The sequence below is a fragment of the Dysidea avara genome, chromosome 13 (assembly GCF_963678975.1).
Source record: "Dysidea avara chromosome 13, odDysAvar1.4, whole genome shotgun sequence".
Taxonomy (NCBI): Eukaryota; Metazoa; Porifera; class Demospongiae; order Dictyoceratida; family Dysideidae; genus Dysidea; species Dysidea avara.
Genome location: NC_089284.1, coordinates 18,519,746 through 18,591,789, shown reverse-complemented (window position 1 = coordinate 18,591,789; position 72,044 = coordinate 18,519,746). Strand labels below are relative to the sequence as shown.

Sequence of the window (72,044 nt, the reverse complement as noted above, 5' to 3'; positions counted from 1 at the left end):
GCTGAACTCTCTACAAGGTGACTTGTTTTAAGCTGAACTTTGTACAGGGTGACTTGAGGTACATGTAGTTGAACTTTGTACAGGGTGACTTGTTTCTAGTCCCTCTCTCTCTACAGGGTAACTTGTTTCTAGCTGATCTCTCTACAGGGTGACTTGTTTCTAGCTGATCTTTTCACAGGATGATTTGCTTGTAGCTGAACTCTCTACAGGGAATTTGTTTCTAGCTGTTCTCTCAAGTTTGTAGCTGAACTCTCTACAGGTAGCTGATCTTTCTACAGGGTGAGTTGTTTCTAGCTGATATCACTAGGGTGATTTGTTTTTAGCTGAGCTCTTTACAGGGCGACTTGTTTCTAGCTGATCTCTCTACAGGGTGAGTTTTTTCTAGTTGAACTCTCTACAGGGTGATTTGTTTTTAGCTGATCTCTCTACAGAGTGACTTGTTTCTAGCTGAGCTCTCTACAGGGTGACTTGATTGATAAATGCATGGTTATACCAATAACTCTTAAACGAACACCAACACATGCTAATTACATCCTTCATGGAAAACAACTTACTATGGTCGAGCGTGCCAAATACCTGGGGGTATCAATTGACTCCAAGCTATCTTTTAACCAACACATGGACAATGTGTGCAAAAAGACAAACTCTGTGTTAAGTTTTGTAAGGAGGAATTTCACAAACTGCTCACGTAAAATCAAAGAAGATCTGTATCTTACATACGTCAAATCCACTTTGGAATATGCAGCTACAGCTTGGGCACCTTACATTAGACAATCAATTAACAAACTGGAGTCTGTACAAAGACGAGCAGCTTGTTTTGTGATGCATGATTATTACCAAACTAGCAGTGTATCAAAAATGTTATTATGTCTTAACTGGAATACCATGGAAACACACTTCAAACATCTAAGACTTCAGATGTTGCACAAAATTATTCATAATAGCGTGGATGTCTCACTACCTACCTATATAACATATAGAACAAGGCATACCAGGGGCAGTGATCTTAAATTTATACAGCCATACACAGCTATTGACGCATACAAGTACAGCTTCTTTCCTACTTCAATTCGACTATGGAACTATCTACCTAGAGATACTATAAGTTGCAACAACATATGGATTGGATACTTTTAAGGAACATTTAAATAACACTACATTGTAAATTTTTATAACTTAGCCTTAATTATTACATCTATTGTAACATACTCACTCATGCGAGTTCTATAATAATTGCTTGTATAGCTGAACTCTGTACAAGATGATTTGTTTGTGGCTGAACTCTCTATAGGGTGAATTGGTTTCAAGCTGATCTCTCCACAAGGTTTGCTACAGGGTGACTGAGTCACTAGAGCGATTTATTTGTAGCTGCATGGTGACTGTTTTATTAGAGTATCTCGGCAGCTGAATGCTCTATTAGGATGTAAAGTTAAATTGAAATGATACAAAAACCAAAAATGTTGGTAGGCATTTTTGAAATGATTATGAAACCTCAGTTGTCATGCAAGGGACTAAAGTAAATCAGTTGAGTTCCACTATTATATCTTTATACCAATAAAAGATAATGTAGCAATCTGCACTATCTCAAGGAGGATACAATATGAATACTGATGATAGTATAGCACACATAATGTTATCAATTATCAGAGTCAGTGGAACTTTCTACTGACTGAGTAAGATCACTATTTAGTCTGATAAGGACCTGCATGTATTTCATGTATTTCCCAGGTCTTTCTGAATAACGAAATATTGAAACTATTGCAGGTCAATCTTCAAGACTACTTGCTACACTCACACAGTTAGGGTGCAGGCAATTACTCACCTTGTGCACTGCATGCAGAGCAAAATGCCTATCAGATTGTGTAGTGAGCCCTCCAACATTGTAATGTTTAGCTATAGAAGTTAAACAAACCATGCATGGACACAATGTGCCGGCTCACCAGTCATTAAATACATCATTTACCGCAGGTGACCTCTCTTCTTCATTGTTTTTTAAGAGTCCTAAAATTCCTATTTTTCTTTGTACTTGTATATATACATATTGGCTATATGGCACAGCCTTAGTCAATAAAATTATTATCTATACACAACCAAAACACTGCATGCTCAAGAATATACACAGAACCGATTTGCTGAATATACTAACTGCAATAAAGCTGATAAAATTTCATGTTGCATGTTTGTACCTTGTTACACTCACTCCCTACTAATGTTCAAACCAATAAAATGATTTTCTCTCCACTGCATATTTCTTGCTTCTCTCACTTTAATATAAAGAATTGGTTAGAAGAGGGTGTGGCATGTTTCAGTCATTTCTCACCATTCTTGGTGGTATAAAATTGGGGGATTTGCTAAAGTAGTTTAATGCAATTATTAAGCATCTGAAAATTAAAACACACTCACATACTAAACAATCTTTATAATCACCTTATATTTTGCATAATACTTAAACATTTGGTTTGCTAATAATGAGTCAATAGACATGGTATAGAGAAGGTATAGTGCACGCAGTACAAGATATCTATTGGGCAGTGTGATAATATCTTTGTGGTAATCGTCACTGCTAAGTGCAAGACTTTGTTTGGTGGAGTTAGAGGTTTATTGTAATACTGTTCAACCCTACTTCATCACGCAGACAATGATGTTTATATTATTAACTTCAATAGAGAGTTATTCCTTTGCTAACAGTTTAGCTTTCATTACTTAACTGAGAGCACCATAATTACTTGTCATTACAATGTAGCAAATGCCAGCAGCAAGTTTAGAAGTGACTCTATACTTCTAACACTATATGTATACAGCTAAGTGTATGTATGTGACTATAGTAAGTAGCTAAGTGTATGTAGAGAACTAATGTGACTATAGTAAGCAGCTAAGTGTATGTAGAGAACTAATGTGACTATAGTAAGCAGCTAAGTGTATGTAGAGAACTAATGTGACTATATAGTAAGCAGCTAAGTGTATGTAGAGAACTAATGTGACTATAGTAAGTAGCTAAGTGTATGTAGAGAACTAATGTGACTATAGCAAGTAGCTAATTGTATGTAGAGAACTAATGTGACTATAGTAAGTAGCTAAGTGTATGTAGAGAACTAATGTGACTATAGTAAGCAGCTAAGTGTATGTAGAGAACTAATGTGACTATAGTAAGCAGCTAAGTGTATGTAGAGAACTAATGTGACTATATAGTAAGCAGCTAAGTGTATGTAGAGAACTAATGTGACTATAGCAAGTAGCTAAGTGTATGTAGAGAACTAATGTGACTATAGCAAGTAGCTAAGTGTATGTAGAGAACTAATGTGACTATAGTAAGTAGCTAAGTGTATGTAGAGAACTAATGTGACTATAGCAAGTAGCTAAGTGTATGTAGAGAACTAATGTGACTATAGCAAGTACCTAAGTGTATGTAGAGAACTAATGTGACTATAGCAAGTAGCTAAGTGTATGTAGAGAACTAATGTGACTATAGCAAGTAGCTAAGTGTATGTAGAGAACTAATGTGACTATAGCAAGTAGCTAAGTGTATGTAGAGAACTAATGTGACTATAGTAAGCAGCTAAGTGTATGTAGAGAACTAATGTGACTATAGTAAGTAGCTAAGTGTATGTAGAGAACTAATGTGACTATAGTAAGCAGCTAAGTGTATGTAGAGAACTAATGTGACTATAGTAAGCAGCTAAGTGTATGTAGAGAACTAATGTGACTATAGTAAGCAGCTAAGTGTATGTAGAGAACTAATGTGACTATAGCAAGTAGCTAAGTGTATGTAGAGAACTAATGTGACTATAGTAAGCAGCTAAGTGTATGTAGAGAACTAATGTGACTATAGCAAGTAGCTAAGTGTATGTAGAGAACTAATGTGACTATAGTAAGTAGCTAAGTGTATGTAGAGAACTAATGTGACTATAGTAAGCAGCTAAGTGTATGTAGAGAACTAATGTGACTATAGCAAGTAGCTAAGTGTATGTAGAGAACTAATGTGACTATAGTAAGTAGCTAATTGTATGTAGAGAACTAATGTGACTATAGTAAGTAGCTAATTGTATGTAGAGAACTAATGTGACTATAGCAAGCAGCTAAGTGTATGTAGAGAACTAATGTGACTATAGTAAGTAGCTAATTGTATGTAGAGAACTAATGTGACTATAGCAAGTAGCTAAGTGTATGTAGAGAACTAATGTGACTATAGCAAGTAGCTAATTGTATGTAGAGAACTAATGTGACTATAGCAAGTAGCTAAGTGTATGTAGAGAACTAATGTGACTATAGCAAGTAGCTAATTGTATGTAGAGAACTAATGTGACTATAGCAAGTAGCTAAGTGTATGTAGAGAACTAATGTGACTATAGCAAGTAGCTAAGTGTATGTAGAGAACTAATGTGACTATAGTAAGCAGCTAAGTGTATGTAGAGAACTAATGTGACTATAGTAAGTAGCTAATTGTATGTAGAGAACTAATGTGACTATAGCAAGTAGCTAAGTGTATGTAGAGAACTAATGTGACTATAGTAAGCAGCTAAGTGTATGTAGAGAACTAATGTGACTATAGTAAGCAGCTAAGTGTATGTAGAGAACTAATGTGACTATAGTAAGTAGCTAATTGTATGTAGAGAACTAATGTGACTATAGTAAGCAGCTAAGTGTATGTAGAGAACTAATGTGACTATAGTAAGTAGCTAAGTGTATGTAGAGAACTAATGTGACTATAGCAAGTAGCTAATTGTATGTAGAGAACTAATGTGACTATAGTAAGTAGCTAAGTGTATGTAGAGAACTAATGTGACTATAGTAAGCAGCTAAGTGTATGTAGAGAACTAATGTGACTATAGTAAGCAGCTAAGTGTATGTAGAGAACTAATGTGACTATATAGTAAGCAGCTAAGTGTATGTAGAGAACTAATGTGACTATAGCAAGTAGCTAAGTGTATGTAGAGAACTAATGTGACTATAGCAAGCAGCTAAGTGTATGTAGAGAACTAATGTGACTATAGCAAGTAGTTAAGTGTATGTAGAGAACTAATGTGACTATAGCAAGTAGCTAAGTGTATGTAGAGAACTAATGTGACTATAGCAAGTAGCTAAGTGTATGTAGAGAACTAATGTGACTATAGCAAGTAGCTAAGTGTATGTAGAGAACTAATGTGACTATAGTAAGCAGCTAAGTGTATGTAGAGAACTAATGTGACTATAGTAAGTAGCTAACTGTATGTAGAGAACTAATGTGACTATAGTAAGTAGCTAATTGTATGTAGAGAACTAATGTGACTATAGCAAGTAGCTAAGTGTATGTAGAGAACTAATGTGACTATAGTAAGCAGCTAAGTGTATGTAGAGAACTAATGTGACTATAGCAAGTAGCTAAGTGTATGTAGAGAACTAATGTGACTATAGTAAGTAGCTAATTGTATGTAGAGAACTAATGTGACTATAGCAAGTAGCTAAGTGTATGTAGAGAACTAATGTGACTATAGTAAGCAGCTAAGTGTATGTAGAGAACTAATGTGACTATATAGTAAGCAGCTAAGTGTATGTAGAGAACTAATGTGACTATAGTAAGCAGCTAAGTGTATGTAGAGAACTAATGTGACTATAGTAAGTAGCTAATTGTATGTAGAGAACTAATGTGACTATAGTAAGCAGCTAATTGTATGTAGAGAACTAATGTGACTATAGTAAGTAGCTAATTGTATGTAGAGAACTAATGTGACTATAGTAAGTAGCTAATTGTATGTAGAGAACTAATGTGACTATAGTAAGTAGCTAATTGTATGTAGAGAACTAATGTGACTATAGTAAGCAGCTAAGTGTATGTAGAGAACTAATGTGACTATAGTAAGTAGCTAACTGTATGTAGAGAACTAATGTGACTATAGTAAGTAGCTAATTGTATGTAGAGAACTAATGTGACTATAGCAAGTAGCTAAGTGTATGTAGAGAACTAATGTGACTATAGTAAGCAGCTAAGTGTATGTAGAGAACTAATGTGACTATAGCAAGTAGCTAAGTGTATGTAGAGAACTAATGTGACTATAGTAAGTAGCTAATTGTATGTAGAGAACTAATGTGACTATAGCAAGTAGCTAAGTGTATGTAGAGAACTAATGTGACTATAGTAAGCAGCTAAGTGTATGTAGAGAACTAATGTGACTATATAGTAAGCAGCTAAGTGTATGTAGAGAACTAATGTGACTATAGTAAGCAGCTAAGTGTATGTAGAGAACTAATGTGACTATATAGTAAGCAGCTAAGTGTATGTAGAGAACTAATGTGACTATAGTAAGTAGCTAAGTGTATGTAGAGAACTAATGTGACTATAGCAAGTAGCTAAGTGTATGTAGAGAACTAATGTGACTATAGTAAGCAGCTAAGTGTATGTAGAGAACTAATGTGACTATAGTAAGCAGCTAAGTGTATGTAGAGAACTAATGTGACTATAGCAAGTAGCTAAGTGTATGTAGAGAACTAATGTGACTATAGTAAGTAGCTAATTGTATGTAGAGAACTAATGTGACTATAGTAAGCAACTAAGTGTATGTAGAGAACTAATGTGACTATAGTAAGTAGCTAATTGTATGTAGAGAACTAATGTGACTATAGCAAGTAGCTAAGTGTATGTAGAGAACTAATGTGACTATAGCAAGTAGCTAATTGTATGTAGAGAACTAATGTGACTATAGTAAGCAACTAAGTGTATGTAGAGAACTAATGTGACTATAGTAAGTAGCTAATTGTATGTAGAGAACTAATGTGACTATAGCAAGTAGCTAAGTGTATGTAGAGAACTAATGTGACTATAGTAAGTAGCTAATTGTATGTAGAGAACTAATGTGACTATAGTAAGTAGCTAAGTGTATGTAGAGAACTAATGTGACTATAGCAAGTAGCTAAGTGTATGTAGAGAACTAATGTGACTATAGTAAGCAGCTAAGTGTATGTAGAGAACTAATGTGACTATAGTAAGCAGCTAAGTGTATGTAGAGAACTAATGTGACTATAGCAAGTAGCTAAGTGTATGTAGAGAACTAATGTGACTATAGTAAGCAGCTAAGTGTATGTAGAGAACTAATGTGACTATAGCAAGTAGCTAAGTGTATGTAGAGAACTAATGTGACTATAGTAAGTAGCTAATTGTATGTAGAGAACTAATGTGACTATAGTAAGTAGCTAATTGTATGTAGAGAACTAATGTGACTATAGTAAGTAGCTAATTGTATGTAGAGAACTAATGTGACTATAGCAAGTAGCTAAGTGTATGTAGAGAACTAATGTGACTATAGTAAGCAGCTAAGTGTATGTAGAGAACTAATGTGACTATAGCAAGTAGCTAAGTGTATGTAGAGAACTAATGTGACTATAGTAAGCAGCTAAGTGTATGTAGAGAACTAATGTGACTATATAGTAAGCAGCTAAGTGTATGTAGAGAACTAATGTGACTATAGTAAGCAGCTAAGTGTATGTAGAGAACTAATGTGACTATAGTAAGTAGCTAATTGTATGTAGAGAACTAATGTGACTATAGTAAGCAGCTAATTGTATGTAGAGAACTAATGTGACTATAGTATGTAGCTAATTGTATGTAGAGAACTAATGTGACTATAGTAAGTAGCTAATTGTATGTAGAGAACTAATGTGACTATAGTAAGTAGCTAATTGTATGTAGAGAACTAATGTGACTATAGTAAGCAGCTAAGTGTATGTAGAGAACTAATGTGACTATAGTAAGTAGCTAACTGTATGTAGAGAACTAATGTGACTATAGTAAGTAGCTAATTGTATGTAGAGAACTAATGTGACTATAGCAAGTAGCTAAGTGTATGTAGAGAACTAATGTGACTATAGTAAGCAGCTAAGTGTATGTAGAGAACTAATGTGACTATATAGTAAGCAGCTAAGTGTATGTAGAGAACTAATGTGACTATAGTAAGCAGCTAAGTGTATGTAGAGAACTAATGTGACTATAGTAAGTAGCTAATTGTATGTAGAGAACTAATGTGACTATAGTAAGCAGCTAATTGTATGTAGAGAACTAATGTGACTATAGTATGTAGCTAATTGTATGTAGAGAACTAATGTGACTATAGTAAGTAGCTAATTGTATGTAGAGAACTAATGTGACTATAGTAAGTAGCTAATTGTATGTAGAGAACTAATGTGACTATAGTAAGCAGCTAAGTGTATGTAGAGAACTAATGTGACTATAGTAAGTAGCTAACTGTATGTAGAGAACTAATGTGACTATAGTAAGTAGCTAATTGTATGTAGAGAACTAATGTGACTATAGCAAGTAGCTAAGTGTATGTAGAGAACTAATGTGACTATAGTAAGCAGCTAAGTGTATGTAGAGAACTAATGTGACTATAGCAAGTAGCTAAGTGTATGTAGAGAACTAATGTGACTATAGTAAGTAGCTAATTGTATGTAGAGAACTAATGTGACTATAGCAAGTAGCTAAGTGTATGTAGAGAACTAATGTGACTATAGTAAGCAGCTAAGTGTATGTAGAGAACTAATGTGACTATATAGTAAGCAGCTAAGTGTATGTAGAGAACTAATGTGACTATAGTAAGCAGCTAAGTGTATGTAGAGAACTAATGTGACTATATAGTAAGCAGCTAAGTGTATGTAGAGAACTAATGTGACTATAGTAAGTAGCTAAGTGTATGTAGAGAACTAATGTGACTATAGCAAGTAGCTAAGTGTATGTAGAGAACTAATGTGACTATAGTAAGCAGCTAAGTGTATGTAGAGAACTAATGTGACTATAGTAAGCAGCTAAGTGTATGTAGAGAACTAATGTGACTATAGCAAGTAGCTAAGTGTATGTAGAGAACTAATGTGACTATAGTAAGTAGCTAATTGTATGTAGAGAACTAATGTGACTATAGTAAGCAACTAAGTGTATGTAGAGAACTAATGTGACTATAGTAAGTAGCTAATTGTATGTAGAGAACTAATGTGACTATAGCAAGTAGCTAAGTGTATGTAGAGAACTAATGTGACTATAGCAAGTAGCTAAGTGTATGTAGAGAACTAATGTGACTATAGTAAGCAGCTAAGTGTATGTAGAGAACTAATGTGACTATAGTAAGTAGCTAATTGTATGTAGAGAACTAATGTGACTATAGCAAGTAGCTAAGTGTATGTAGAGAACTAATGTGACTATAGTAAGCAGCTAAGTGTATGTAGAGAACTAATGTGACTATAGTAAGCAGCTAAGTGTATGTAGAGAACTAATGTGACTATAGCAAGTAGCTAAGTGTATGTAGAGAACTAATGTGACTATAGTAAGTAGCTAATTGTATGTAGAGAACTAATGTGACTATAGTAAGCAACTAAGTGTATGTAGAGAACTAATGTGACTATAGTAAGTAGCTAATTGTATGTAGAGAACTAATGTGACTATAGCAAGTAGCTAAGTGTATGTAGAGAACTAATGTGACTATAGCAAGTAGCTAATTGTATGTAGAGAACTAATGTGACTATAGTAAGCAACTAAGTGTATGTAGAGAACTAATGTGACTATAGTAAGTAGCTAATTGTATGTAGAGAACTAATGTGACTATAGCAAGTAGCTAAGTGTATGTAGAGAACTAATGTGACTATAGTAAGTAGCTAATTGTATGTAGAGAACTAATGTGACTATAGTAAGTAGCTAAGTGTATGTAGAGAACTAATGTGACTATAGCAAGTAGCTAAGTGTATGTAGAGAACTAATGTGACTATAGTAAGCAGCTAAGTGTATGTAGAGAACTAATGTGACTATAGTAAGCAGCTAAGTGTATGTAGAGAACTAATGTGACTATAGCAAGTAGCTAAGTGTATGTAGAGAACTAATGTGACTATAGTAAGTAGCTAATTGTATGTAGAGAACTAATGTGACTATAGTAAGCAACTAAGTGTATGTAGAGAACTAATGTGACTATAGTAAGTAGCTAATTGTATGTAGAGAACTAATGTGACTATAGCAAGTAGCTAAGTGTATGTAGAGAACTAATGTGACTATAGCAAGTAGCTAAGTGTATGTAGAGAACTAATGTGACTATAGTAAGTAGCTAAGTGTATGTAGAGAACTAATGTGACTATAGTAAGTAGCTAAGTGTATGTAGAGAACTAATGTGACTATAGTAAGTAGCTAATTGTATGTAGAGAACTAATGTGACTATAGTAAGTAGCTAATTGTATGTAGAGAACTAATGTGACTATAGTAAGCAGCTAAGTGTATGTAGAGAACTAATGTGACTATATAGTAAGCAGCTAATTGTATGTAGAGAACTAATGTGACTATAGTAAGCAGCTAAGTGTATGTAGAGAACTAATGTGACTATAGTAAGTAGCTAAGTGTATGTAGAGAACTAATGTGACTATAGTAAGTAGCTAAGTGTATGTAGAGAACTAATGTGACTATAGCAAGTAGCTAAGTGTATGTAGAGAACTAATGTGACTATAGTAAGCAGCTAAGTGTATGTAGAGAACTAATGTGACTATAGTAAGCAGCTAAGTGTATGTAGAGAACTAATGTGACTATAGCAAGTAGCTAAGTGTATGTAGAGAACTAATGTGACTATAGTAAGTAGCTAATTGTATGTAGAGAACTAATGTGACTATAGTAAGCAACTAAGTGTATGTAGAGAACTAATGTGACTATAGTAAGTAGCTAATTGTATGTAGAGAACTAATGTGACTATAGCAAGTAGCTAAGTGTATGTAGAGAACTAATGTGACTATAGCAAGTAGCTAAGTGTATGTAGAGAACTAATGTGACTATAGTAAGCAGCTAAGTGTATGTAGAGAACTAATGTGACTATATAGTAAGCAGCTAAGTGTATGTAGAGAACTAATGTGACTATAGTAAGCAGCTAAGTGTATGTAGAGAACTAATGTGACTATATAGTAAGCAGCTAAGTGTATGTAGAGAACTAATGTGACTATAGTAAGTAGCTAAGTGTATGTAGAGAACTAATGTGACTATAGCAAGTAGCTAAGTGTATGTAGAGAACTAATGTGACTATAGTAAGCAGCTAAGTGTATGTAGAGAACTAATGTGACTATAGTAAGCAGCTAAGTGTATGTAGAGAACTAATGTGACTATAGCAAGTAGCTAAGTGTATGTAGAGAACTAATGTGACTATAGTAAGTAGCTAATTGTATGTAGAGAACTAATGTGACTATAGTAAGCAACTAAGTGTATGTAGAGAACTAATGTGACTATAGTAAGTAGCTAATTGTATGTAGAGAACTAATGTGACTATAGCAAGTAGCTAAGTGTATGTAGAGAACTAATGTGACTATAGTAAGCAGCTAAGTGTATGTAGAGAACTAATGTGACTATAGCAAGTAGCTAAGTGTATGTAGAGAACTAATGTGACTATAGCAAGTAGCTAAGTGTATGTAGAGAACTAATGTGACTATAGCAAGTAGCTAAGTGTATGTAGAGAACTAATGTGACTATAGTAAGCAGCTAAGTGTATGTAGAGAACTAATGTGACTATAGCAAGTAGCTAAGTGTATGTAGAGAACTAATGTGACTATAGTAAGCAGCTAAGTGTATGTAGAGAACTAATGTGACTATAGTAAGTAGCTAAGTGTATGTAGAGAACTAATGTGACTATAGTAAGTAGCTAAGTGTATGTAGAGAACTAATGTGACTATAGTAAGTAGCTAATTGTATGTAGAGAACTAATGTGACTATAGTAAGTAGCTAATTGTATGTAGAGAACTAATGTGACTATAGTAAGCAGCTAAGTGTATGTAGAGAACTAATGTGACTATATAGTAAGCAGCTAATTGTATGTAGAGAACTAATGTGACTATAGTAAGCAGCTAAGTGTATGTAGAGAACTAATGTGACTATAGTAAGTAGCTAAGTGTATGTAGAGAACTAATGTGACTATAGTAAGTAGCTAATTGTATGTAGAGAACTAATGTGACTATAGCAAGCAGCTAAGTGTATGTAGAGAACTAATGTGACTATAATAAGTAGCTAATTGTATGTAGAGAACTAATGTGACTATAGCAAGTAGCTAAGTGTATGTAGAGAACTAATGTGACTATAGTAAGTAGCTAATTGTATGTAGAGAACTAATGTGACTATAGCAAGCAGCTAAGTAGTAAATCTGCTGTGATACTTCTTCAGATGATCAACTCCAGTTGGACTCGATGCTTGACTGTCGTCAGTGACAAGTTGGTCATTCCACTGAACAGGTAGATTCATTTCTACAACTCGTTCACCACCAACATGATTGCTTTGTTTATTATCAACAACATTATTAACAATAATGTAATCATCTTGATCATCAACATGATTGTCTTGTTCATCATTGTCATCAACATGTTCATCATCAACATGTTCATCGTCCTCAGAGTTATTGTTACTGCTATCATCCGTGTCCAATAAACGTGCTGGCATTGCATCATCATCTTCTGTAGGAACAGTTTGATATGATGTGGAAAGTTGAAACAAGAAGATCTTCACCCTGTTGACACGTGGAAAACACCACTTGATTGTATGATAGGAAACAAACACTAAAAAGTATATCAATGGAATGTATAGTAAAATCAGTTGAATCCACAATGATGTTTGTGGTGTGGACAAGTACACTTCAACACTGAATAAGTTGTACAGTGCTAATCCATTTGTGGCTACAAGTATAGCAACAATGAAACCATCCAAAATGTTGTACCTCTTCTTCTTATAAGGTTGGCAGACAAAATGTATCAACATGACCGAGAGATAGAATCCTTGTTGGTAGATCAATCTTGTTGCTAACTTCCAGGTAAAGGTCAAAACTGCTAATGCCATTGCACGATACAAGAAGTATAGGCCAGCAAAGAAACGATATTTATCTTTATAGCAACTTTGAAATGCATCAAAGAATGGAGCACACTTGTCCATTGGTTTAATGATCAGCTTTTTGAACATCCACTTGTCTTGGCAGTTCAGTTTAGTAATGAGGTTAGGGAGTAATGGATAAGACAACAGAAGTAGTGGGGGCAGTAATACAATCGTGAATAATGATACAAAACCCACAGCAGCATAAGGCACATGATCCTTATGCAAATAGTGCATTGTTCCATCCAGTCGGGCTACATTACGGATGTCAGTCCCATTTACACCATACAGTGTGGTTGAAGCCAATAGTAGACTGGTAACCACAGTCACTTTAGCATATGACAATACCAAAAATGTGGTAAGACCATGAATGATGGAATTCTTGACTGACCAACTTCGTCTAAACACAATAAACATTCTCTCAGCTTTCAGGATGCACCTCCTAAGCACATCAATATTAGAGAGCACTAGACGATTACTCAACCATGGTATAATACTGTAAAACAGTATAAACAATACTACAGGGTAGAAGGCTGGAATGTATTCTAATATCAACACCTTCATAGTGGTGTTAACATAATATGCACAAAATTTTGGTACCAGTACTTCAAAGAAGTTCAAGTTCCATACACCATAAGGAAAGTAATATGCACTATAAAATTGTTGCCGTCCATCTTCTGTTAAACCGGTAATGTTTCCACTGGCATACAGTCCTTCTGAATTAATGATTTGACTAAACAGTATGTAAGAATTTAATGGACCATTCACTAGGCTGATGTTAAAGAATATTAATACAAGCATAAAAATTGTAAAAGGAACGTATTTTAGTAAAATCAGCAATAGAATTCGGTGACCTTTGTGGTAACCATCACTGCAGTTGTAACATTCAAAAGTTGGAAATTTGGTACTCACATAATATCCAGGTTTGCATCTGCCACATAGTTCACGATGTCTATTATAGCACTGAGTATTTGATATATTCTTATCAGCTTCTTTTGAAAGCTCAGCTGGAAGTTTATAATACGCTTTAGTGTTGATGCAGTAACCTACTGGACAATCTGCAGTCACAAACTTCAAGCTTTCATTTACTTCAATGATGCCACCCCAAATGTGTGCATGCATATATGCTATCAGTTTAGTTCGGTCACATTGATAGAGTCCATAGTAACTATTAGTAGAACAAGTACATTGACCATATGTACCATTGTGAGGAGTCGTAGCATTGTCATAATAGAACCCTGGGGGACAGTCACTAAGTGTAATATTGATGGTAATTGACCATGGTCGACCATTTACTGTCTGCAACTGAAGTGATATATTTGACTTGAGGACACCAAACAGTTTAACTTTATTGTCTGAGATGTATTTAGTGGTACTGTCCACTACTGAAACATTAGGGTTTAATGTTTGCACAAAGAATACTGGGTTTACCTGATTACCAACTTCATCCCGAGAAGTGATATTCAGTTGATACAGCTTGCCTGGTGGTATTTGCACTGGATTAGTTTTATTAATAGAAATTTTGATATTAATAGCATCTGTCATAGAGTTATTTGCAGTGTGAGATTGTGGGTCATTATTGTAATGAAATGTTCCATTAAACACTTTATTAACAGTTGACTGGTCAACATTACTACTACCAGGGAGGTTTCCCCATACACAGGGTAATAGTGTAGTAGAAAATATTGACTTATTCTGTAAGTCATGATTATCTTCAAATTGTACACTAGTATTCCAGTTAAACTGTTCTGCGCTAGTGTCATAATAAAAAAGGAAACACTTTTGGGTACTAATGAAATCTCGTTCACTGTTTGAAACATAATATATAGCTCCTCCTTTGCTGTATGCTTGGTTAGCAGTAAACTTCAAGTTGGCATTATAGTCCAGTATAAGAAATGCATTACCCAATAATGCAATAGCACCTCCATTAGTGCCAACATTGTGGTGAAATGTTGTTATGCTGTCATTACTAAACATAAAATGTGTAGCAGACCCTGCCAAGGCACTACCAGTGTTGTTCACAAACATGTTGTCACCAGTAAAATTAATAGGAAAGTTGTCAGAGTAAATAGCTCCAATACCAACTGGTGTATTATAATTATTAGAATAGTGATTAGAATTATATGTGAAATTACAATTTTTGACTATAGCAACTGGGGTGATACCTAATGGAAACGGATGAGCTGCAATGTCAATACCACTTCCTGTTCTAGCTCTGTTTCCAAACCATGTGCAATTTATAAATCGAATAGAATTAGTTGCAACAGTTTGTGTATCCTCTTTAGTTATTCTATATGACACACCCCCTCCATAATAAGCTGAGTTGCTCTTAAAGACACACTGTTCAATTATGATGTGATTTGAAGTGACATTCATTCGTGATCGTGCATCAGAAAATAACAGAGCAATTCTCATCCCTCCTCCACCTGTATTGACAGACAAAAGAGTATCATTCATATGACACCAATTGTTAATGAAAACACTATTCCGGATGCAAAGGTGATTTCCAGCAGAATTATCAACTATGTCAGAATGAAATCCAGCTCCCCAAATTGCATAATTGTCACTGAAGTGACAGCAATCAATGGTAATACTGTTGTTGATGGCAAAACCTTTTAGAAACACAGAAAGGCCTCCACCTCGACCAAACTGTTGGTTACCAAAACCATAGGCAGTGTTAGCATAAGTTGTAGTACTAGTCAGCAGTGAACTAGCTGTAGCCTTGTTTGAATGAAATCTGCATTTGTAGAATCTAATAGTTGTATTAGCATGTACTTTGGTTGAGTTACAAGATGTGTTTGGCAATCCAGCCATACCTGGTGTACAATATGTGAACTCCACAGAAAATCCTCCTCCACCAGGATTGTCACGATCATATTCAGAGACTGAGTTATTAGCAAATAAGGAGTTAGTCACACTGACACACCCAGTCACATCATACATAGCAACTCCCATTCCAATACTGTTGCTAACTATGACATCATCAATAATGACATCTTCAACTTTCAAGTAGTAGAGTGCAGCACGGAATAATAGTGTTTCATTACCTGGGCCATTTATTGTAGTACTATTTCTTTTCTGTCCACATCCTAATATGGCCAGTCCACTAATGGATATATTGTTAGCATCTACAAAGCCAAATCCACTACCATTACTAATGGTGTTATTGCACTGTACTATAGTACCATCAGCACCATCACCAGTAATGGAGACATGACTAAATGTTAGTGTAGTATTAGTAGTGTTGTGAGAATAAGTTCCATTGAGAATATGAACAAGTGTATTATTTGTTATACCCTTCAGAGCTTGGTACAGTGTTTTACAAGGATGACTACCATCCTTACTTGTACCACTGTTGATACATGAGTCATCATCTTTACCATGATCACTGTCTACTGTGATCAGCTTCTGTTGACTTGGGCTGAACAGTACTGATACAACCAGTACAGAAATAATCATCATGTAGTTCATGTTGGTCCTACAACAACATCACAGTATGATACCCTACAAGTCATAAAAAAGATTAGCCTGAACATTTTTTTGAGGGGAAAATACTTTCAAGCTGAGTCACACACAGTTAGGTGCGTGTGTGTTATATAAATGTTGTACAATACATACACTAGCTTTTCCCTTTGATAGAAGATGTGAAAGTAGGATATACACATACATACATCCATGCATACACACATAGCTACATACATACATACATACATGCATGCATGCATGCATGCATGCATCCATACATACATACATACATACATACATACATACATACATACATACATACATACATACATACATACATACATACATACATACATACATACATACATACATACATACATACATACATACATACATACATACATACATACATACATACATACATACATACATACATGCATGCATCCATACACATGCACCCACACACACACACACACATACATACATACATACATATATGCATGTATAGAATCAGGATCAAAACAATAAATGGTTCATATAGGAATGCAACTGCTCTATATTATAGGCAGTTATAGAACACTTTAATAAGCTACAGTTCTATATCAGGTAGTTATAGAACTGCACATGACACATTAGTGCGTGCTTGAGCCTGCTTTGAGTGAACAATCAAGTAGGGATCATAGAAAAAAGTAGTGAAGCAAGGGAGATCACCTGCACCTAAAGATATACTAGTGGACATTCAATCCTTAATTCAGTCAATATACTCATGGGAATTGAACGTCCACTAGTAAATCTTCAGGTGTAGGTAACCTCCCCTGCTTCACTACTTTTTCAATGATCCCTAATCAAACTTAAAATTCTTAATTTTTCCTTATACTTGTTTGCTTACTTTTCTGTAACATTGTTATGACTGGTAAACCACACACATTGCATTAGAACGGAAGAAATGGCACCAGGCTTATTGTTTTCATCTGAACGTGTGTCCCACCACCCATTACTGAATTAACAAAGCGGCCATTAAATATTCGTTTTCAGCTATGTTACACAACATTACAAATGAGGAACATTATGAGATGGACCTCAGCAATCAATTATGCAATCCAGTCACAATGGAAAACTTGCCCATCAAACTTAGGAAAGTCATCATGTGGTGTTACCGTGAATCTACACCTTGCGCTGTCAGCACATGGAACACAAAGGAGAAAAGGCATCTGACTGGCTGAAGTGACATCAAACAGTGAATAATCAAGGGTGTTATATACTATTCAGTGGACTGAACTACTGGACTAGAACACTGGACTGACATATTTTTGGTTTTTTTGCACATTCTATGGTTGGATTTATGGAGTTTTACTGGTATGCACCCTTAGGGCACCTGCAGCCCACTTCTAAATGCTGAAGATGAGCATGCAGTGAAATATGCAAAAACTGTATTTCACTACTGTTCATTATGCCATTATACAGCACTTATTCCTTACCCTGGTGTGTAGAAATGCTGCAGGCAGTGTAGGGAATGTGACAGCAATAGTTAACCAGCAATAAACTTGCCAGTAAACAATATCCTTCAAGATATCCCTCAGAGCAAGCTTGAGAAGTCTCATTAGTCTTACTGCCAGACTTTTGTTTCAGTGCAGGGGCTTAGATTATAACCAACTGTGCTGAAAAATCTCTACTGGTATATAAGCCCCTGCACTGAACTAGTGGTCTGGCCACACAAGACTAGCTTGCTCCTCAAGCTTGCTCTAAGGATATCTTGAAGGATATTGTCTACTGGCAAGTTGATCGCTGGTTAACTATTGCTGTCACATTCCCTACACTGCCTGCAGTGTTACTACACACCATGGTAAGGAATAAGTGCTACATAGTGGCATAATGAACACATATTCCACTGTTTGTCTTCAACATTTAGAAGTGGGCTGCAAGTGCCCTAAGGGTGCTTACTAGCAAGGCTCCATAAATCCAATTATAGAATGTGCAAAAACCAAAAACATGTCAGTCCAGTAGTCCAGTTCAGTGTTCTAGTCCAGTTCAGTGTTCCAGTCCAGTAGTCCAGTCCACTGAATGTAATGCCTGAAAAATCAAGCCCATATCATTAGCCGTTATTGAGTTACGCTACTTTTAAGGCATCAGTCAGTCAGTCAGTCAGTCAGTAAGTCAGTAGAAAATTTCACTAATGTTTTTTTTTAAATTCATAGCAACTTTTTGGAAGCATTTCAGAAGGCACTTTTGAGCTTGGTTATACACCTAACCAGTACTGCCAAGCCACCATGAAGAGGCTGATATTTTTGGCCAGAAATGCCATAATCAGTACTACCGTAGTGCTGGGTACATAGTACATTATAGGCTACTCCAAATAAATTCTCTGTTTCCAGTCCACCATCCACATCTGGTTACTGTCAACTCTAAATTTTGTATTCTTCCATTATTTTTTGCATTCTATACAGGCTCAGTGAAAGCCATTTTGTAACAGTGTCAGCTCACGTGTCAGCAGTGCTATCAAGTTGGCACATTTGTGTTTACTGACAACCTCCAATGGTCAGAGCACTAGCTAAGCCTAACAAAACCTGGGACTTCTTCATCATACTTTTAGGACAAACAATATCCTAATGAAAATCAGATTTCAGTTGCTCTATCGTTGTCAGCTATGGAGTCCATAGGATATACCCATATTGGAACGCATTCAATGCAGGGCAATGCATTGAAAAGCTAAAAGAAGGTAAAAGCTCAAGCATGCTTTTTTATGGTAGTGACAGGCAAATAATAGCTTGAAAAGCTGCCAATCTTTTATAATGGAATAATGGAAATGAACCATGCAAATACTCCATTTACCCTGAAGTGCTTCAAGAGTTATCCTGTGCTATCCTGGTGTGTGCTCCCCTAGTGTTTCCTTAACAGTTAAGCATTGCAAGCTAAGCCTGTTAGCATATCACTCAATCATCTGATCCAGTGCTTCAGGAATTAGTTTTACAACTTGATTTTGGTTCTGGATTACTACAATGATAATCATCATGGAATTTCCAGGGAGCAGTTAAGCACCATTCCTTCTGCAGTATACCTTGCTAGTAAGAAAGTTGCTACTGCTAAGGAGAAGGTTCTATGTGCTGATAAGCTTGAGTCCCTTAGTGTACGGTACAATGTAATTTTAAAGATGCTGCTTCCCTTGAAACATCGACTGATTTATGGAACAGACTGTTACTTGGTTTACATCCTGCATCATTCATCCTGAGGGCCTCCTCTGATACTCTTCCAACCGCAATGAATTTACAACATTGGCGAATTCAGACCAGTTCTACTTGTTTTGTTTTGTTTACTAATGGATGTCCAGAAATACTGTGGTGATACTACTGTTTTTTCTGATATCAATAGTTACAAAGCTATAGTATGCTCACGTTGAGCTGAATCCTGAAAAACAGCTAAAAATTAAAAGTGGATTTTTTCTCAACAGAGTTAACATTTCAGCCAACCAGATGATTATTGGTAACAGCAAAGGTGTCAACAACAGACATGTACGGTTTGGCTCCATTACAAGTTCGGGAAAGGACTGTAATGGACACCGTACTTATATGGCTTTCCCATAGAAAATGTATTGTGAAAATTTTGATTGGCTGTAAATATTATGTCAAACATTTGAACAAAAAGATTTTGAAATATGTTTAGCGGGTCAAGCAGTACTACAAATGGGCCAAATTTCAAGATCGTGTGTAACTGCATCCATGAGTTATTAAATGTTTTTGAGGATTCAGCTCAATGTGAACATACTATAGTGATGCTCCATTCCACCATCTATCTTAACTACTTCATAATCATCTTGATATTGTAATTTCTAGTGAGCAAAGGTGTGAGATCTGACTATTGGAACTTACATGCCCATTTAACTCTGTAGAACACCTCCACGCCGCTTATGAATGCAAGTCCAGCAAGAGTGAATACCAACTATTGATCTCAGAGTTATCAGAGTTAGATCACCTAGGCTATGTCTCTCAGTACTCCACTATTGAAATCAGTTGTTTGGGTCATTATCTTTCAGACTCCATAAGGGCCATACAAGTAGTAACTCAACAGTCTGCGGCTATTTGTAGGACTATTCTGGATAATGCTGCCCATAAAGCAATCAGTTGTTATCAATGAGTTTTTTTGACATGTGATTGTGCTGATTGGAACATTTAATTTGTCTTTTTCTTGTTTGTGTGTTGTACTGTAACTTTATTTATTTTATAGCTACCTTGCCATGTCTATACTGCGCTTTGTGCACATCAGTATAGTTGCAAGTGTCCGAGGTATATGTAATTGTAATTGTATGTGTTTTTTGACATCCTCTCTGCCTGATTTCAGAATGGGAAACAGAGAGTTTATTATTGTTATCAAATTAATTGTTTAAAGGGACACACAAAAGGCAGATTCCTGTACAAGGTGATATCCTTACATACAATCCATACAGTTACAAAACAACAATTATAAAACTAAACAACAAACACAATACAATTACAAAACTAAACAATCACAATACTCTAGAATAGAAACTGTTTCAACCTCGATATGAAATATTTGACCTGGCTTTAGGCATCCACTCTCTGACTACATGTTAAATGGCTTTTCATGTAACTTTGGTTGAGCCATTTGGCAATAGTTAACCATTGGAATGAGCATTGGAGGGTAGATAGTCTCATGCAGCCAACCAACATTTTCCCTTTGTGAGGACTTGAAGAGAGCTTAAAATTACCACACCGACAGTTGCTAGTCTGGTGTCAAATTTGAATCTGAATACTGGGTAGTCAGCAATATGCTGGTGACATGCAGGGGCACAGCCCAAAAGATGCCTACGGATTATACAATATCATAATATATACATTAGTAAAGTATCAGTACAGTTGTAGAAGATTCCTCCGAAAAGTGGGAATTGATTCAGATTCAATTACAGGTGTGGGTAGCTAAATTATTTCAGTCACGAATTGTTCTGGGATAGAAACTGTTCATGTAAAAATTATTTCTGGAGGAAGGAATCATAAAGTGAAGTGGAAGGTACTGGCATGTGAGACGGTTGGTGGTGGGATAATATGAAGGCATTTGTGGAGAGTGGAGCAGACAGATGATGAACAATTTTGTAAAAAGTTGATAGTCTGGCAAAAAGATGACATTCAGCTAAAGTTGGCTATACTAGATGGTGCATGGCAACTAGACTAGTCATAATCAGACAAAACCCAGTGGGCAGCCCATCTCTGTACTTTCTCTAAGGCTTGAACGTTCTTGACTAAGTAAGGGTCCTGAATATTCTAAGATTGGACATACCAGGCTTCTAAAAGCCATGGATTTGAAATCTTCAGAGCACTCATGAAGATTGTGCATAATAAAGTCTAACATTTTAGATGCTTTGGTACATGTGTTATTTATATGAACCAAAAATGATGTGGAGGATGATAGTGTAACTCCCAGGTAGGTGTGCTGGTTAACACTAGATATGTCACAGCCATTGAGTTGGTAGGTAATAGGGATGGTGTCGGTGACCTGCTACATTGTAAGGTTACACACTTGGCTATATTAAATCGCATTTGCCAGGTTTTGGACCAGGAAAGTATGGTGTTGAGATCAGATTGTAGGATACAGTGATCTTTATCAGATTTGGTTATTCACAATCGTCTGCAAACAGTCTTATTGAGGATGAGATATCACCGATGTCATTAATGCAGAGAAATTGGGGCAATTACTTTTTAAAAGTAACTCGTTACATATTACTTGCAACTGAACTATTTAGTTACAGTTACATATTACCCATAAAATAAAGTAACTATTTAATAGTTATACCATGGCCACAAGGGATTTGCCTGATATATATGCCCAAGCCCGAGGGCGAGGGCATATATATCAGGCAAATCCCGAATGGCCATGGTATAAGTAATATATACCACTCTGGCATGCTCACCTAATAGGTGAAGGAAGACAAACCTGAATTCACCACATTACTTTTATACAGAGGCTTGCAAAAATCGATTGTGGGTTTAAATTGTGGGCACAAAAAGAAATGATTGTGGGTTTCACTGTTTGTAGTGATACCATTTTAAACCAAATAACCACTTTGTGGATGAATAAAGTTACCTAAGGTGCTAAAATAAACACTTAGACATATAGGTTGTGAATGTTTGAGGCATCTCAGTTTTCATGCAGTTGAAATGTACTCTGTAGAAAAACAATCCCCACATTGCAAAAATGATTATTTAGTGATGCTTAGTAACTGAACTATGCAATGCTGACTCACTCAATTCTTTTTACTTCACAACAATGCCCCTAACTAAATCAACATGTTTAACTCAAACCCACAATGCAAAACTTAAAGTATCTCTATATAAACAATCAAAGGGAACTGATGCTTTGTAGTTGCCTCAGCATCAAAGGCAGGGCTATATCATGATATTGCCCTGACCACAGGGCGATATTTAGATATTGCCCTGTGGTCAGGGCAATATGTGATATATAACCCTGTGATTTCCTTTGATCTGAGGTGTCAAAGTGGTATATAATAATATTACATATTATATTACTTTGTGTCCATAGCCTTAAGCTGTCATGCGTGAACTATCACCTTATCACTTGACATGATTGTGTTGTTTGACAATGTGTAAATGGTTATAATTGTAAGAAGCTAGTGAATAAGCTTCATTCATTAATTCGAGGTGGCTTTGTTACTTGTTGTAGCTAGGCGTTACTCAATGGATTACTAACAAGATTAGTAACTTCGTTACTTGTAGTAATAAAGTTAGACTCGTTACAGTAGCCTCATTACTTAGGTAACGTGTCACATTTGTAAGTAAAGTAACTTGAGTTATATTACTGGTTTTTATAGCATGTTTCATTATATTACTTGGTTACCACAAAAATAATAATTATTATGTAATGCGCAGGGGCAGATCTAGGATTTCAGAAGGGGGGGTGCTAACATAATGGTTTGTTAGCTAAGAAAAGCAACAGCTGGTTAGCTATAGTGTACGAAGCACACTCAGCATGCGGAGCATGCTCTATCTTGGGTGGTCTGGGATAGTGTTGTTTTAGTATGGAGTTTTAGTTTTAGTTATAGTAATCTTTCTTAATTCTTTTTAGTTATTGATTTAGTTATGGTTATTCACTCTTTGTTGTTTTAGTTTTAGTTATAGTTAAAAACATGAAAACTTTTTAGTTTTAGACACAGTTTTAGTTATGTATCTGAAAACCTTTTAGTTATAGTTTTAGTTGTGCATAAGAAAACCTTGTTTAGCTTTAATAGTAAGCACCAAGTGACTATATTTTATGTGAATGAAACTCTTGTTATAATTTCAGTACCATTTTTCTAGCTTAGTGATACAAAATCTTTGTATTACAAGACCTGTCAATTTTTTATAATATAGATTTGTTTTAGTTACAGTTTTAGTTTTAGTTAACTTAAACATATTCACCTTACTAAAAGTACTTTTAGTTTTAGTTACAGTTAACTGAAACAACACTAGTCTGGGAGCATGTCCCCACAGAAATTTTTTGCAAATTTAGCATTTTCAGTATTAAAATTTGGCAATATTTTTAACTGAAAAATGATGCCAAGTGATTCACAATGCTTTCACAATGCTTGTATAGCATTGTGAGTCACCAAAGTGTAATAATGATGAAATGACACCATTATCCAGAACAGTTGTAATACTAGCTGTCATATAAGGGCGCAGCCAGTAACTAAAAAATTCTTTACATAAATTGAACAGGAAGGAGAGGGATGCAGCTATATATGATCAATACTTGCAATTAATTGTTTGAAATACCTTAATTTAGAGGTACATTGAAGTTAGCAATTTTAGAGTTTGGTCTTTTGCTTATTGATTGCATCAATTCATGAATTTATATGGTAAATTCATCAATCTACAAGATTGCTAAATTTAGTGTATTGCTTGGCTTAAGGTATAGCTAGTGTGCTTTACAGTCCCATGGCTCAAACTATAACGTCCAAACAGTAACAATGAAGAGAGGGCTTGAGAGGGCAAGTATACACTCACCATGCAGTGTGTAGAGTATGCATACGTAGAATTTTCCGGCTAGGGTGATGCTTCCTCTGGAAATTTTTGGAATATAGCTATCACAAGATTCTGAAAGCTACTTTTAACCAAATACTCTATTGTACTGAAAGATTGTGGGGTACAAGATGGATGAGTTCAGTTGTAAGCAATTTAAAAAAAAACAGAATTAAACCTTTAAATGTTATTGGATTATAAGGCAATACATAATATTGTCAAAGACGTACACAGGAATAGATCTTAAGGTCACTGTAGAGATTTAAAATGTACACAAAAATAACTTCAACTTTGTAGTATATATAGTCACAGACTGTTCTGTTACTATGTCAATCTGACTTATTCAACTATATGGCCCATCACCATATTATTTTTTTACAACCAGAGTCAAAAGTCCCTTACAAGTTTTTGGCTATAACTAACCCCTTATAACGTGACAGCGTAAATGCTGTGGTATCATTTGAGCTTATAAAGTTGAGCTTTAAGGGGTTTGGGAGTGCAAACCCTGTATGACATTAAATTTTATTAGCTTCAATTGATGCTATATTCAGATAAATGCAGCATGGAACTTTGGTATACTGATAAAGCAAAAACAAGCAGTTCTCAGATACTACAGCCTTGTTAACTGTATATATATATATATATATATATATATATACATTCTAAGAAATTAATGAGTATGTTAACCCCAGCATCAATGTAGCAACAACTGAAAATACCCACTATAACAATAAACTATTTGACAAAAGTTGTTCTCAGAAAGTGATTAGTAAAAGGCAGGATGTTTGGAGCAATGGTAAGATAGCAGTGCATAGGTCAAGAAAACACACTGGCAACTTCTTGCAATTGAAAAAACATTATGATGGATGTTCTATTAGAGTAGTTGACTGTTCTATTAAAGTATTTCGATTTTTAGCAGCTTTTACATTAAGTCTCACACCATAAGTATAATTTGAACCCCATCTTAGTAATTATAAGTAAACATTAGCCATTCTCCCTCTCTTTCCATCTTTCATTGCCCATGCATACGTATAAGATACAATTGCATCTATACTGCAACTTCCAGAAGCCCCCCAGCCCACACACGGCAAAAGCCCGGAGGGGGGGGGGTTTTAGCACCCCAAGCATCCCTTCTAAATCCGCCCTTGATGCATTACATAAGTAACACATTACCCCCAACACTGGTAAGAAGGTGTCCCCTGGGTGATACCAAAATTCAACAAGTATAAAAACACTGAGTAATTGCCATTCAGTGCGACTCTTTGAGACTTTTGAGCTAGCTAGGTACCCACTCAATTAGAATGTGGCCTTTTATGCCATAAAATTTCAAATTTTTAAGTAGTCTCTGATGGGGAACTGTATCAAAAAGTCAAGCATGATCAGGTCAATTTGATGGTTATGGTCCAGTGCTTGTTGTACCCCCTCAACAAGAGGCTTGGCAGGAATGACCAGGTTGAATACCATACTGAAATTCATTAAGTATGTTGTGCTGTTTGAGGTGGGTCATGATATAGTGACATAGAATGTGTTCCTTTTATTTTGCAGCAGATTGCCACCAAGGGTATGGGACGATAGTTGGAGGGTTGGATCGAGCACTCTTCTTATATACTGGTATCACATTGGCAGTAAACCAATCACTAGGAATTTGTCCGGAAGAAAGAGACTAAGTAACTAGGACAGACAGAGTTGGGGCTATTTCTGTTGAACAGTGTTTTAGTAGCTATGTCAAGTGACCCATGCAGAAATATTTTCAGGTCCAGTGGCTTTGTTAGTATCAAGGTCAGCTAGCAAATTTTGGATGCCATCAAGAGAAAATGATATATGTAAGGCATTTCAGAAAAGGGTGACCAGTACACTCAGGAATGTTGGTTAGGTCTCCATCAGTAAAAACTGAATAAAATTGTTTTAGTGCTTCGGCTTTGTCTTTACTGTTAGTAAGTACTTTGTCATCAGCATGGAGTGGTACAACTCCAGTTTGCCTTCCATTGGCTTTTGATGCATCTCCAGAACTTTTTATGTTGTGTATCAGTGTTACTGTCACAGAGACTTGGCATGGGCAACTCTAACTTCTTTAGTGATTGTGTTTTTAGCAGGCGGTATGCTGACCAGGCACTCTCAGATTGCAGGCGTTTAGCTTTCTTGTATAACCGCTTCTTTTCCTTCATCTTCTGCATAATGTCCTCCGAACAAATTAGAATGTAAGTAATTAGTAAGTAAATTAATTAAGTATAAGTGATTAAGTAATTGAAGGGATCACTGGTGTACAAGTGTTGTAGAGTTGGCGTATTGACAGTAACACTTGGTAAAACATTCCACTGAGGATTACTCGTGGAAAAAAGCTGAACTTGTAGCTATTAACTGTTGAAGATATTGTAACAAATCTTTTGTTGTGACCTCTAGTGATGAGAGAGTTATTACTCATGCATTCTGGGAGTGAAACATCTATTAAACCATTTAAGATTTTATAAAGAACACATAGAGACTGAATATCTCGTCTCTTCTCCAAGCTGTCCCACTGTAAAGTTGATAACATTTCACTAACACTGCTGTATCTGTTAAAATCGGACATTACATATCTGGCTGCTCTCCTTTGAATAGATTCCAATTTGTTCAGTAATATTAATGTTGGTGTATGGGGACCAAACAAAAGCTGCATACTCCAAAATTGGTCTAACATATGTACAATATGCGTCCACTATAATATTCCTCTGACAGAAGTGAGTGTTTCTTCTTATGAATGCTAGGGCTGTATTAGCTCTTTTACAGATACACTCAATATGCTTGTTGAAGGTAAGTTTACTGTTTAATGTGAGTCTTAAGTATTTAGCTTCCTGTACATGGGTAAGCATTTGATCATACAGTGTGTAGTGTGTGACAGTTGGATGCACTTTGTGAGTAATTGTTAAAACAACACATTTAATTGGGTTAAATTGCATAAACCATTTATTTGCCCAATGTTCCAGACAATGTAAATCATTCTGCAGGATATCGGAGTCATGCTTAGAGTGAATTTGGCGATACAATAGACAGTCATCTGCAAGTAGATTTGATAGCTACAGCTGGGTAAGTCATTTATAAAAACAAGGAACAGTTAGGGGCCCAATACAGACCCCTGAGGTACTCCGCTGGTGAAACCGGGTCGGGTCATCCGGGTCACATTTTCTCCGGGTCTGACCCGGTTTACAATTTATCCGGGTCTGACCCGGCTTGGATCACGTGAGAAACGAAATTGTTCGTTTGACGACGTGGAACTTATAAACGCTATCGCGTAGCTCTTTCGTGAGCCACGCCCACTTATCGCATTACCAAAATACGCTCAGCCACGCTCATTTGTTAGTAAGTGTAGTATGTAGCACGAAATTGAGGGTATCTATTGTCAGTAGGTGAAGACCTTTTTTTTTTTTTTGGTCTTCAACCTACAGCTAGGCTGAAGTTGCAATATTTACTCACCACGATTCGAACGCTGAAAATGTAGACTCGTTCGCTCACTCGAGACTAGCCGAAACACGTCTCGGCTTTAATTAATCCAGGTCAATCCGGATCAAATCCGGGTCAGTGGGTCATCCGGGTCAGCAGTAGTGACCCGGTTTCAACGTTGCTGGTAACGTCGACAGCTTCTGAAATAGATGGTTTAGATTATAAGTTTTCTTTGTATGTTTTCATTCGCAGCATCAGTGATCGATTGCTTGTCCCTGGACACTTCACAAAATGCGGGGGCGAGAATAGGGGCGTGGCTATATCATGCGCTTGACCTACAAGCGCATTAGTGCATTATCCCATTTGACTTTAGCTACATGTAATCACACGTTTAGTTTTATAGCTGAGCGGGTTGGCAGTATAACTAGTGTTCGAATCACGAAACATTGCGAGAGCGTGCCCGGCCTAGTACGTTTTTTTTTGTTTTTTTTTTCATAGTCTCTGTTAGAATCGTGTAACACCGGCCTAGTACGTGCAGTAACGCACGGTGTTACACGATTCTAACAGAGACTATGATGCAAACGTCAGTATTGTGGATGATTTTGTCCATTTTGCCACAGATACACCGCTGTATGCGTATAGAATCTATATACATTAGACTCGAGCGGTTAGACCGTTACTGAATACGCAATGGTCAGTGGTCAGAACATAGATATACTAACTATGGTCAGAAAGTCCACAGTGCACACATTCAAACACAATTAATTAACACTTACACGTGGATCAAATGTCAGGAATCAATTGCAAATGTCCCGTTAGCGCCCGGTCCATAAAAAGAATAAAAGTACTTATCAGTGTCACACAACGCGCGCCCTGCGCCTTTTAGGTTTTTACGTTTACCGGTACGCATGTCGGCTATGCGGACTACTTCAAAAATAAAAAATTCTAGGAAATGTGACAATAACACAAAAGAATACAAAGACTACCAAAAACTAATTACAAGAAACTAAACTACATAGTTTACATGCTACACCTACTTAGCTACATTACAAAATCTAGTGTCCTCCGAACAAAGAGCCTAGTGTCTGAGGACCATTTTGGCATTAAGCCACTGATAATTGTTGCAACAATTGCCTCCGAGCCAACTTCCAAGACAGACCATTTTTTATTGTAGTGTGGTCAGCAATTGTAAGAGTGGACAAAGCAAAAGGATACCAAACACCGAATGATTTACATACTAGGGGAATAAAGTCACCTCCATCATTGGTTACAGATTCTAAATAACAATTGTCCTTAGCTTCCTTCTTCTTTATGTCAGCTATTGAACATTTCAACCATCTGGTCAGCATGCCATGCCATTTTTGGGGTTCCACTGAGTGGCTGGCTTGAGGGAAAGCTGCCACAACCTTTATTACACACATCTTTCTACACATGACATTAAGGCCACTTCAACTAAATCTTTTGTTTCTCGGGCCCGACCGACCCTAATATAAAATAATTATGTTAATCACGTGATCACCTTGAAAAGAGTGGCAACACCACGAAGGAGTTGCAAATTTATCTTTAAGCTCTCAAAAAGTATAGGTAACACTAAATATCTCAACATATAACTGCCTACTCGCAAGTGATACAGCAACCGTAATGTAGCTTAGCCACCGTTTGACTCACAATATCACTCTTCAGCTAGCAAAATAGCCTATTTTTATTTTTATTTTACCGACCTACCGACCTTTATTTGGCTGAATTTTGCCCGAGAAACAAAAGATTTAGTTGATGTGGCCTAAGGCCACTCCAAAAAAACTTTAACAAAAAAAATTTAAAATTTAATAAATTCTCTGTTTCCCTTCCTCCTCTCAGGAATATTTGCATGCAGGAGCCAGGAGGTCCATTTCCATTATTCCATTATGAGACTGGCAGCTTTTCAAGCCATTATTTAGTGGGCACAACCATAGCAGCTGCCTAATAACATTTTCAGCTTGTACCTTCATGTTTCATGTAGCAGGAATATCACAAAAACATGCAAGAAAAATTGGAAAATAATGGAATAATACGGAGTAATGGAACTTTTAGAGCTTGTAGTAACCAGATGCAGACGGTGGACCTAGAATTTATTTGGAGTGGCCTAATAGAGGACATGCACATATTATTATTATTACTATTTGGACGAAAAATGATCAATATAATGAGATTGGCGGCTTGCCCAAGAATTTTATGAATCTCAAACAAAATTATGTGTAGCAAATGCAGCTCAGACTGTAAGTCGCCACATGAACTACAGATGGGGCTCTTCATCCCATCGCTCTGGAAAAACTCTCTTAACTCTTTTTATTACAAACTCACCTGAAACCAAGGTCGAAACAGCTGTCTAGCACTCTCGTGCGTACTAAGTGCCTTGTTAGACCTCACTTATGCTAGAATATGTTTGTGCAGTATGGTCTCCCAGGGGTGTACACAAGAATTTTGAAAAGGGGTTTCCACTACAGTTAAGTGACTGTTATATTAGTTTATATTGCCTGACTGCTTTATTATAATTGAGAGTAATGCTACAAGTGTTGCTATCAGGTGAGAAACTATTATTTAACTAAGATATAAGTTTAAAAGTCCTGTTCCATGGTAGATTCCAGATTCTGGAAACCTGAAGTTTCAAATTCTTAATGTTTCAAGTAGTGTGTAAAATCCAAAGGGGTTTCCTGAAACCCCTGGAAACCCCCTCGGTATGCCCCTGTCTCCATACACGACTCATATTATATTACTTTGTGCCCACAGCCTTAAGCTGTCACGTGTGAAACTACCACCTTATCACGTGACATGATTTCGTTGTTGGGCAATGTGCAAATCTTGGTTATAAGTAAGAAGCTGGTGAATAAGCTTCATTCAGTAGGCTTCAATACTTCATTACTCAGTGGATTACCAAAGAGATTAGTAACTTCATTACTTGTAGTAATAATTATTATGTAATATTAGACTCATTACAGTAACTATATTACTTAGGTAACGCGTTACATTTGTAAGTAAAGTAACTTGAGTTATATTACCTGTTTTTATAGCGTATTTCGTTATATTACTTAGGTACCACAAAAGTAATAATATTATGTAATGCATTACATAAGTAACGCGTTACTCCCAACACTGTGGCCTACACAGAACACTTAGCCTGATATAGTCATATAGACTGGATTTATCAGAATGCCTCAAACACTTAGTATATAGTTAAACTTGAAGGGCTTCATTATAACTGAATCAAAGCTGGTTCCAGCATACAGTAGTTAATTAGCCGGATTGCAGTTGCTAATAAAATTACTTGCATGACTTTCAAAAATATTCTGTTTGTTTCTGAGTCATATGTTAGCCATTCAGCATCCGTTTTTACTATATATTACTGATGAGCTCGATTTATCTAACTTACAAAAATTTCCCCAGGGGCTAAGGAACATACCTCATTATAGATAGACACGTTATGCATGCTATGATGTCTTTTTGTCTCACCAATTTCTAGCTACGTCCCTGGTATAGGTAGTCGGCTCGTTTACTCTCGCGTTTACTGTCGATGCAATATGAACTCACCATTTAGAACTTCAAAACTTTAATACAATTACATAGCTAGCACCGGCTCGCATACAGAGGGTGTCTTTATTAGCATGTTAGACGTGCCAGAACAGTCCAGGAAACAGATGTTGATAATGCAGATAGGTAAAATTATTTTAGAAAGTTTTGATTGTGGGTTTAGAGCGAGGAGAATGACTCGAATTTGGTGCTTGATTTTACTAGCGGTGGCGTATCCTTGTATTAGCGTGTTGGAGCAGCAAATAGCTTATCAAGATGTGGTACGGCTAATACACGAGTTCACTTATGCTATGGACCCTGAACAAACAGATGATAAACCTGTGATATATGACACCCCTAAATTATACTCTGATGCACTAGCAAAATACTCCAATACTTTTAGGGGTGACGTGATGAACGATGACGTAATATGTGTGTTAATATTAGGGATCTTCAAGAACTATGCCAACATTATCAAGGACCAATTGGCTGCTACAAGAGGTCATGTTACCAAGGAGTGGGTTGAGTCATACGCAGTGTGGTCAACTACACTTCTGAACATCACCCTGAAGGAAAGATATTATGAACTGAATAGCATAAGATGTTACGATAAGTCACCATTAGAACTTTCCTGTTCTCTAATGCTGCACAAAGTGATGGCTATACTACTGGTGACAGGTGCTGATGTTGAGCAGTTGTACAACTGTCTAATACTGTCAACTGCTAATAGTGACACTAAAGGGTTTGATATTGTGTGGAAAGAGTTATGTCATCAAGAAGACTGCAGTGACGCTTGTGAAGTGTTAAGGCAGCCGTTGCCAGGTGATGTAATCAGTTTGAGGGATATTAACTTGTCATTACTAGATGTTGCTATGTTCCAGTGTAAGATGTCTAAAGTGTGTACTATATTAGATCATGTGATCCTGCCCTTATGTCCCACTGCTGTACATCATGGAGCTCATGTGATCTCTACATTGTTATCACAACATGTTACAACACTAACCATTACTCAACAGTGTACACCATGTAATCTAATGGATGTCATCCTTCATGGCTGCTATGCCAGTCATGGTTGGAGGGTAGGATTCCTCTCAGAGACTGACCATTGTCAATTTCCTTCACTTCAAGTTGAACAATTGACAGTTGAAGTTTTGCACTTATTTGCCGCCATAGGCCAACCACTAGTCATCAAGGGAGTTGGACATGATTGGAGTTTACTGACTAGATGGAGGAGGCATTATTTGGAGGAGCACTATGGCACAATGGAAGTGTTGGTATGTGGCTCACTGCATCAATAGTTTCATAATTGAGGGCAAGTCTGAATTTCACCAACACTTCTTGTGCACTATACTATATAGTATGTGCATACCAAGTAACCTGTGCTTCCATCTGTCTGTCTGCCTGTCTGTCCACTTATTTATAATTGACATGAGCCGTTGTAGACAATCACTGTCATAGCTACAATATGAGGTGCTTCAGCAGGGAACTGTGTCATATTGTATGCTTGTCTGTTCCTGCATTGTGTGTTCTTGTTTATAAGACATATACTCACAGGGTGGATCCATTCCTTATGGGGAGATATTCCAGGAGTCATTTGGGACAGTCAGTGTGGCAGAATTTCTAACTTACATGGATAAGTTTCACAACGAACTACCAGAGGATTATTACAGTAGACCAATCAGAAAGATGATGAGAGCTGCTCTTCCCTTCTATCTGTTTGATGTTGAAGTGTTGCAACGTCACTTCTCTCAGGATTATACCATTCCAGGTAGGGTAGCTGTGAGGATGTCATGGGTGACATGTGTCTTTGTAGATGTGTTTAGAGTGTGGAATGCCACAGAACATCACCAGTTTATTCTTGGCCCTCCAGGTGGAGTGTGTGTGGTGTGGTGGTGTGTGTGTGTGTGTGTGTGTGTGTGTGTGTGTGTGTGTGTGTGTGTGTGTGTGTGTGTGTGTGTGTGTGTGTGTGTGTGTGTGTGTGTGTGTGTGTGTGTGTGTGTGTGTGAGAGAGAGAGAGAGAAGAGACAGCATAGCCAAGTTGCTAAAGCACTACTAACCTGGTAATTAAACGGTTCCAAGTCTCATGCCTAGTTATTCCCAGTTGTTGTAGGACAATTTCACATTGCCCCAATCTATCCATCTATAAATGAGGACTGAGTAGGCCAATGCGAACTATCCATGCCTTGCATACCAGATAGGACATTGAGTGTCCACATGTTGTGGGGTACTAGTCTTGTCCCAGGAACACTGACTCGTTGCACCTGAGTAGTGCACAGGTGGCCTAGGTTGGTGTAACCATGTGGATCCTAGTTGAGATACTGTAATAGAGCAGTCACACACTGAAATACTCTAATAGAGCAATCAAGAATGTTTGCGAGAGATATGATATCAGAAGCCACATGATAATGTGTTGGAGACAACAGAATCAGCCAGTTACCTCAAAGAAAATGTCGGATCACTTCTCAATATTAATTGACTCCATTTTCCAATCTTGATTGCTTTATTAGAGTATTTCAGTGTGCGACTGCTCTATTTGAGACAATTTAGAGCATCTTGCAGAGGATTACGTTGTAGAAGCATTTTGATGCAAACTGACTCGCTTTGAGGTGATAGCCTTCATCAGTTGTTATCCGCTGGTCATTTCCATTCCTAGAAATCCACTTACCCACCACTAGGAGATGGGCGTGGTTGGTAGGACTGTTGAATGTTGCTGTTACTGTAGTTGATCAGGTGCAGAGTTCTACCCAGCTAAATAGAGCGGTAAAACAGTTAGTTTGTGATCAACATCGAAGCCATTTTGTTAATTTTACACATTCTTTTTGCTGCACCAAAGGAAATTTGAGCAAAGTAGAGCAGCACCGCTCTACCACTGTTAAGGGAAGACCCTGAGGTGTAACAGCCTAACATCAGACTAACTGGCCCTGCTTTTCCATTAGTCGGTACTCATGACTCTATCCAGTTCCTTGTCCCTGTGGATTGCTTTATACCCTAATAGATGCCCATTGTGTCATTATTCCCAATGATGTGGGCACTTGTAATTCAGCCATCAATTACACCATTGGAGTGATGTTATTGCTGCCTTGACTATCCACTGTACCTGTTTGACAGTTCGGTAACAGTAGTACTGGCCATGACATCTCACCACTTCTGATCTCAAAGTGAGCTCCTTATGGTTCGGTTAGGGTATAAATAGTGGTAAACCAGCATGGGCTATAAGAAGATTTCAGGTGATCCCCTAGTTAAGATTATTGGGTTAACCCTTTTTTGTAATGGTCTCAACTGGCTTGTAAAATTCCTAACATCGGTACATGTGTGTTTACTGCAGGGTCTGGTGCTCCTTTTCATTTCCACTGCAATGCTATAAATCTTCTAGTTTATGGTCGTAAGAAGTGAGTATAACATGAAGAAGGTGATGTTGTACTCTTTATTATTGTTAGGTGGTTAATGCTACCTCCTGGTCAGGCAATCTACAGTAAATTACATCCTCTGAGACTATACAGTGATCAACACGGTCACATTCTGTCAGACTTGAAGGTTTGTTGTTTGTTTGTCCACTAATACAGGAATATGCTAACCTATCAGCCACTGACCAAACAGTTATAGTTGCTAGTCCCGAACATAGCTATTAGTGATGCCACGATAATTCATGGTATATAATAGTTATACCATGGCTGCAAGGGATTTATACCCGAAGCACGAGGGGTAAGGGACGAGGGGTAAGGGTGTATATATCAGCAAAACCCCAACCTAGTCGTGGTATAAGTGATATTATATCACTCTAGGCACACTCACCTAATAGGTGAATGAACGACTTCAGAGCACTCACCCTGTTTCTTTTAAACATCAGTATCTTACGATTGATAGTGGTTTTAATAACATGGGCTAATAGCTGTTAGAATGTTATTCATGCATCATTATGCTTTACACACAGCACCAGAAAAATTTATTTATTAATACTTTACAGCACAATTGTGATTGTGGGATCTGTTTTTTTTTTTAAATTTATTTTAGTTTTAGAATTTTGTACTACATTAAGCCTACTAACTGTGCTATTGGGATAGTAAGTAATATAATAGTCAGGTATATAAGTTACTCACCTAGTTGTTCTCTTTGTGCATGTTGTTCTGTGGTCTGCTCAATGGCTGACATGTTGACCACACATTGCCGAAACGATTGTTTTACTGATCATTAAATTTTGCTGTTTAATAACTGTCAACTAATCGAAGCAACTACACTGACAACTTGTAAACCCAATCTCATAACTAAATGTTCCGTTTCACTCTATAGCGAGTCAAAGCGTATTGTATCTTTGAACTGGTTGGGCATCTAAGCTATGAGTAAACCACGTTCCCATGAGTGAGTTAAACCCCAAACAGTGCCTTTGAACATCCACACTAAAGCAGTATATATCATGATATATCGTGATATGTAACACTTTCACACCTCAGATCAAAGGAGCCGCCCAGGCTACATTTGCAATGTAGCCCAGTTGGGGACTTTGTCTGGTTTACATCTGGGTAGTGATTATATAGACATTAAGGCCAAATTCGATTGTGGGGATCGATTAATACTCACGTGATTCTAATGTATGACTTGGATTTTACCATGAAAACCACTCATCCTCACTATCCTATGAGTTAAATAATGTAATGCTAAGGTGAGAACTAGTGTTATAGCTTATTCACCAAGCATTTCCACACATTTCCAAATATGGACCACACACCCCATTATGAAGTAACCACTCTAATTTTAGTAAACTCCATAATTATTCCATAAATGACAACATTAAACTTGTGTAACTGAAATTCTCTGTGATGTCTCTGATTGTCCGTTCATCATAACCGAACATAACCAGAATGTGCTGCTAACCCATAATCGACATGCATATATAATATATCCAGTGATTGCACTCGTGAGTGATCATCCTGTGCAGGCTATCAGCCTGATATGGGTGGTAGTGTTACGTATTAACTGTAACACAGGGCACTTTGGGCTTTTACCTGATATGTATGCCCTCGGGCATACAGGCAAAGCCCTCATGTCCATGTTACACTACAGTGGAACCTCAGTTATCTGGACCCCACTTATCCAGATTCTCGGTTAACCGAACTACGGAAATGACTGCTCTATTAGAGTAGTGACTGTTCTATTAGGGTAGTTGATTATACTGAAATTTAAAAAAAATGTTATTTATAGCATAAGTGACCTATTATCGAACGGTACCTATTATCGAACATAAAAATCACGTAACATATTCGGAAGTTTACAATTTTATTCCGCATACCCGTAAGGTGTTTATATGGAGAATTCCAATAGTGTAGCCTATTCTTAATGAGCTTTCCATCCTTTAGAGTTTATGTGTGGACGTCACAGCAGTCTTGATACTCATCACCACTGACGAAGAAATGAAGAAATAGAACACAGGAATCGCCGTGAAAAAAGTACAACTCGAGCGTGACTTTGGCGGCGGAATTGGGCTTACTGTTTGTCATTTACCTGAGAAAAAGATGTATCCATGAAGACTGTACAGAAGGGGTTGTTGTAAACAAGGATAATAACACTGTGTTATTGGTCGTAATGTGCTGATTTTTCACTGTACGCATTTTACACTAAACGATTCGCTGTTGTAACTCACAAGTGCATGCTTGTATCAAAACTATACTTCAGTTACAGTATCATGGTACTTCAGATAACACGTTGATATAATAGTTAAGAGTGTGTAGGTTGCACTGAAGTCACCACAGTAGAAAAGGTGCAAAACATTCGATAATTGATTAACGTAAATTAATGGGCGTTCGATAATAGGTATTGGTGTTCGATAATTCATATTTTACGGAATGCAGAAATCCACTCATAACACGGACACTAATCGGATACTATTACTCAAACTTACATGAGGTATTCTACAAGAAAGGCGCTACCTCCTGGTTAAAAGTCGAGGTTGATACTACTTTCCTGGAGATATTTATGAAGTAAAGTATAAACTTTGTTTGATAATCGGTCACTTACGCTACTACTTTAAGGTTATTTATACTACTTTAAGGTTATTTATGCTACTTTAAGGTTATTTATACTACTTTAAGGTTATTTATACTACTTTAAGGTTATTTATACTACTTTAAGGTTATTTATACACAGTTTCAGCGATATGGACTTTTCAGACTTATGGACTACCCCTGGTTCCAAGGGGTTCGGATAACTGAGGTTCCACTGTATTACATATCATGATATTATATTGTGATGCAAATTGTGGTGATATGATAGTACTTATTATCATGATACAACTATGAAATATAATTAAGGATTGTAATCTGCACTAGAACTGATTTGTACATGTAATCACAAACTGTACTATAATGCTAAATGACTTCAAGTTCCTTATTTGGTATTACAATATCATGGCCAGCCTTTGTTTATAGCTGTTTGAAACCATAAATATGCATCGATAAAGTGAAGATAATTGTATTGTGATCATCGTGATCATTTATCATGATATTAAAAAATTGATATCAATAGACAATAGCTGTGATCAGTAATGGCATGTCATTGTTAAGTGGTTTATGGGTAGTGCTATTAATATGGTGTCATGATTTGTGGCTACTTTCAAGCACATGTTTTATTGTATTTCCATGTATCAGAGTGTATGTAACACGATACTGCTCCCTTTACTGTAGCCATTGGAGTGTGTACAACATGCTGGAGAGATGTTGTATGTCCCTTCTAACTGGGGCCATGCTACTATTAACCTAGATGAGAGTATTGGATTAGCTGTGGAGTTTGAACAACCAAACTGTTAATGATGTGTAGTGTGCGTGATGGCAGTTAAAATGTTATATTGGCATGTAACAGGTTTCATTATGGACGTCAACTTCTTCCATGGTCATGAGTTGTGAAAAGGCACTCCTTCTGCTTCTACTACTAGCACTCCTACTGCTCGGCAAGATATTGAACACTTTAAAGTCTTCATTAGTACAATATTCCTTCAATGTGTGTACCATCTCAATACAATCCTAATAAGGACAATAACAATGATAGTGTGTATGTGTGTACCATCTCAACACAATCCTAATAAGGACAATAATAATGATAGTGTGTTGTGTGTACCATCTCAACACAATCCTAATAAGGACAATAACAATGATAGTGTGTATGTGTGTACCATCTCAACACAATCCCAGTAAGGACAATAATAATGATAGTGTGTATGTGTGTACCATCTCAACACAATCCCAGTAAGGACAATAACAATGATAGTGTGTTGTGTGTACCATCTCAACACAATCCTAATAAGGACAATAACAATGATAGTGTGTTGTGTGTACCATCTCAACACAATCCTAATAAGGACAATAACAATGATAGTGTGTATGTGTGTACCATCTCAACACAATCCCAGTAAGGACAATAATAATGATAGTGTATATCTGTGTACCATCTCAACACAATCCTAATAAGGACAATAACAATGATAGTGTGTATGTGTGTACCATCTCAATGCAATCCTAATAAGGACAGTAACAATGATAGTGTGTACCATCTCAACACAATCCTAATAAGGACAATAACAATGATAGTGTGTTGTGTGTACCATCTCAATACAATCCTAATAAGGACAACAACAATGATAGTGTGTATGTGTGTACCATCTCAACACAATCCTAATAAGAACAATAATAATGATAGTGTGTATGTGTGTACCATCTCAATACAATCCTAATAAGGACAACAACAATGATAGTGTGTTGTGTGTACCATCTCAATACAATCCTAATAAGGACAATAACAATGATAGTGTGTTGTGTGTTTACTACCTCAAATTGTATTGTTTGTTCATCCTTCAAGTTGAACCGGTTAAGAGTCTGTAGATGTCGTGCCACATAATCAGACACATATATTGTGTTGTCTAAAGACAAATAACAAATGTAACATACGGTGGTTATCTCAAATGGTATAGAGTTGTTGGATTAGTACTCTCCAATAATATTATTAGAGGAGTGTGTGGTTTATACAAAATCTGTCTATTCCGATAACAACATACGTACTAGGTGCACTTATAGCCATTGTGTAGGCAAAATCTAGAGTGGTTCCATAGATGACGTGTTTTGGGACTTTCCCTTCAGTTACCCCACATATTACTGGTCCTATGGAAGACAAGAGGATATAGTTACAATTTGGAGGGGAAGAGGTCACCATTGTGGATTGCCATTTTCAGTTTTGGTTCAACATCAGCGTCATCTGTCAATGATCCTTTACCACAGATGGATCCCATGTGAATTGCAGCATCAGCAACTTCAGCAATTGGATCACCAACTTCCATTCCATGTATCCCACTAGCAAACACACCTGAGAGACATCATATATGTAATAGTTATACCACGGGCACGAGTGCTTTGCCTGATATATACGCACAAGCCTGAGGGCAAGAATATATACAGACAAAGCACGAGTGCCCATGGTATAACTAATATGTTCTACTTTAGCATGCAGATTTGCCTAATTGGCTAAATCTTTAGTTGCTATACCCTTCTCTTATATAGGAAACCAAGTAGGCTGTGATTGTGGGATTGAATTTTTGCCAAACAAACTGTGATTGTGGGATTCAATTTTAATACATCAAACCAAGAGTTAATAATAGTAGGCCCTCCCTACTATTATTAACTCTTGATCAAACATAGCAATGTTAAGAGACTAGTGTTAATTATGTTACTTTAATTGCTACATTTACAAAAGCAAAAAAAAAAAACTACTGTTGATGTATTAAAATTGAATCCCACAATCACAGCTTGCTTGCTTCCCTATATATGAGAAGAGAGATAAAGTATAACATCAAAGAAATCTCAGTAATGATTTCTGGATATAGTGTGCACTCCTAGTTAACGAGATATATGCACTAGTACAGTGCATATATCTCATTAACTTTTCTGAACCAGTGCAATATGTGATATATATGCACTGGCTTTCCTTTGATCTGAGGTGTGAAAGTGGTACATATTGCACTGGTTCAGAAAAATTAACGAGATATATGCACTGTACCAGTGCGTATATCTCGTTAAGGCAGTGCAACTCGAGACATTGCACACCTAATAGGAGCACACACTATATCTAGAAATCATTAGATTCCTTTGATGTTATACTGCTGTCCCTCTTCTCTTATATAGGGAATCAAACAAGCTGTGATTGTGGGATTGAATTTTTCCATACAACCTGTGATTGTGGGATTCAATTTTAATACATCAACAGTAGTTTGTTTTTTTACTTTTGTAACTGTAGCAATTAAAGTAACATAATTAACACTAGTCTCTTAAAATTACTATATTAGCAATAATAAAATCAAACTACTGTTTGATGTACTAAAATTAGGGCTAAAACGAATATTCTAAAAGAAAGAGACCGAATATTTTTAGTAAAGAACGAATAATCGAATATTCTATATTTGGTGTAATACTGAAATACAGTGTAGCTATGTGTGTTATTACTTATTATTTGTATTGAATTGTAAAAATTTGATATCTTAAAACCTCAATAGGTGGCTTTTGAAATGAAGTAGCTAGAAGTATCAGATGATGTAGCTACTAGAGGTGTACTGATAAGGATTTTTTATTTGTATCAATATCCAATTAATCTGTACCTAAAAGAGCTGATACTGATTATATACTGATTAAATTATTGTAGCGGCTATATTCTGTACGGTGTAAATCAAATAGAATTACAGGTGTAGCTAGCTACTGCAATCAGCATGATGTATATTCTAATGATTTGTAGCATTGAGAAAACAGAAGTGATGTAGCTTTGCTAATTGCTATATTGTACAACTTCCTATGGTGGTGTGGCCTCTATTACACAACCCAGACAATTAGGCACCACAAATATTTTAATACATGCTCCCTTGTCCGGATTACTCCGTATTTTGATTAATTACGAAGATGACTGTTATACACAGATGATCAGTTAAAGTTTTCCTGTGATACAGTTTTTTTGTTCTTAAAGTGTAGCTAACAGTTCTGGGTAAGAATATTTTAACACCAATAGCAGTACTTACACGCGCAGTCGTATGGATTCTCGTAACTTAGCGTTTTTCTATTTGTTTGTAGTGAGCCAAAAGGCTTTTCATAGCTAGTACTCATATTTGCCATGCAAACTAATCGGTTCACAGAGCGTTTGTGCCCATTATTAATATGGAAGGCATATCGGCAACCATCGACCTGATCACCCTCGCGATCACCGATCCGATTTATCGGTACATCTCTAGCGCAGTACGTGTCGCAGTTGTAGAGACTGACAGATTCCAAGTCATTACTAGTGTCCGCCATCTTTACTGTAATTTCGAAGTTTCAAATTACAATGATCGTTTCGAACGAATTCGAATATGCCTAGGGACTGGGTGACTGCCAATGTGGTAAGTTACCTGTTCACAAAAAGGGTGATAAACACCTTCCATCTAATTATCGCCCAATAAGCCTTACTTCCATTGTTGTGAAAGTTATGGAAAGAATTATTCAGACAACTTGTACTTGCTCTAGAGTCTAAACATCTCATTAGTGATTCTCAACATGGCTTTCGTCGTAAACGTTCAACTGTGACTCTTACTTTCAGCTATTAATGACTGGGCTTTTTGCCTTGAAAGACGAAACTCAGTTCACTGTGTTTTATTGGATTTAGCTAAGGCATTTGACTCGGTTCCTCATTGCCACCTGTTACTTAAGCTTGAATGTCTCGGCATACATGGAAATCTACTCTCTTGGTTTGGTTCGTTCCTTACCAATCGTTATCAAAGAGTTGTTATTAATGGCTGTTTCTCAGAATGGCTTCCTGTTCGTTCAGGTGTCCCACAAGGCTCTGTTCTTGGACCGTTGTTATTTTTACTCTACATTGACGAAATCCATCACGTTATTTCCAACAGTACTGTTAAGTTATTTGCTGACGACATTGCTTTATACAAGCAAATTGTTTCAACTCATGATGAAACTTTACTTCAAGAAGACTTGACCAAAGTTTATCAATGGTCACAGTTATGGCAACTGAAATTAAATCCACAAAAATGTGAAAGTATTTGTATATCTTATAAGCGATTGCCACCAATGTGCAAGTACCATCTTAATGACCAGCCTATTCCATCTAAATCAGTAGTTCGTTACTTGGGGATGTACATCAATTCTCATCTTAAATGGAGTGATCATGTCAAACATATAACAGCTAAAGCCTCCCGTTCACTCAACTATTTAAGACACACTCTTTTTGCAAGTCCATCTACTATTAAATCTGCTGCCTACAATTGCCTTGTTAGACCATTACTAGAATATGCCTCACCTGTATGGTATTTACACACTGCCAGAGACATTGATAGACTAGAAGCAATTCAGAGACGCGCTGCACGCTGGGTGTGTGGTAGCAGATGGAATCCTCATTCACATAACTGGTCCAAATCTTCTACATCTTGTTTGCAGGACCTAAGATGGCCTGCGCTCCATACTCGTCAGTCCTATTTTACTATCACTCAAGTACACGATATTTTACATGACAGAGTTTCTATCCCATTCAACTCACATTTCAAGTTTTCAAGCACCAATACTAGATCCCATTCACTTTCACTTACCACATCATCATCTACCATTAACGCATACCGCTTTTCTTTTTTTATAAATTCTCTATTTCTTGGAACTCAGTACCTGTAGAAATTTTACAAATTTCCAAAGCAATTCCTTTTCGGATGGCACTTCGTCGATTTCTGCTCAGCTAACCTGATTTTGTAATTTTCTCTTTGTTTTCTTTTTGTATAGGTATGTAGTTGTCGTGTGTCATGTTTTTGCTGTGTGTTTTATTTTGTACTTGTAACTGTATGTATGTATGTATGTCTTTGTAAGGGGAGCACGTTTGCAGGCTTTGCCTTTTGTGTGACCCTTGTCTTTTGACAAAAATCGATAATCTAATCTAATCTAATCTTTCGGTATATTGAAGTCTAAATTAAGTAAAATTAAATATATTAAATACAAAATTCTAACTAGCTTAACTACCAAACTAAGTACTTTAACTACAAAACTAGCTATATATTTGGTATATTCGTTTTAGCCCTAATTAAAATTGAATCCCACAATCACAGTTTGCTTGGCAAAATTCAATGCCACAATCATAGCTTACTTGGCGTTCCCTATATAAGAGAAAGATATACAGTGGAACCTCTATTTAATGGACACTGGGACCAACCAATTTTGGTGAAATTTTACTGTTATAAGGAGGTTGTCCTCTTTCAGAGGTAAAATTGTATTGGTAAAGGTCTATAGGGACTTCAGTAACTGTCCTTTATAAGGAGGTTAAATGTACAGTGTCCTTTACAGGGAGGGTCCATTAAAAGAGGTTCCACTGTAGCAAGTAAAAGTTTTACCAATTAGGTGAGTCTGCATGCTAAAGTAGAACATATTAGTTATACCACGGGCACTCGTGCTTTGCCTGTTTATATGCACTTGCACTCGGGCCTGCAGCCCTCGTGCTTGTGCGTATATGCGGCCCTCGTGCTCGTGCGTATATATCGGGCAAAGCACCCCTGCCCATGGTATAACTATTACATATATAATATTGTGATAAAATTGATACACTCACCCCAGATACCTGGGGTGAGTGTATAATGCCTTACACTTCGTTCCTGTTTGCTCAACTTTGTAAACTTTGTTGTTCACTACAACACTTTCTAGTATCTTCTGAAGAGTAGTGACAATATGAGTAGCTCTTTGTACTTTGTGTGGTAGAGTCATCCCTTCCACGTCTCCAATGATACTACCAATAATAACAGTCTTGAGATGTTGCAGTAAAACTGTTTACTTACACAACAAGAATTGTAGCATTTTTATATTCCTTGTGAGGGATCTCCTTCCCTTCACTGATCTGTTTCATCAAAGGCTTTGGTATATCACCTAACAAGAATCATAAAGTGTGTTAGTGTGAACTAGTTACATACGAGTGACAGCAAGTTTCAAATTTTCCAAGTTTTCAATTTTGTCATCTAACGTCTCTTCCACAATCTTGGTGTATGCCTCCCACTGTTATTTAGATTGCTATTTAATAACTAGTTACTGATGTGTGTGACTGACCATTCCAGCTACATTGCTTGTAGCATCAATCTTCTTCTCTTCATTCAGCTCAGCAAGCTGTTCTTTAACATACTCAGCCTTTGGCCTGTCCTCAGCATCATGCATCAAACATAGTTTGGCAAGCTAAGAAGTGCCATATTAGGAGTCACTGTGCAGACAAATAGTTTGCTTACATCATTTAACCTATCAATAATGGCTATATCTTGTTTGGACAGGTAGGTAGCTCTCTTAGTCTATTAATGAACACAGAGCGACAGTGAGACCAAGCAAGCACTTTTGTTTACCATAGCTTTTGCAGTTAATATAGCATTAGCAACACGCCCAAGGCTATGAAGATCACATTTAATAAGGGATCACTGGTACCCACATATTACCTGTATATATCACATTCTTCAGTTGGTATATTCTCATTGTGCCTCACTTCTGGTGCAAGGTACTCCTGTCATGAAGTGTACTATTAATACTAACAACAGACCATTACCGGACTGATTGGCTCTAGCTTGATTGTTGCCTTCTGTGATTTGTAGGTTGACTCAACACTGTCCTCTTGAATCAGTTCAGCTTCCTTGTTGTATAACAGTCGTATACCATAATCTACACTATGGTTGGGTTAACAGTACAGCTGTGATGTCACTACCTGATAACTTCAGTGCCCAATATTCATCTATCAAGCAGTTGTTGAGGTGCAGTCTCTCATGGACTATTTTCTTACTGTGAAGGTAAGCCATACCATTTGTGGCATCATTGATGAAAGAGAATTTGAAGTGGCAATCCAACTTGATGTCATGTTGAGACAAGATCATCTTCAGGCTCCTCCTAGAACAGTACTCTGTCATAACTGCAGTGTACATTGACTCCATGATACAGCCAATAAAATGGTTCACATTTGGATGACTCAGTTCACTGCAATAGTATTACTCGCCATTAGTTTATTTGTATAGTAAATACCTGGAAATGCATAGCTGTTTCCTACCATCATTAGAAATAGTTTCATTGTCAAAGTTGACAACTCTTATAAAGGCTAACTTCTTGTTACTGTCAGTGCATACAATATCATAATACTATGATATATGAATATTGTGTGCTACTCACAACATTCCAACTTCAAGAGGTAAGTGGTCCCTGTGTAGAGAATTTGTGAACTGCCACTTTTGGTGAAGACGGCGGATTTCATTAGGTACTACAACACAAATAATACACAAAATTGTACAAGGTGATTTACCATCACTAAATCTGATGTCTCCCCTCCTGTACAACCATGATGCTGTAAGGTGTGCATACTTCTTCTCTTTGTGACGGATCCAATAGTAGTATATCAAGATTAATGGTATAACAATTGCTTGATGAACAATTACTGCAAGTGGTCTGTACTTGGGATCTGACAACAGACAAAGTTATCCTCCATGTTTTTAACATTTTATATCACTTACCAATCAGTGACTGAGGTAGGAGTTTTTCAGGTCGTGACTCTGGAGGGTTCTTGGTACCATCAGTGTACACTATAGTGGGGCTGTCACTGATAGAACCATTAGCACTAACGTAATGCATTGTGATGTTTGTGGTGACAGAATTGTTTACATAATTGATATAGGCTCTGGCCTGGCAGTTGTTGTCGGTCTCCTGTATCGATTGTATCATGTTGTAGACAGTAAATGTCACATTTTGCTCTCTCATTACTTTATCAAATGTCACTTCCCCAGTTAACCCGTAACTTGTGAACTTTACCTGTTTGTTGTATAGCACTGACTTCATGAAGTCTATTGGCCAGTTTTGTGATATGAAGTGTTGGATTGCTTTAACTATTCCTGCAACTGACTCACTTGCATAAGTTGCAGTGAGCAAAGAAAGTGATTTGAAGTTGTCCACTGAGAATCCTTCTTGTTTGATGAGATCTTTCATGTTAGACCGATACTCATCATGCTGCTGGCCGTAGCCTTCACTGAGCACTATGGATAATGTTCCATTGAGAGCATAGATCACATTTTGTTCATTTAACTGCAAACACTTGACAAGCTCAGGAATGTTGTACCCAAAAGGAAACGCATTTTCAATACTCACGTAGACATAAGTAACACTACAGTAATGAGTATAGTATAATTATATTGTAGTATATTGTAATAATATAGTATACTATAATATACTGTTGTACTGTAATAATACAATATACTGTAGTATACTGAAATAATATAGTATACTCAATATAGTATACTATAATATACTGTAATATACTGAAATAATATAGTATACTGTAATAATACAGTATACTATAATATACTGTAATAATAATATAGTATACCATAATAATATAGTATACTGTTTAATAAGATAACTTACTCTGGTCCAATTAGGTACCATCTTCGAACAGCATCAAGAGCTTGCAAGTACAGGTGAATTGATCCTTTAAATATTATAACTCTAGCATTTTTGCCCTTGACAAAATGATACACTCCCTCAGGATCACTTCCATCATATTCAAGTGAAAACACTTGAAGGTATTCATCTTCCAGATTCTTCATCTTATAGTTAAAGTCTCGGGCAGCTGCACTGTCTTCATGTAGGACAACAATTCTTGACCAGCCTGTTTGCAGGATGAAATGTTTGGTCACTTCTGCCAGTACACTAAAAGATGGAGTTATGGAGAGAACATGAATGTGTTCTTCTTTGCTGTATGATAACAGGTTGTCAGGCTCCTTGGGTTGTAGGTATTCTACTCTCAACACAGAATTTGCCATAGTAACAATCCCGTGATGTGGTAGTCCACTTTTCTGCAACACTGCCACAGACTTGCTACTTAGCAGACATAATATTTCTGTTTCAGACAAGTTGTTGAATGTAGTGAATCCATCGGTAAGTTCCATGTCATCAGTGAGTAGATAAATCTTCCTACTGTTGCTGGACATATTGTTGGACATGGCTATCAAATCCTTAACAGCTATCTTGTCTATCAGAATATCAGCACTAGCTTTGTTCTGTTCCTCACAATCACTCTGTGTAGTGTTAACACCAAACATTGTTATGACAACTCCTCCATACGGGAGGTGACACTCTTTCAGCACGTACTGTACAGGACATTTGTTATTGGTAGTAACACTACTGGTACCATTGGGGTAGAAGAACTGGTCACAATAACTGGTAACTGCTCCAGTAGCCACAACCAACGCTAACCCAACAATAACAGCTAGCCACAACCTCATGGGGTGGGTGTTTACACAATCTATTACAAGATGTTAGAGAAGTAACCACAACTATCTCAACTATTATAATTAAACATACGATATTATACTGTTGTTATCATTATACACTGGCTAAGTTTCATAATAATAACTAGCTGTAAACATACAATGGCTGATACTCTAAACAAGTCATTTCCTACAAGTAACAAGAACAACATTTGAACATTACCTGAACTGAAAAAGTCTATAACTTGATAAAAGTATCACAACTCTATTGAGTCACTACTTATCACCACGTACAACACTATAATTATCAAGTCAGGTAGGAGAAACTACCACCACAACACTAACAGCCACACTGAACTACAAAACTGTTTAACAAGTTCTGAACATGTCAGACAAACTGACTAGTTGTACATGTCACAATTCTTTTCATGTGTTACTTGAATAGTGTTAATATGTGAAACATGAAGTGAATGTATTGATCACAGCTAACAGTATTTTTGAGTTGCTGAGCCATTAGTTAGTCTTGTTATAAAAAAATTATACACTGTTAACAATGGGATGGTCTTAGATGACAGCGTAATGTAACAAGGTCACTCATCCATTTCCGTGGCAACCACAGGCTCCACAGCATATGTGGGAACGGTGTGTATGGTGTTATGACAACACAATATTGCTATTACAGGCAAGTGTGCCTTTGTTAAGTTTGTTACCAGGTCCACAATATAATAACTAATTAAATCTGATCATAATATAAATTAACTACATACATTACAATAAGATGAAATCTGTCTGATGAATCCATACAATAAATGGAGTTATTTTGAATGATTAAAAATAATAAATTATTGTTCAATGATTTATATGTACAAAAAGATAATAAGTTTGGATGATGGCAGTTATTCAAAATCATACTGATCCCTTTTGGGTCTGGAAGGTTTTCGTCGCTTATCATTCATTCTTGGTCTCTCCTTGTTAAGATGTCTCAGTTTTGGCAATTCTAATTCTAATAGAAATACAATAGAAATACAATCATATTAGAAATACACCACCTGGCAAAGTGACATCATCAGCTAACAAACTATCAACATCTAATGATAACTGGTCCTCATCACTATCAGTTCTCACTGTGTGGTGTTCCAGCTTGGGTAAACGCAATGTCAACTCCGTCCTGAAAATTGTATAATAATGCATCAAACCTCTAATACATCAAACCTCTAACACATCAAACCTCTAATACACCAAACCTCTAATACATCAATCCTCTAAACCTCTAACACACCAAACCTCTAACACATCAAACCTCTAACACACCAAACCTCTAGTACATCAAACCTCTAACACACCAAACCTCTAACACATCAAACCTCTAACACATCAAACCTCTAACACATCAAACCTCTAATACATCAAACCTCTAATACACCAAACCTCTAATACATCAATCCTCTAAACCTCTAACACACCAAACCTCTAACACACCAAACCTCTAGTACATCAAACCTCTAACACATCAAACCTCTAACACACCAAACCTCTAATACATCAAACCTCTAACACACCAAACCTCTAATACATCAAACCTCTAACACACCAAACCTCTAACACATCAAACCTCTAATACATCAAACCTCTAACACACCAAACCTCTAACACATCAAACCTCTAATACATCAAACCTCTAACACACCAAACCTCTAACACACCAATCCTCTAATACATCAAACCTCTAATACATCAAACCTCTAACACATCAAACCTCTAATACATCAAACCTCTAACACATCAAACCTCTAATACATCAAACCTCTAACACACCAAACCTCTAACACACCAAACCTCTAACACACCAAACCTCTAACACATCAAACCTCTAACACATCAAACCTCTAATACACCAAACCTCTAACACATCAAACCTCTAATACATCAAACCTCTAATACATCAATCCTCTAAACCTCTAACACATCAAACCTCTAATACACCAAACCTCTAATACATCAAACCTCTAATACATCAAACCTCTAAACCTCTAACACATCAAACCTCTAGTACATCAAACCTCTAACACATCAATCCTCTAAACCTCTAACACATCAAACCTCTAGTACATCAAACTTCTAACACATCAATCCTCTAATACATCAAACCTCTAACACACCAAACCTCTAACACACCAATCCTCTAATACATCAAACCTCTAACCTCTAATACATCAAACCTCTAATACATCAAACCTCTAACACATCAAACCTCTAATACATCAAACCTCTAATACATCAAACCTCTAAACCTCTAACACACCAAACCTCTAATACATCAAACCTCTAATACATCAAACCTCTAACACACCAAACCTCTAACACATCAAACCTCTAACACACCAAACCTCTAACACACCAAACCTCTAATACATCAAACCTCTAACACACCAAACCTCTAACACACCAAACTTCTAACACATCAAACCTCTAACACACCAAACCTCTAATACATCAAACCTCTAACACACCAAACCTCTAATACATCAAACCTCTAACACACCAAACCTCTAACACATCAAACCTCTAACACACCAAACCTCTAACACACCAAACCTCTAATACATCAAACCTCTAACACACCAAACCTCTAACACACCAAACCTCTAACACATCAAACCTCTAAGACATCAAACCTCTAATACATCAAACCTCTAATACATCAAACCTCTAACACACCAAACCTCTAACACATCAAACCTCTAACACACCAAACCTCTAATACATCAAACCTCGAATACATCAAACCTCTAATACATCAATCCTCTAACACATCAAACCTCTAATACATCAAACCTCTAACACATCAATCCTCTAATACATCAAACCTCTAATACATCAAACCTCTAACACACCAAACCTCTAATACATCAAACCTCTAACACATCAAACCTCTAATACATCGTACCTTTCTCTTTCAATTTCTTCCAGTGTCAGAGTTAAACGACGAATCTTCTTTAGACTCCTACTATCTACATCTTGTGGTAGCTGGCTTGGCTCATTGTCTTGTTCAGTGGCATTGCCATTCTCAGCAAGTTTGGCTTGGTCAGCCTATATACTAAATGACTCCAGTCCTGGTAATTATTACAATACCTTATCTGATTCCATAATGTCCTCAATGAGTGAGACAGCTTTGTGTGACGCTGAAGTGAGGCACTCAATCTCATGTAACGTAGCCTTCAACTTGTCTAGTTGTTCACTGATAATACATTCAATACAACTGTAGAGTGGACACACTCAATATTGTCATCACCTCATGTCCTATACTCACCTTGTCTGTTTGGGCAAGTCACGGAGTAGTTCTTGTGGGGGCTGCTTGTATGGGGGTTTAACAAGGATTGGGGCAAATATGATGGCAAGATTGCTGGGGGACATGAGGTTGGTATCTTCTTGCTGAGCCACTCTACAACAAAATTATGAGAACAAGTGTTTTATTAGAGTGTACTGACCTAGCTAGGTGAAATATCACCCTCTCAAACACTGCATGATTGAGTTCTGGTAACTGCTCAATTAAATGATGAAGTGTCTCCAACTTCTCAGACATGTCACTGATTGCTAAAAGTTTACACATCACACACACAGTGGGTCACAGCTTTACTAAAGGATTAGTTGGGGACACATCCTTTCTGTTTTACAGTGATGTAAAACTATTGGTATAGTGACTTTAATATTTTGCAGAGAATTGATTACACCAACAACACTGACTGTTCTATTAGAGTACTTAAAGGCTATTCAAGTGATTCACTTAACCATGAGATGGGAGATGGCACATCAGGTCTAACAAGTACTCACCAGCTGCACGGATGAAGTCCTTGTACAAGAAGGGACTGATTAGAGCACTTGGCAACTGACCAAGAAATGCAGTCACAATCGATGTGATGCAGTGCATGTCATAATTGTCCAGGATAGTACCCTGAGGGTCTACAATACATGATCACAACTGATGACATCATAACCATAAGACCTACCTTCCTCTAGGGCTTCTTTGAGCAGCTTCTTGTTCTTGGCTGAAGGAGGTTTACGATAAATACCTTGTATGAACAATCCTGCAGAGAGGAATGAGTGATCTTGTTGGAAACATGATATTTACTGACCTTTCACTTCGATATGATTTAGACAACGTTCTAGAATTTGTGGTACTTTAATAGTATTGGGAGGAACCAGGGAGGTTAGCTCTACTCCAAAAGATCTCTTTGATGTTGCAGCCTACACACAACACTAACATGTGTTAGTACAATCAGTTGACTTCTCTAACCTGTGACAATTTAGCAATGTCCGGACTAGTAGGTCTCTTCTTGACCGGACCAACACATTTCTTGACATTTTTATGACACTCTTCATGACATGTGTATCCACATACTAACACAAACACAACACATGATAAACCATCTCAACGAGATGTGAAGTGGTTCAGTGTCAAGTAGAATGGTCAGTTACTACTATGAACCTGATAATGTGGACACTTAAAAATCAGGGCACTTGATAATGGTCCCCAGGTGTCCATATAAGGTCCCCAGGTATCCATGTGTGGTCTTCAGGTGTCCATGTATGGTCTTCAGGTGTCCATGTATGGTCCCCAGGTGTCCATGTACGGTCCCCAGGTGTCCATGTACGGTCCCCAGGTGTCCATGTAAGGTCTCCAGGTGGTACATGTAAGGTCTCTAGGTGGTACATGTACGGTCCCCAGGTGGTACATGTACGGTCCCCAGGTGGTACATGTACGGTCCCCAGGTGTCCATGTACGGTCTCCAGGTGTCCATGTACAGTCCCCAGGTGTCCATGTACGGTCTCCAGGTGGTACATGTACGGTCCCCAGGTGTCCATGTACGGTCCCCAGGTGTCCATGTACGGTCCCCAGGTGTCCATGTACGGTCCCCAGGTGTCCATGTACAGTCCCCAGGTGTCCATGTACGGTCCCCAGGTGTCCATGCATGGTCCCCAGGTGTCCATGCATGGTCCCCAGGTGTCCATGTACGGTCCCCAGGTGTCCATGTACGGTCCCTAGGTGTCCATGTACGGTCCCCAGGTGTCCATGTACGGTCCCCAGGTGTCCATGTACGGTCTCCAGGTGTCCATAAATACATGCACAAAATGGTTCACTGTGTCCACAATAAAAAATTTAATCATATGATTTAATAATCTTGATATTCAAATAGCAGTATTGCATGATGCTTGAAAGCTTCATACCACTTTGATTGTTATATTTCATGTTCCTTTGATCACTTGATTTCACTTTAATCCCAAGGTTCTATATGATTTAAAGGGACAGTACTCCAAGCCATACAAGTGCTAATTCCCATCCCGTAAAATATGTTCATGACGTGATAATTTGTTGCGTTTCATTACATCATGCCATGAAATGTTTAACTTGTAGTGACCTTCTAATGGGATAATTGTAAACAAAGCGATGGTAATGGTATAAACTTGTACTGTTTTACTCATAAGGATGTTCACATCGTTGTTTGGTAGTGAATAGAACTGCCTGTAAAGCCTCGCCCCATGCGGATTGCAAACAGCCGCTTCAGCCAGGCTCTAGCAGCTGGTACAAGCTTGTAATGTTATCACGGATTGTTGCACTGACAAGAACTTGTAGTAAACAAGCCTGTTGAGTTAATTAACAGTCTACAATGGGCTGGAGCTGCTGTTCTTGTGGCTACATTTCCAAGCGCTTTGTACTGTTAATCTTCTACTTGGTTTCAATAACCTGTCTAGACATGTAGTTTCACAGCAAAATGATTCCAAGTCATTGTAGCAGGCTGTATGGAAGTGAGAATTGTTGTTCATTTCCAAACCACAATTGTTCAGTAATTACGTAAAACAGCGTCAAATGCTTGTCACACTTGTATGGTTTTAGCACTTGTATGGCTTGGCGTACTGCCCCTTTAAGGTAGTGAACTGTTAGCATGAACCAGGGGGGCCTTAAGAATCACTACAATGTTGTCTCAGTGTTTCTAAATTAATAGCCTATTCTAATTACTGCTCACCTCTACACACCATTCCTTTCCCCAGTACAGGAATGCGTTGATCACATGCTTCACACACAGTGAGCACATTAAACTGTTTGGACTCTAACTTGTGACCACGATGATGTCGGACTGTCGGTGGGTTAGGCAATTTCTTTTTCTTCAGTTTCTTTGGAGGCTGTGGATAACGACATTAGCAATATTATCTCCATGGCAACATCATCTCCATGGTGACAGTACATATAGACACAAATTATTGGTAGACATTTCCATAGCAATTTTAGTTAAGCATTTGAAACTAAGAGAACATTTTTAATTCACTTGATGAACACAACTATGTCACACTGGCTTGATAACATGTAACCCCCCCCCCCCCCCCCCACACACACACACACACACACCTTAACATCAGTCAACTTCTTCACAATGTCTTGTTGATTCCTATTCAACAAATGATGATTGTACTACACACATCATAGCAGATCACCTTGACTTGATGAACTCATCAAGAAAACATTTAAACTGGTTCACTCCAATCTGTATCAGTGAAGACGGATTATTGACTGATTCATCAGAATTGACCACGCCCTTCATGATGTTAGTGAAGTTGTTGATGAGGTCATCAAATGTCATAGTATTATTATTATGGCCACTTTCTGACATAGACTCAAGGAATGACTCCAGTGTCTCCTGTAATGTGTGATAAATGTTGTTTACTAAGTTACAATAATCTCATTGGGTGATCTCTAGTATAACAATCACAATGGTGTAATACTTGATAGACTGTACAAGCAGACTGATTTGCTAATATGTTTAGGCCACTACAAGTTACTTTGTATTGTGTGTACAACATCATATAGCAGCATGCATGGTTTTAGAGGATTTCTGGAAAACAGTAAGCTTTATAAAATAGAGAAATACTGTACTATGGAACAGAACAGTCAACAGAGTAAACCAAAATCAGTTGATTATTACATATTGAGTAGCCAAATTTTGTGAATTGGATTCCTTATATCATAAAATTACTACCTAATATTGTCACTCCAGCAACCTCAAAATTGTGTTATGTGCTTCTAAACGAAATATTGTTTTACTGCCTTATATCATTAAATCTATCTACCAAGACCAGGTTACTGTATCATATCTTCCAAGGCCAGGCTACTGTATCATATCTTCCAAGGACAGGCTACTGTATCATATCTTCCAAGGCCAGGTTACTGTATCATATCTTCCAAGGACAGGCTACTGTATCATATCTTCCAAGGCCAGGTTACTGTATCATATCTTCCAAGGACAGGCTACTGTATCATATCTTCCAAGGCCAGGTTACTGTATCATATCTTAATTCCAAGGCCAGGTTACTGTATCATATCTTCCAAGGCCAGGTTACTGTATCATATCTTCCAAGGCCAGGTTACTGTATCATATCTTCCAAGGCCAGGTTACTGTATCATATCTTCCAAGGACAGGCTACTGTATCATATCTTCCAAGGCCAGGTTACTGTATCATATCTTCCAAGGACAGGCTACTGTATCATATCTTCCAAGGCCAGGTTACTGTATCATATCTTCCAAGGCCAGGCTACTGTATCATATCTTCCAAGGCCAGGTTACTGTATCATATCTTCCAAGGACAGGCTACTGTATCATATCTTCCAAGGCCAGGTTACTGTATCATATCTTCCAAGGACAGGCTACTGTATCATATCTTCCAAGGCCAGGTTACTGTATCATATCTTCCAAGGCCAGGTTACTGTATCATATCTTCCAAGGACAGGCTACTGTATCATATCTTCCAAGGCCAGGTTACTGTATCATATCTTCCAAGGACAGGCTACTGTATCATATCTTCCAAGGACAGGCTACTGTATCATATCTTCCAAGGACAGGCTACTGTATCATATCTTCCAAGGCCAGGTTACTGTATCATATCTTCCAAGGCCAGGCTACTGTATCATATCTTCCAAGGACAGGCTACTGTATCATATCTTCCAAGGACAGGCTACTGTATCATATCTTCCAAGGACAGGCTACTGTATCATATCTTCCAAGGCCAGGTTACTGTATCATATCTTAATTCCAAGGCCAAGCTGCTGTATCATATCTTCCAAGGCCAGGCTACTGTATCATATCTTCCAAGGACAGGCTACTGTATCATATCTTCCAAGGCCAGGTTACTGTATCATATCTTCCAAGGCCAGGTTACTGTATCATATCTTCCAAGGACAGGCTACTGTATCATATCTTCCAAGGACAGGCTACTATATCATATCTTCCAAGGCCAGGCTACTGTATCATATCTTCCAAGGACAGGCTACTGTATCATATCTTCCAAGGCCAGGTTACTGTATCATATCTTCCAAGGCCAGGCTACTGTATCATATCTTCCAAGGACAGGCTGCTGTATCATATCTTCCAAGGCCAGGCTACTGTATCATATCTTCCAAGGCCAGGTTACTGTATCATATCTTCCAAGGCCAAGCTACTGTATCATATCTTCCAAGGCCAGGCTACTGTATCATATCTTCCAAGGACAGGCTACTGTATCATATCTTCCAAGGCCAGGCTACTGTATCATATCTTCCAAGGACAGGCTACTGTATCATATCTTCCAAGGACAGGCTACTGTATCATATCTTCCAAGGACAGGCTACTGTATCATATCTTCCAAGGCCAGGTTACTGTATCATATCTTAATTCCAAGGCCAAGCTGCTGTATCATATCTTCCAAGGCCAGGCTACTGTATCATATCTTCCAAGGACAGGCTACTGTATCATATCTTCCAAGGCCAGGTTACTGTATCATATCTTCCAAGGCCAGGTTACTGTATCATATCTTCCAAGGACAGGCTACTGTATCATATCTTCCAAGGACAGGCTACTATATCATATCTTCCAAGGCCAGGCTACTGTATCATATCTTCCAAGGACAGGCTACTGTATCATATCTTCCAAGGCCAGGTTACTGTATCATATCTTCCAAGGCCAGGCTACTGTATCATATCTTCCAAGGACAGGCTGCTGTATCATATCTTCCAAGGCCAGGCTACTGTATCATATCTTCCAAGGCCAGGTTACTGTATCATATCTTCCAAGGCCAAGCTACTGTATCATATCTTCCAAGGCCAGGCTACTGTATCATATCTTCCAAGGACAGGCTACTGTATCATATCTTCCAAGGCCAGGCTACTGTATCATATCTTCCAAGGACAGGCTACTGTATCATATCTTCCAAGGCCAGGTTACTGTATCATATCTTCCAAGGACAGGCTACTGTATCATATCTTCCAAGGCCAGGCTACTGTATCATATCTTCCAAGGACAGGTTACTGTATCATATCTTCCAAGGACAGGTTACTGTATCATATCTTCCAAGGACAGGTTACTGTATCATGCATCCACCAGAAAGGCTTGATAAATGGCTATGTCTTTTCATTGGGTGAAGTTTCAAAACCAGTCAGTAACTTTTCTAGAACTTCACACTACTAACTGCTATAAAGCATGCACACACACAAACGGATAGACAAGGACAATGGAGACATTTCACAGTGAGGATACAGCACTAACAGATATCATTCACAATAGTAACATTTGTCCAGTACAGATCACTACAGTAATGACATTTTGATACATGTTATATCTACTGGTATATTAGGGAGCACCTATCTACTCTGTGTTAATATTGAATGTGGACAAGATATAAACTTCACGAGATGACTTTACTGGCAACAGTAAACTCAACTTGTGAATACAACACTTACTGACCTGAACGGCTAGGGAGTATTGAGATATTAAGTTAGTATGAAACTGTTGCAGAGCTGTCCTGAATAGTCGCTCCACTAAACTGTCTCCTTTACTGAGCAGTGATATCTGTAGGAACAAGGATACAACAGGGTCTGGCAATGGATATACCATATATGGATATACTGTATACATAGTTATGTATAGGGGGACTTAATTTTCGTTGCTTGGCTGTCTGCAAAATTTTTATTCTTGAACTCAAATAATTAGCTCTATGTTATAGTGATCCTCAAAATTTTAACTGAAAATTCTGAAATTTGCTAATCCCTGAAATTACATATTTCAAAAATTAGTACACACACGTTATGTGCTCAAAATTTGTATGGATAATTTGAAGTACATTAATTTTTAAAAATATAATGTTTCATTGTACTATTGTAACCCATCAATAATGTCTGGATAACCCAGTGTATGTTAAACACACTGCTAGTAGGTATACATGTCAACTGTACTAGTTACTATTAGTTAGTAACACTTTACAGTGACCAGCACTGAAGGTCTGACAGAAACATGTGCTGCAGCCTTAGGATTACCTAACCTAATTTCAAGGACTTAGACTTAATGACTGATAAGGTGTAACAGAAAAGGGGCCAAAGTAAGGAAAAAAATCCCTCCAACCCCAGGATTCGAACTGCAGGTCACCCTAGCTTACCTTCTCAACTAGAAATCTTCCCAACTTGTCTACATCATCCAAACTTGTCACAACCTTCTCATTTTCACGGCTTACAACCATTCCAGCGTCGATGTGTGCCAGACACGGCTTGGCTCTAGCTGCACAGTGTCTGTGGCACTTGAGATCACAAGCTAACATGTCACCATTGGTAACATAATGATTTAGAAGTACACCAGTAATTGGGTAAATACAGGTAAATATTTCATAATTACCTTGACATTTCAGCCCATTACTGAGGAAACCACTGAAAGGTTTTCTACATACAAAACAAGCCACAAGTCGGGCGAAGTTCATTTGTTTGAAGAAGTGAGGATTATTGGACTCAGCTGATTCTGATAATAAACACGATAACAAGATGGTGATATATTGTACGTTACTTACTGTGTCTTTGACGTCTTTTATTACCTCCATCCTCAACTAACTTTGTTACATCATTATCAATCTTCCTGGCTGATGTTTCAGCTTCTGCTGATGTGAAGTCTCGAGGATAATTCTCCAATTCATTAGTGCCATCATAAATCTTCACATACCACGACAGCCGCACTGCAGGCTCAGATGTTTCACTTTGTTGTCGGCCAAATTTGGGGATTCTCAAATTGGTGAGCAGTCCTTGAGCTAGTGATTTTAACTTATTCCCATCAGATGTGGGAGGAGTTCTAGTCTCAGTCGGTGTACCTGCAGAAGACATTCGTTGCTTCCTTCTGGAGCTGCTACGCAAGCCAATCAAGGAGATGTTTTCAGAGGACTTGCTCCGGGAAGCTCTCTTTTTACTCCACCTTAACAGCCCATGACGAAATGATTGAGGTTCATCATCATCAAAGTTGACCATATTATCAACACTTGCTGACAATTGTCTTGATAAACTGGAACGTTTCTTGTTTGGTTTCATGTCACTAGAAGTTAGCTCATCTTCAGAACTCCACAAATCTCTAGTGGGAGTGAGTAAGTGTCTGCTAGTTCTCAATGGCTCTAAAATGGGCTCTGTGTGAGTGGGTGTTTGTATACTATCAGATGTTTGTTTTGTTGGCAGTGGTTGAGCATCATTTGCTGGTACTACTACGTCAGGTTTAGCTGGAGATATTTGCTCCATCTTTTTAGCATTTGGGAATGGTGATGTTGGGAATGGTGATGTTGACTTCTTTTTTGCAATAACTGGGGAAGAGCGTTTGAGATTTGTCCGTACTGGAGATGGTTCTTTAGGTGGTGTATAGCTGTTCATTGATGCTAATATCTTCTTCACGCTACAATACACACACATGGACAGTATTGACTATCACTATCACGAAGTATACTAACCTGTTAGCTTGTTCTAATGCCATAACGGTCTCACTGTTAGCTCTAGTACGTTGAAGTGGTCTGTGCTGATTGGATTGTTTAGATGTTAGCTGTTCATGTCTCTGTTTCACCTTTGAACTACGTTTGTCGTCTGACGATGAATGTCGTTTTATTTCTGACGAAGAATGGCTTGTGTGATGACTGCCACTCTCAATTCCTGAGTCTCTAGGTAGAGAGGTCTTTTTTTTAGAACTATTTCTCCTTGACACATTGCTGTGTAGCTGTGGCCTCTGTTTGAGTTTGTCTCTTGTTAAAGTGTCGTAAATTTTGTATCCTTCCTCAGCGAGTTGATCAAGAGCATCAAGACTCTCAGTCAAGCCCTTCATCAAAGTTTCAAAGTCATCATCTCCATCACCAATACTATCTGATGTGCTTAACTTACGATGTGCTTTAGTTGGGCTATGACGGACAGGAAGATCAGCAACCTTCTCTGCTTCTTCGTTTTGATCAGCAGTAGTTGCTGCTTGTAATGTCTTCTCTTCCTCTTGCTGTTTCAACAATTCCAATTCCTTCAATCTTCTCTCCTCTTCTTCTTTAATACGATGTTGTCCTTCTTGTCTTTTCATTTCTCTTATTCTTTCCTCTTCCAACCTCCTTTCTTGTAATTGCCTTTCCTCTTCTTCCAGTCTCCTTTGCTCTTCTAATCTTCTCTCCTCTTCAAGTCTTTTTTCTTCTTCTAGTCTTTTTACTTCCTCTAATTGTTTTTTTTCTTCAATCCTCTTTTGTTCTTCCAGTCGTTTTACTTCAAGTCTTCTTTGTTCTTCTTCTTGTCTACGTAACTCTTCCAATCTCCTTCTCTCTTCTTCTACTTTCCTCTTGTGTTCCTCTACCAGCTCAGAATATCTGCCATAGCAACCAGAGTAATAACACCATAGCAACATAACAGAATCTCTTAATAAAGAGCACCATAGCACTAAGCCATAGCTATCTTACTTGACTGAATATGGTTTACTAATTACTAGAGCTACACTCTACCCTTCTGGGGTGCCATTAATTTATATGGATGTTGTACCTTTTTCTTTGCAGACAACCTCTCCACTGTGACTGGAGTAATATTGTGATCCTCCTTAGAAACAAGTAACGTTGTTGTTGTACATAACATCTCCATTGTGTCTGGATGATCACAGCACTACACACTCTGATACGAAGGTAGGTAGCTACTTTACGAGCAAACCATCCCCGGACAAAAGCCTGTACACACAATACTGTTCAACTACTCTAATAGAACAGTCACTCTTACTTGTATAGTTACAGCACTGCCCCTAATCTGAAGGAAATGGCACCGAATTAGTTTAGCTCTAATCCACTTCTGGATCAACACAATTCTGGATAACACCTCGTCTTGTAATTTATTCTGCAGAGTAAATTTCTGAGAATCCCTCATGAACACCTACACAGTAAACAGTCAGTTACCATAACAACAGTATAACATATGTGACCCAGTCAGGGAAAACCAGGCTTATCGCCTATTTAAAAGTATCGAGAAATGCCGGTTTAAAGTATTTAGTGTGTTGTAGTTTGCCAATGGTTGAAGCTATGTGTACCAATTTTTCACACGTTTTACACCAATTCCTTACCTTCCAGAGCATCCACTGTGCAAGTAGCCAACAAATAAGTTTCCTGCCATTTTAGATAGTTTTAAAACCGAGGTTGACTGTATCAGGCGAGCTGCAAAATGGGTGGGAGGCGGGTGCCCTGAAAGGCGGGAAAGATGGTGTTCAAAACTTGAAAGGAAGGCGTAGGGATGAATTAGGCTAAGTTTTGGGCCATTGAGGTCTCAAAATTGGAGGAAATTCACAGCGGAGGTACTTATTCAACACTACAGAGCTGTACAGCCATATACAGTCATCCCCAGGCTGACCAGAGCTCCATTAAGGCCCCACACCGCACGTACGGATCGCCACTGGGCTTGGGAAAAGCAGCCAGCAAAACCAGACCACTCAAGTCTAGCTGATTTTGATTGTGGAATTAGATAGTTTATTCATGTAGCTTTGTGTCCTGGGTGAAAAATCGAATCTGCTGACATGGGCGATAAGACCGGTTTTGTCAGACTGGGTCACATATTAGCAATGGTTAAGACCACATGGTCATACACTCAGTCATTATGTAGAATTGATTTATTAATTAATGAAGTAGGGATCCAAGGGATAAAAAGTAGTGAAGCAAATTATGTAAATGATGGTATTACAACATAGCCCTGTGGGAAAATCCCTACTTTGACAAGTTATCACAATTATTTTTGTTCAATGCCAAAATAGGGATTTTCCCACCAAGCTATGTTGCAATACCATCTTCATATATCTTGTTCACTAATTTGTAACTTTTGGATCCCTACACTGTACTTCATACGTGTGTGACTGTTCTATTAGAATATCAAACATGGCTGTTGTATTAGGGTGACTGCTTTATTACAGCATCTCAAGTGACTTGTGGTCTACGTGATATTTCAATGGGTGTGGTCTCATATGCCTTGTTTTCACTATGCTATAAGCGTAGGCAGGTGTCTCTTGATGTAACTGGGCCATTAAGGCTTGCTGTCGCCGTGCTTGATCATTGGGGGCATAGTTGTCATGGTCTGTTAAACCTTTCATGTAGCTGTAGGTACTGAGAGTATAATAGCACTATACAGTAGTGTAACCACTTCATGTGGTGTCTCCTCAATGAAAGTGTTGACATGATTTTGTTGCATGAAGATGACAAGCAACATAATAATAAAACCCAGCAAGATGCAAAGGGCAGACACTTGTCAGAACACTAAAAGGTACATCCCATTAAACGGCGGCTGTGCAATGTGTCATTTAGCTTGCAAATGTGGTCAGGGGGGCAGACCAAATATTAGGTTTGGGCAATTTTTAAAACTTCAATATTCATGTTCTTCTGACATATTTGACATACTGATATTCCACACTTCTCTAATAGAGTGACCACCTTAGCATTAGGTTAGATTACATGTCAAACTAGTTGTACAAATGACTCACAAATACAATAAACAACATTACCTTTCTGTGGCCAATCTGTATATCATTTGGACTGAAGCCCAAATTGTCAAGGAATCGGCTAATTTGTGTTCCCAAGTCTGTCTCTCTCTTGCCAATTAAGAACTCGTACTTCTCATAAAAGTTCTAACAAGTACAAACACTAGTAATACTAACACAAACTACACCACGTCACATGTGTAGGGTACATACCTCAAATGGCATACGGACTGAGAAGCCAGCCTTCCTTATCCGTATGGTTTCTAACATTCCCGTGTATCGGAGCTGCTTCAACACTAGGTCACTATCAAACTGTTTAGGAGCCTACAACACTTCATAACACCACAAGGTGATCACATGACTGGCTCACTTTATTGCTGTTAGATTTGATACATCGTACAAAGTAAGGATGTGTCTGCTGCAGTCGCTCCATCAGTGATAAGAGAGAGGCGTGAAACTGTGCACTGACAGTCGGAGCAGGTCCCTTGCGAGGCTTAGAAGATGTGCCAAACGTTCGTAGATTTCTCTTATTATGCGATTTTGTTGACTGAGCTTTCTATGATGAAGAATAAGTCAACATAAAACAAAATGTGTTGTGGTGTGTACCATTCTTGGAGCAGATAAGAACACTTTGGGATCTTTAGTAGTAGTATGAGGTGGTGTAGGCTCTGGAGTCTTCTCTGCCTTGTCTCCCCTGCAGAAACCAAATTCCACAATCAACACTAACAGAGTTGCCACTGACCTGTTTAATACAGACTTTAATATTTTTGAAGAAGTCTGTTTGAACATGGCAGACAGTCTTGTGGGCTTCAACTTGTCATCTGCCTCAAGTTCCATTCCACTACTGTTCCTGTAGTTCTGATTAGCGCCCAACGTGTACGAGTGTCCGACCTTCATCACCTGAGATGCTGGCATGGAGGTCACCATGGGGTCAGGTGAGATGAATTGTATCTCAGCACTCATGTTCTCTAACAATGATTGACTGGTTGGCAATGACGATGGTGTACTACCGTCCTCTTCAGGGTTTACTAATGGGAGGTTAATGTCTGAAGAGATTCTTTCTCGACGCATTACCCTCCTCGGAGTGGACGGACTACCTGATGATCCACTTTCACTGAACGAGCTGCAGATAATGAGAATGAAACTAGTGTGTGAAAAGGTTTCCTTACTCTGTCGTTGACTTTCTGTGCCGCTCAGCAATGGCATCAAGCTGGAGTAATATCACATGTATCACTCCACACATATACACACAAACACTACACAACACCTACCTTATCACTTTTGGCTTCTTTGGCTAAACAAAGAGTATGAAATGACAACATGATAGTAAAAAAGTCACAATTTCTTACCCATTTTCCTCCTGGCCAGCTCCTGGCCGTGTTGCTGGAAGGCGTGTGCAGCTAACACCACAAGTTTGAGGTTACGCCAGTAGGAGCAAGCCAATGTGGGCAGTCCTATTAGTCCCCTAACAAGATCCATCTTACTAGTCTTAAGTAGATCAACAATATCTTGTCTCATCAGGTCTCTGTTCTTCTCCCTGAACCCCTGCAGTGATTACACGTACTTATGATGACGTAATGTGACATCATGTGATGTCATCACATATACATGTTGGTAGTTGGTCACATATTAGAAAACCAAACTTGTCTTTTAACAGCAAATGAAACAACATTGAATTAGATACTGTATATAGTACTAGAAGTACAGTTCATTAACAATAGACAAATTTCATAACGAAAAATTAACTGTTGCCCCTAGCAACCTAAATTTTACAGGTGTCAATGTCTTAAGTCATCTCTCCAAGTTATAAAAGGATAGCACATATAAGTCATGAGGTATCACATTTTGAAGTTGTAATTTTTCCTTACATTGTCAATGAGAGGGGCAACAGTTGCCCCTTCTGGGCAATCACATAAAATCACAGGATTAAAAAATGTCATATCTTATGACCTATATACACTATCCATTTAAAACTTGAAGAGATTATTGTTAACATTCACACTTACAAATTATGTAAAATTGATATATATTTGGATTTTAGGTTTTTGCATACGTTAAAATACCTCATTTATGTGATTTCCCAGAAGGGGCAACTGTGTAGCCCTCTCACATAGATATGTACGTATGGGAAAACCACAAAAATTCAAAATGTCATATCTTATGACATATATATGCTATCCTTTCAAAATTTGGAGAAGTTACTTTAGACATTATCACCTAAAAATAATGGGAAATTCAGGTTGCTAGGGGCAACGGTTATTATTATGCACTATAAAGCCTTATTATGGAATATGTTTATTGATTGTGGTCTCCATTGGAGTAAACTCACTACTAATTCATAGTGATGGTTTTGATGAAGAAATAATAAAACAGTTGTTTCATTAACAATGTTGAACTGTTGAATGTAAAATATAAGCAGCCATTATATCACTGAGCCTTCACATTGACAAAAGTGGTTTTGTAATATTAGTTGACTAGTGGCAGATACTATAGTAAAACCCTCAAAAACATTTAATAACTCATGAATGGACTTACAAATTGAAATATGGCTCATCTGTACAGCTGTTTGACCCAATGAAATCTTTTCATTTAAATGTGACACAATGCCAATCACAGGAAGCCATTGAAGTGTACGCTGATACAAATTGTACAATCCTTTCCTAAAATTGCAGTCAAGTGAAACCACACATCTTTACTTTTACCACCAATTATCTGGTTGGCTGCTAAATTCACTTTTCCTTTTTAGCCATTTTCCTCAGGGCTCACTCAGCTCAACTAGTCTCGCATAGCCAGACCCTATTCCTCCGCACGGCGCTTATCGATTGGAAATTATAAGCGTCTGCTCCAATCAATAAGTGCTATGCGGAGAAATAGGATCTGGCCTCGCGAGACTTATACATACTAGTGTATTAAAAATTATTAATTTAAAAATGAAGTAGGAATACAAGCGATAAACAAAAGATGAATGATGGTATTACAGCATAGCTTGGTGGAAAAATCCCTACATTGGCATATTATAACAATCATTGTGTTCAATGCCGAAGTAGGGATTTTCCCACAGGGCTATGTTAAAAAACCATCATTCATCTACTGTTTCACTAGTTTTTATCTTTGGATCCCTACTTCATTTATATATTTTAAATAACTTCTAGTTTTGTTTAAATTTTTTGCTATGGCATATAGGTATGATATACACTGTTCTGTTATGACCTGGGTGACTGCCTGTCTCTGATGATTTTTATGGGTGACATTTGGGGGGTGAGGGGATGATCTTTTGGGGTGGGTGGGTGTGATCCCTACTACACGTATGATACTGACACACTAAAGTGGCATGTCTCCTTACAGACAGAATATTCAGTTGGATCAGATAGCCACAATATATCTTGATATTAAGAATGGACAGGTGGCTTATAGATATAGTATATTAAAAATTATAAATTTAAAAATGAAGTAGGGATCCAAGCAATAAAAAGTAGTGAAACAAGAGATGAACAATGGTAGCTATTACAGTATAGTTCAGTGGGAATCCCTACTTTGGCATGGTATAGCAATTATTTTGTGTTCAATGCCAAAGTAGGGATTTCTCACCGAGCTTTATATGCTGTAATAGTTAACATTGTTCATCTCTTGCTTCACTACTTTTTATCGCTTGGATCCCTACTTCATTTATAAATTTATAATTTTTAATATACTAGTTTGTTTAGTTTTTTGTTAAAGCATACAGCTAGCTATAAACATGTGACTGTTCTATTAGGGTGACTGCTGTGTTAGAGTATCTCGAGTCAGCTAGCTTGCAAAGACGTGCACTTGAAAAGGAGTGTGGTCATCATGGTTTCGATTGATTATTAGAGCATCCCAAGTCAGCCTACCAACTTGAAGGTGTGTGGTCACTAGCTATTCCGTTATAAATACAGCTAGCATAAAAGGGGTGTGGTCATCATGGTTTTAATCGATAATGTGTAGAATAAAGAATGGGCATGATCCTGTGACCTATCGTGAAGATACAGGTGGCTATCTAGAACCGGTATCTCCGTACCGTACAGTAGCGTTTAAGCGTCTTATATAATCTTGTGGCGTGTATTATGCTGCTTAAAGAAAGTGTTGATACGGAAATTAATGCCTCAATATGGTTATGTTGGATGATGATGAAGAAGACAAGCAGCCTGATTGAAGATAAAAGAAAAGACAAGGCACAGAGGGCACACACTCGTCGGAACCCCAAAAGGCACACCCCACTGGTGAGTTTGTTATTGTGGCGTAAAATGATGGCCTCTAGGCTTGCGACTGTGGTCGCTCAGTCAGTCAGTCAGGCAGTCAGTCTAAAATTCGAGTTTTGGCGATTTTTTAAAATTCTATATCCGGCCACCTGTTTATGTTTAATGCTGTATTATGCATTATATGGATTAGTACTATTCTGTAAAGGTGATTTTCGTCTCGTAAGATGTCTCTAGGATGGTTTTCAAAAGTGGAATTTTTGGTGGCACACGAAATTTTCACCTGGATCCCTACTTAAACAGTACTACTGTACCGTTTGATGTACATGGCTTCCCCTAAAATATGCTACCAATAGTACTACTCTGGTTATGTGCCAGTGTGACAGCAAAAACAACTAGTCTTCAAATGGTGCATTTCTGAATATAATGAAAATATTAGAATCTACACATTGGAAGTTGAGACCTCATAATAGCACATTACATGACAGCATTATCAGTTAGTACTCATTGCTCAGGAGGTAAGGAGAGCAAAGGAGACCAACTGTACAATTACATGGTTTTGTCTGGAATTTCTTGTCAGCTTCAGTAGCCACACTGCAGTTTTCTTCTATTATCATGTATGCGTAAACATTCACAATTTAATTCAACCCGTGTCTTGTTGAAGATCTTTGCTGTAGGATCACGGTTTTTAACATGTGAGTGTAACGGCCACATTACAAACAACCATTGTGATACAAAACTAGTGAATGGCAGAAATTCCATACAGGCTTATTAAGATTGTGTTATATTACAAATAATTCACTTGTTATGTAAAACCTATTTGTGCATGTCCACACATTGCTATATTTCAATGATGCGAAGGAACTCAGGAAAGTAGCAGGAAATGATTGCAACACTTAATCAACTACTACACAATAACAGTACTAGTGGTCACTAATCCTCTGATCTCCTCATGGGAATAGTAAGAGATAACCACTGGCTAGAGATTGGAATAAGAAGATTAACAATTACTGGGGCAGTATTATGACAAACAGGATGAAGTAGTTTAGAAAATAACACAACATGACAATAACAATAACACAACACGACAATAACAATAACACAACACGACAATAACAATAACACAACACGACAATAACAATAACACAACACGACAATAACAATAACACAACACGACAATAACACAACATGACAATATCACAACATGACAATAACTCAACACGACAATAACTGTCAAAATTTTTTTGTTGCTGGCTGTATCGACGAAAATTTAAACGACAAAACTATTATAATTCACGCATACAAATACTAACATATAGCTAGTTGTTCCGTCAAAATTTTTCCATTGATTACGCAAGCGACAAAAATATGTAGCGTCGAAATTTTAATAGACGAAAATTTTCTACGTCAAATTTTCCTGATTTATGGTAATTATTGTTCTAGTGAATTAATACTGTTACACTATTTGTAGCTGATGTTACCACGTACAGAATAAGGTTACCTGTCTAAACTGGCTATTGTAAAAATATCCAAAACGTGTCATTTGTGCACAAGCTGCCTAATATAGCCAGCCACCACACAACATTGGATTAGGGTTTCCACCACCCCTAATTAATACTCACCCTAATATGGTAGACCACTTGTCCAGCATAATGGAGGATAGTGAAGACAGGATCATCGAGTTTCCTTTGTGGTGACTGGTAGTGGGAGTGGGCCTTGTGTTGACGTTCAAACTTGCTAAACAGGGTCGTGTCATCAGCACCTGGGAAACTGCATGGATCACATGATACAGGATCACATGATGATACACAGATTCCACACACGCACGCACACATACAGAGAGGACAAACACAGACAGACACATACAAGACAGACACACAGACAGACACATACAGGATAAACACATAGACAGGTCAACCACAAGACATATAGGACAAACACAAAGACAGACAGACACACACAAAGACAGACAAACAGACAGACACATACAGGATAAACACACAGACAGACAGATACAGGATAAACACAGACAGGTAAAACACACAGATATATAGGACAAACACACAGACAGACACATACAGGACAAACGCACATACAGACACATACAGGACAAACGCACATACAGACACATACAGGACAAACGCACATACAGACACATACAGGACAAACACACAGACAGACACATACAGGGCAAACACACAGTCAGACACATACAGGACAAACACACAGACAGCAGGGAGGATCTAGAAGGGTTTCTGTAGTTTTGATAGAAACCCCCTTTCAGAATTTCACTTTTAAAAGTGATCCTGGTTGAGTAACAGTAACTTGTATACAGAATGTCTTCTTTTTCATTTCTAAGACCAACTAGATCAAATGCACAGCAGCTCATCTGCTTACTTGATAATTATTTTTTCAGGCGCTTGTTTCTGCGTGAGTTCAAAATGAGTAAACGAAAGAGAAGAGACCCTGATGATACTTTAAAAACCCATTATCTTTCTTTGATAAAAGAGCAAGTAAGGGTGTCTAAATGGCTGCATAAGAGCGTAGCTACAAAGCTATACTAATGTTATAGCTAGCTACTATTAATGCAATGGCTTTCATATAATTCCATTCAAAAATCCTAAATCAGCCACTGGACAGACACATACAGGACAAACATACAGACAGACACATGCAGGACAGACATACAGACAGACACATACAGAACAAACACACACACACACATATAGGACAAACACAAAGACAGACATACCTGCACTCCTCATCCAATAAAGACAATAGTCCAACTGGTTTACCAGCGATCAATTCTAGACACTCATAGTTATCAGTATAATCAACCGATTGCCATTTTATCCCTTCACTGAGGTACTCCTCCTGTGGTGACATCACATGACCTCACAGCTATAACATGATGATGTCAGACCTGTTCAGATTTGAACACATGTTTGTTGAAGTAATGATGAAGTTGTTCATTGGCATAGTTGATACAGAACTGCTCAAAAGAGTTCTTCTGGAATACTTCAAATCCAAAAATGTCCAATACTCCGATGGAATGTCCCTACGAAGATATTACATCACATGCAGAAACACATTGTCACTACCTTATCAAGTTTGGTCATCTTTCCTTTAGCAGACAACGAGTAGTTTACCTGTCAAGACAGACCAATAATACAAACACCTCTCAGTGGTCAAAACTGTTAAAAGGTGTGCATTATATAGTACCTGCACATGCAACATGATCAACAAAAAGAAATTGAATTTGCACAATAGTAATAGCCGGCTCCCTACTATCATCAACTCTTGGCAGTACTATCCACAACAGCTATATTGTAAACAAAGGTTTAACCTTACACACAGGTGCACACTTCCTGGCAAACTTTTAGGATAACCACTAAATCTTTTATGTAAATTTCCTGGCCTAGTGATGCTAGCCAGTAATTATATTGTGTAGGTGACATTATTATTGGCAACTGCTGAAACATTGTTAAAGACCTTCAGTGCTGGTCACTGTAAAGTGTTAATAATAATAAAGTGCCATACGTCCTTAGCAACAGTTGCTATCTCGATTGGTATACATATATGTGTCGATTGGCTCTGCCAACATTATGGCAGTGTCAACAACAACATTATGGCTTCTCATACTATTATCCCTAGCTCACCACTAGTGTTGCCCCAGCAGACAGAAGTGACACATATAACTGTGTAACACTAACAGGTATTTCCCTATGGCCATCTGTGGAGAGGCATCACTAGGTAGACGAGATCTACTAACATGCATAGTCATTGTAGCAAAAAGGAGCAGAGGATATGGCAATGTGAAATGGCAGAGTTTTAGTGTCACTAGTAACAAAATACAGCATAGCTTTTCCCCCAGGCTAGATGTACTGCCCTTGCCACCACCCCCAGCACCAATTGGCATGTGCTGGCAACAAAGAGACAAAAAATAAATAAAGAAAAACACAAACCCAGTAATCCTGTGCCCATCAAAGCGGCCCATCTCTGGAGAGATATAGCAGACAGCACAAGCTATTTGTACTTCAGATAGTGATAGTTTTGTCAATTTTCATAACGTTGGACTGGACACAGAAACAGTAAACACTTTTACTATCAGTTGAGGTCTTGTGGTATTATCAGAAAGCCTTATTTGGTATACCTCAGTAATACTAAATATAGTGAGATTATCAGTCTGAACACAACACTACTACACAAGAGAGTTAATATGGGCTTGATATTATGGTGATGTGTGCTTCACTTGATATTATGGTGATGTGTGCTTCACTTGATATTATGGTGGTGTGTGCTTCACTTGATATTATGGTGGTGTGTGCTTCACTTGATATTATGGTGGTGTGTGCTTCACTTGATCAAGCTTCATTTCCTTATTGTACATCATGTAGAAAATTTGAAAACTATTTGGCGAATTGAACAACTTGTCTATTTGACAAATTTAAATCTCTTGTTCGTGGGGCTGAGCTAATCATGCCTGACCACATTCAGAGTGTCATGAAATCCCAAGTGATAGCCATGGCACGATATAGCTTCAAGTATTATCCAAGGCCAAGACCACAGTTACACAGTAGATGCATCAGTAGGAAAGTCACTTGGTAACTAGGAGAACACCTTGTTGCAGGTGTACAGTAGTAATAACAATAACAGGACTCATTGCAGGTAACTGCATATGAAAAATCTCAAAGGACAGAGAAATGTCCAGCTGCAGATTTGGGACCATGCTAAGTAGCTAGCTAGCATAGCTATCTGTTGGCTGAATTTATAGGTGAATCTAAAGGAGCTGAGGCTGAATCTATAGGAGCTGAGGCTGAACCTATAGTAGCAGAGGCTGAATCTATAGGAGCTGAGGCTGAATCTATAGGAGCTGAGGCTGAACCTATAGTAGCCGAGGGTGAATCTATAGTAGCCGAGGCTGAATCTATAGGAGCTGAGGCTGAACCTATAGTAGCTGAGGGTGAATCTATAGGAGCTGAGGCTGAATCTATAGTAGCCGAGGCTGAATCTATAGGAGCTGAGGGTGAATCTATAGTAGCCGAGGCTGAATCTATAGTAGCCGAGGCTGAATCTATAGGAGCTGAGGGTGAATCTATAGGAGCTGAGGCTGAATCTATAGTAGCCGAGGCTGAATCTATAGTAGCCGAGGCTGAATCTATAGTAGCCGAGGCTGAATCTATAGGAGCTGAGGGTGAATCTATAGGAGCTGAGGCTGAACCTATAGTAGCTGAGGGTGAATCTATAGGAGCTGAGGCTGAATCTATAGGAGCTGAGGGTGAATCTATAGTAGCCGAGGCTGAATCTATAGTAGCCGAGGCTGAATCTATAGGAGCTGAGGGTGAATCTATAGTAGCCGAGGCTGAATCTATAGGAGCTGAGGGTGAACCTATAGGAGCTGAGGCTGAATCTATAGGAGCTGAGGGTGAATCTATAGGAGCTGAGGCTGAATCTATAGTAGCCGAGGCTGAATCTATAGTAGCCGAGGCTGAATCTATAGTAGCCGAG

General features: G+C 37.7%; 4 protein-coding genes across 8 annotated transcripts in view; 1 reads left to right on the top strand and 3 right to left on the bottom strand.

Annotated features, from left to right (window-relative positions):
- Positions 1-12,100: 12,100 nt before the first annotated feature.
- Positions 12,101-28,587, bottom strand: LOC136242304 (uncharacterized). Its single transcript, XM_066033711.1, has 2 exons — positions 28,509-28,587; positions 12,101-16,333 (listed from the first exon to the last, which is right to left on the bottom strand). The coding sequence occupies exon 2, from the start codon at positions 16,298-16,300 to the stop codon at positions 12,101-12,103; it is 4,200 nt and encodes a 1,399-aa protein (XP_065889783.1). The 5' UTR covers positions 16,301-16,333; positions 28,509-28,587.
- A 2,862-nt stretch (positions 28,588-31,449) lies between these two features.
- LOC136242615 (bifunctional arginine demethylase and lysyl-hydroxylase JMJD6-like) lies at positions 31,450-38,158 on the top strand. 4 transcript variants are annotated; one of them, XM_066034061.1, is made up of 7 exons: positions 31,450-31,556; positions 31,723-32,549; positions 32,830-33,043; positions 33,089-33,145; positions 34,601-34,664; positions 34,713-34,809; positions 37,950-38,158. In XM_066034061.1, exons 2-7 carry the CDS (start codon positions 31,917-31,919, stop codon positions 38,070-38,072), a joined length of 1,188 nt encoding a protein of 395 aa, XP_065890133.1. In that variant the 5' UTR covers positions 31,450-31,556; positions 31,723-31,916; the 3' UTR covers positions 38,073-38,158. The 4 variants fall into 4 exon arrangements, with proteins under 4 accessions (XP_065890133.1, XP_065890130.1, XP_065890132.1 ...); XM_066034058.1 differs by having other exon boundaries at positions 31,456-32,549; XM_066034060.1 differs by lacking the exon at positions 37,950-38,158 and adding an exon at positions 36,627-37,201 and having other exon boundaries at positions 31,456-32,549.
- On the bottom strand, positions 38,036-44,693 carry LOC136242617 (receptor-type guanylate cyclase gcy-27-like). Its single transcript, XM_066034062.1, has 10 exons — positions 44,642-44,693; positions 44,531-44,590; positions 44,358-44,480; positions 44,225-44,306; positions 44,093-44,180; positions 43,904-44,043; positions 39,466-39,618; positions 39,318-39,416; positions 39,087-39,178; positions 38,036-38,285 (listed from the first exon to the last, which is right to left on the bottom strand). Exons 1-10 carry the CDS (start codon positions 44,642-44,644, stop codon positions 38,106-38,108), a joined length of 1,020 nt encoding a protein of 339 aa, XP_065890134.1. The 5' UTR covers positions 44,645-44,693; the 3' UTR covers positions 38,036-38,105.
- Positions 44,694-48,259: 3,566 nt separating this feature from the next.
- LOC136242467 (unconventional myosin-IXb-like) overlaps positions 48,260-72,044 on the bottom strand; it is a 28,251-nt gene continuing 4,466 nt past the window's right edge. For both annotated transcript variants that reach the window (XM_066033895.1, XM_066033894.1), the window contains 32 exons: positions 69,638-69,685; positions 69,460-69,594; positions 69,289-69,410; positions 68,159-68,306; positions 63,672-63,867; positions 63,594-63,616; positions 63,492-63,532; positions 63,065-63,445; positions 62,929-63,016; positions 62,693-62,878; positions 62,536-62,646; positions 62,347-62,469; positions 60,588-60,737; positions 60,360-60,538; positions 59,309-60,190; positions 58,394-59,253; positions 58,225-58,344; positions 57,992-58,143; positions 57,304-57,408; positions 54,026-54,228; positions 53,940-53,979; positions 53,560-53,716; positions 51,831-51,934; positions 51,670-51,781; positions 51,544-51,621; positions 51,368-51,496; positions 51,025-51,130; positions 50,847-50,978; positions 50,669-50,795; positions 50,484-50,626; positions 48,586-48,704; positions 48,260-48,539 (listed from right to left, as the gene is read on the bottom strand). In XM_066033895.1, coding sequence (XP_065889967.1) covers positions 48,433-48,539; positions 48,586-48,704; positions 50,484-50,626; positions 50,669-50,795; positions 50,847-50,978; positions 51,025-51,130; positions 51,368-51,496; positions 51,544-51,621; positions 51,670-51,781; positions 51,831-51,934; positions 53,560-53,716; positions 53,940-53,979; positions 54,026-54,228; positions 57,304-57,408; positions 57,992-58,143; positions 58,225-58,344; positions 58,394-59,253; positions 59,309-60,190; positions 60,360-60,538; positions 60,588-60,737; positions 62,347-62,469; positions 62,536-62,646; positions 62,693-62,878; positions 62,929-63,016; positions 63,065-63,445; positions 63,492-63,532; positions 63,594-63,616; positions 63,672-63,867; positions 68,159-68,306; positions 69,289-69,410; positions 69,460-69,594; positions 69,638-69,685 — 5,607 coding nt within the window. In that variant the 3' untranslated portion in view covers positions 48,260-48,432. The remainder of the gene's footprint in view (positions 48,540-48,585; positions 48,705-50,483; positions 50,627-50,668; positions 50,796-50,846; positions 50,979-51,024; positions 51,131-51,367; positions 51,497-51,543; positions 51,622-51,669; positions 51,782-51,830; positions 51,935-53,559; positions 53,717-53,939; positions 53,980-54,025; positions 54,229-57,303; positions 57,409-57,991; positions 58,144-58,224; positions 58,345-58,393; positions 59,254-59,308; positions 60,191-60,359; positions 60,539-60,587; positions 60,738-62,346; positions 62,470-62,535; positions 62,647-62,692; positions 62,879-62,928; positions 63,017-63,064; positions 63,446-63,491; positions 63,533-63,593; positions 63,617-63,671; positions 63,868-68,158; positions 68,307-69,288; positions 69,411-69,459; positions 69,595-69,637; positions 69,686-72,044) is intronic.

What these genes read in the sequence shown, in the direction of transcription:
- LOC136242304 (XM_066033711.1), bottom strand. Translation starts at nt 16,300, where the DNA reads ATGAACTACATGATGATTATTTCTGTACTGGTTGTATCAGTACTGTTC.
- LOC136242615 (XM_066034058.1), top strand. Translation starts at nt 31,470, where the DNA reads ATGACTCGAATTTGGTGCTTGATTTTACTAGCGGTGGCGTATCCTTGT. An exon ending in CTAGTTTATGGTCGTAAGAA is followed by an intron (nt 34,665 to 34,712) that starts GTGAGTATAACA and finishes TATTATTGTTAG; the next exon opens with GTGGTTAATGCTACCTCCTG. An exon ending in ACATTCTGTCAGACTTGAAG is followed by an intron (nt 34,810 to 37,949) that starts GTTTGTTGTTTG and finishes CCTTTACTGTAG; the next exon opens with CCATTGGAGTGTGTACAACA.
- LOC136242617 (XM_066034062.1), bottom strand. An exon ending in TTTGAAACTTGCTGTCACTC is followed by an intron (nt 44,181 to 44,224) that starts GTATGTAACTAG and finishes GATTCTTGTTAG; the next exon opens with GTGATATACCAAAGCCTTTG. An exon ending in AATGGCTATAAGTGCACCTA is followed by an intron (nt 39,179 to 39,317) that starts GTACGTATGTTG and finishes ATTTGTCTTTAG; the next exon opens with ACAACACAATATATGTGTCT.